Source organism: Rhea pennata, chromosome 2, assembly GCF_028389875.1.
Source record: "Rhea pennata isolate bPtePen1 chromosome 2, bPtePen1.pri, whole genome shotgun sequence".
Classification (NCBI taxonomy): domain Eukaryota; kingdom Metazoa; phylum Chordata; class Aves; order Rheiformes; family Rheidae; genus Rhea; species Rhea pennata.
The window spans coordinates 96,242,851-96,314,468 of NC_084664.1; the positions used below are offsets into that span (position 1 = coordinate 96,242,851).

Below are 71,618 nucleotides of genomic sequence, written 5' to 3' on the forward strand. Positions count from 1 at the left end.
CAGTGTCCTTGGAGCACTAGTTACTTAAGATACAGCCTGAACTTTTGAGGAATATTGCTGCAATTACATTAATGCAGGATTAAGAGTTGCAGCACATGGATGTCTAGATATTTAATAAATTGGACCGAGCTGAACTAGGAGAGGGGAAAAAACTACCAAAGCTATCAGAATCAAGTAAATGATGAACATAAATTCTTGCTCAAGTAGTAGGAACAGTATCTTAGCACTGCTCACTTCTGTAGTGGCATAGAAATAGATAGGTGTGTTACTAATGCGCCCTTAACTCAAATGAGAGTTTTCACAGAAGCATAAGGAAACACTTGTTTTGTTGAAACTTCATTTTGTTGAAGCAGCAAATACCACCTGGCTTTAAAAAGTTTCCTTGCCCTCCTCCTGGTATGAAGGTGATCGCAGTGGGACAGTTCCTCTGTTTATGTAGTTCATTGCAGCTCTATTTACTTCAGTGGATCTAGGTCAAATTACGTTGGCTCAGGATTTGGCCTCAGCCTTGAACTTTAAACCGATTATAAATTTTCGTTTGTCAGTGTACTTTCTGTGGGGTCATATCCCACTTTTTATGGAGTAAGAGAGTGCATAAGCTTGCACAGTGCGTGGCAACTAATGTTTACAAAGAGGCTAGGTAACACTAAGGTAAGCACAAGCATATAGAGTGGTACAAAGCTGTATTTAATAGGTTTCAGTATCTGTACCTCCATAATAATCCAAGTGGACAGGGGGGTCCTCAGGCAGGAGATAGAATATATATATATTTAATTCCATTAGAGATTCAGTTGGCCAGCTGAATTTGGAATTCAATGGAAAATACACCCAACGCTTCTAAGTACTCATAAGCATTATGACCACTATGTAATTTTCCATAGACAGCAATCAATACAGCACAAATCCATAACTGACACAAGAGCCACAGCTACAGTATCCAGTGCCAGCAAGATCTCACCAGCTCCATCATCTTGATACAGTAACAGACTTCAGCAGCCCTTCCATCCAGAACCAAGGCAGCAAGCCAAAGCTGTGTCAGTTGATAAAGGATTAGGAAACTATGAGAAAATGTGCTCAGAAACTACATATAAAACATACAGATGGGCATAAGTACTTGCATAGAAGATCAAGAAGATTTGCTGAAATCTTTTTCAGTGACAAAAAAATGACACCTTGATTCAAAAATGCTGCATAACATAGGGCTAAGAGTCTCCTTACCCTTGTAAGATACTTGCTTACAAAAACCTGCATGCTGGCCTTGGTGTTGATTCCTTTCAGCTCCAGAAAGAGCCTCTCTCAAATCTAGGAGGATCCTCTGATTCTTTAGGAGTGATCATTGTATCTTCATTACAAGTGCTCTGACCTGTGGGAAGAAACACACTCCTGATGTTTAACAGGCTGTTGATTTTACGTTCACTTACTCTAATAGCATCTCTTGATTTTATTAAACCAGAAAGTTATTCAAATCCAAACACTTCCAAAATTCCACCTCTGACTCAATTAACAGTTGGTAAAAAATAGTACTTTGCGATATTACATTCTTTAGATATTAATAAGATCCATATTCACATAAATGTAGTGGGCTTTTTTATTCTCTGATTCAAGGCAGTTTCTATTGAAAATCAATGGTAGGAATTTGGCCTAAAGCTTTCATGCCACACTATATGACAGTTTTCATTAACCACTGCCTACAAAGCTGATTTAGGAGCCAAAGCATTGCTAGGCACTTGAAAATAGTTACTAAATCTCATACAACTTGAGTCTGAAGTACATAATCAATGATAAAATAATATTTGTCGCAAGTACAACCTGAGCTGCAATTAAAGAAGGTAAAGCGGAAGAGAGGGAAATTAGGAGGATGAAGCTAAGTGCATCACTGGTCATTTAGAGCTGGAAACCTGTTGAGATGAGTCTGCCTTGTGATGGAAACATGGAAGTACGTAAGAAGGGTCTACACTGACAACAGAGAAGAACCACCTTGTGATACTGTGGTGTGCAACTCAACTGCGTTATATATGACACATTTCAGGCTTCAGTCAAATTTATCAGCTAATTTCTAAGTGCGGGGCAACAGCTGAGCTTATAAATCCATTATCTGCATACCAGCCACATGTCTTGCCTTATTATTTGCTAGATACGAGGACAACAACAATATCCAACTGATCACATCTTTACACACAGACCTGCTGCACAACTGACAGCTAGACTTCAGCAGCCCTTCCATCCAGAACCAAGGCAGCAAGCTAGAGTTCAATACGAAATAAATGGAATGTTTGTGTTTTCTATGGGGCTTCTTATCTAAGTAACAGAGCCAAAACCATTTTAGCTTGTGAAAACTGGCTATGTTCAGATCTAGTTGGGTAGGAGGGAATACTGGGGCTTTACATCTCTCCCATATCTTCAAGAATATGATAACTAATATTTTATTGACATTAATACTCTGGGCTGGTATTTATAATTAGATATCAATCTAACAGCAGCTATTTTTTTTTAATATTAAGTTGATCTGCCTAATGACTTTTAAACTGGATTGCACTTCCTCTCATGGTCATTTTTGATTGAGGAAGAAAATGGCAAATGTCAGATGACAAATTTTATTATTCATCAAAACTGAAGCAAATAGAACAGAAGAAGTGGCTGTATGAAGATTTGTAAGTAGAGGTCAGAAAAAAATTCTTTTTTCCATTACTGTTGGGAGACCTATGGGAGACATAATGTGGACTTCCGTGCAGTTTGGATGTTGACCTACTAAATCTTTCTAAATTTCCTCATTATTAGACTATTATTAGATTTTACTAAATATCCTAAAATTGAATATAAAATTCAACAAAACTCATTTTTTCCCTGTTCTTAAAGGTTCCCTAACATATGCTAATCTCTAATTATCACTCATGACACTTTGCAGTTTGCACATGAAGAAAAGTCTACAATTGTTTTTATTTCTCTATATGACAATAACTTACGCAGTTTACAGACAGTTTATGTCATCAATGCCTTACCATGCAGCATAGTCTTTAGGGTTTTTATTTTCTTTTCAAGGAGAAAGCGATTTGAATGTTTCTGTAGTATAATTGATTTCAGAGTTTTGGACTTTAACATACCAGCTATATGGGGATTAAGCTCTAGGTTACCTATTGTTGGAGTTAATGGAAGAAGGAAACTAATTAGAATGTGCACCCTCTTATCCTGTGCCAGCAGACTGTACTCTATTATTGGGATTTTATGTGCTTTCAGGAAGAGGCATTCTTGAAGTTCACTAGCTTGAGGTTTTAAAAGAAGTAAAATTAGAACAGAGTTTTTGGTGGTGCATAAGCGAACTTCTATACTTCCTTTGGGGTTTCCCTATTAAACCTGAAAAACAACTACATTTTCTGTTCCCTTTTCTCTCCTCCTCTCCAGTTTTCTTTAATTGTAATTAAAATTAAAGATTTTATATGAGGTAAACTTAACATTTGAAATTTATGTCTTTCTCCTCAAAGATTTAAGAAGAAAAAAAAAGGGAAAAAAAGGTAAAGACCAATTAACGGAACAAGAAGATATTTTCCTCTTCAAATATTACTTTGTGTTCTCAAGTGACACTTTGGAAAACATGTATCAGATTCTGTTTTTCCTTTGCCTATATTATATGTGCATTTTCACAGCCAGCTGAAGCAAAGGAGCTTTGCTCCTTACAGTTGCTGTGAGTATGGATAAAACTGTTCCAAAAGGCAATGTGCCTTCAAACTGGCTCAGAATGAATGGTTGGCAAAGTTGCCAAGGGCGATTTCCTTGTCAAGGAATTGGTACATCTTTCATTTCAGTAAGGCAGCTCTGAATAACGCCATCCACACCCGCTTTCTCTGCTGGCTGCAGCAAGCCAAGTTGCTTCTACTGCAGTTTAAAATGTCAGGTGTGAGGTTATGTGAGCTCTGCCTCCGCTAAAAGTTGGCATTTGTGGCAGAGCATATTTATATTGTATTATACATATTTTATTATGTATACTGTTTAATTTTCCCCGGTGTTTGTCAATTGTTCATGCATGTCAAGAATCCATTTAGAATAAACATGAAGTCTTCTTGTTTATGAAAATATGAAGGCTTCATATTTTTAGGTTTGTCAATCTATTTTTCACATCTCTTTATGCAGTTTAAGCAACCTGCAGTTACTGACTGGCTACCCAAAACTACCCTCCTCTCCAAATCTAGAAGCTCTTCTAGTAAGAAAGAGTATCCTGTGTCATGCTTACAGGAACAGCTACATCTGCCCTGCTTTTTAGTTTGAGTACATCTCTCAGCTATTAGGATTATGCATCTTCTTGAGCCATTCCAGAGATGCTCTGCTGTTACACAAGAAATTACACTTTGGCTTAAAAAACCCAGTAACCTTTCTTACTTAGGATTCTTGACTGGACTATCTGTACTCCATCCCTCTAGAAGCCTAACTGGGAGCTCACCTATGTTCCTTTGGAGATGGATCTTTAATATTAACAGAGAGCTATGCAACAAGCAAAACAAGATCTCAACACTTTGAGTTTTTGTTGGTTTGAGGAGGAGAGGGGAATTGAAGTGTTAATAAGCTCATTTCTTCTTCCCATCTTCTACTGTTTAAGAAAGCAGAAACAAAAGACATCTTCCAACCTGTCAATACACAGGCAAGTTTAGTTTCAGCAGTTCTGCACACCATCCAAATAGTAGACACCTTATTCCATAGGAGTTATAGAAATAAAGTTTATGGAATAAAATCAGGTCCTTCCAACAAAAAACAGTATTAGAAAACTCTGGATCCACCCTCAAAAGCACCCTCAGAAATTTTACCTCTTCAGATACAGGAGCCATTGGCTTCATAGGGAAGCTTGACTGTTAAGAATCATGAGAAGGTGGCACCAACAATCTATGCCTAAAACCACACAAACCAAAGTATTTTAATTCTGCAGAAAGTTAGTTACAAATTCTCTCTAAGACTTTTGTTATTTTTTTGATGTGTCAGAGGCATCACAGTATGTTCATGCTCCCCATGAAAACTAAGACACAACTTGTGATTTTTTTTCTAGGATAGACAGCTTCCTATTTTACCCGCTTTTAAGAATGTCTCTAGCAATACTTAAATTTGCTGCCACAGCTCTGGGTACCACCAAAGCTACTTTTAGCATGCCGAGTAAAGAGAATACATTTATTACATTTACTTGTAAGAAATTGCTATTTCTTTAAATAGTCATTCCCAACAATATACATTTAATGCAAAATAAGTGATGCTGATCCTTCTTTGAAACAAGAGTAAAACTAAAGAGGCTCAGAGCATCTACTTCACTTGTTGGAAATTTGAGCTCACAAGGATATTTATTTTCTGAAACCAGGTACTAGAGCCTGGACTGCTTCTTGTGATGTATATCAGGTCTCAGATAGGTCAGGCTGACCTTGCCAGCAGCTGTTTTCCTCCTGTTAGCTGTATGTTCACTACAGGGCACTGCTGGAGCTCATCTATACTAACAGTTGAGAGAAGTAATATTTTTCCACATGATCTCTGTCTTTGTAATGTCCATTTCCACACATTTGCTCTAAGAATTATCACTGTACTTTCAGAGAAAGTTAGATCAATCCATATGGGTGGGACAGCCACTGTGGTGCAGTATTCTCATGTAGATGTTAAGTCACATGGAAACTCCCAACTTTAAGTGACAATCAGTTTTATAGGTCAGCTTAGGTTGATCGTATCAAATGATCTCCCAGAAGTATGAAGAAAGCTGTGTAAGAAGCCTCTACCAAGAAAGCAAAGTACTGGACATAATCAAGAAAACAAGTCAAAAAATGTATCGTAAGACCATTTCTCTAGTGTACCCACTGATGTAATGAACACCTTCCACTCATGCTTTCTTTTCAAAATAGTCAGTGGCATGCTCAGCCTTTAAAATTATTCTGCCTTTATTTTTTTCTTTAAATCAGTAGTTATTTGTAAATGAAAACTACAATCAGACTGATAAAGTAGAAGTGCTAATTAAAACTCATAAGCTTGAAGTCTGTCTGATCTTAAGAAGTGAATTTTCTCCAATTATCTGTTTTATAAAAGTTAAAATCTTTAAATTAAACTGAAGAATTGTTGGCTTAAAACTTCAAGTGTCTTTCCTAGTATAAACAGAGTGAATTATACTCACAACTAGCCAACTGAGAAGTTTCCTGTGCTAAGTGTTGTACCTCTGTTCCTCACACAACAGTTAGACTGTTTTGTACTTGAGTAGTGACCTAGAAGTGAAATTGCAAGGCTTTGCATGTGCTGGAAGATTAACGCTGAAATCTTAGAAGCTTGGATCTGGACTCCATAATCCACAGCAGCATGCTACAAACACCTCTTCCTACTCTATTCTTTTCTTTCCCCTTTTTTGCTTACATCCCTATAACAAGTTCAGGAGAGAGCCTGTATCTTTGAGCCGTAACTAGGCAAGAAAAGATTGCAAAACAGGAACAATCTATGTCTCTAGTAGATAAATACGAGCTAGACTTCCTTCATCCAAACTATGAAAACAGGTCTACAAATTGGATGTTGTTGCTTTTAAGGATGGGACTAAAGCAGACTATAACATAACCCACCTCCGTCTCTGAATGGGGAAAAATAAAGGAAAAGAAAAACCCCCCAAACCAAAAAAGAAGCCAAACACCACATTGTGGTATTTTTCCTAGGTACAGAACAATTCTCCTTTCATTCTTCCTCTTCCTCCTCAGCACCCTTCAGTACTTCATCCTTCCTATAACCGTACTTGGAGTAAGGAAGAAAGTTGGCTGATTTTTTACATTTGGCTCAGCTCTGCCGTTTCTTCCAGGCCAGCAACTCAAGCTCTTCCTCAAAAAGCATTGCCACAAGTTAACCTGCAGCACTAAACTACTTTATTTGGACTCCTTTATTCAGAGTTGTGAAGAGAAATTAAAATAGTAAGGCCTTGTTCCTTGCATTGGGTCTGACTATGGACCATTATAGCTGTATGGAGCTCTGCTCACCTTGGTGACATTCAGCAGCCAGTACAGCATTTACCCATAAGCATTGGGTTATAATAATGCAAAGAACGTTCCCCCTCTGAGATGTCCTGATTCTTCTAGGTCTGTTCCCATATGGGGGATAGATAATGTCCTGTTCCATACCTTGCTTAATAAATGGAGCAGGGAGGATATATACTGAGGTAGATTTTGATGCATTGTACCTTTGGCACAATGTTACCCCGTTTCTACTTTATGGGTTTTTTTCATGCATTTTTGGGGGGCTAAAACAGACAGAATCCAGACGTGCAATACAGGTGGGCAGAACTCATCTCAGTAGCTTCACATGAGGATTAAATAAGACATTACAAAAGGGTTTGGGAAGCAAAGCAAACATCTGGATATTACTATAGATATGTTTGTGGGTTTTAATCCACAATTGGTACTTTCTGGATTTTCTGAATGTATGCAGGTCATACATTAATTCACAGTCATTCTTATTCTAGCTTTACTGTGGCAGTCAAAAATATGAGTAACAACTTCTAAAGCATGTTTACCTATGAAAGTAAGAAGCTAGTGTTTTAGCTTAGCAAAAATTCAGGACAGAGGGACCTTGGTTTGGAGTATTAATAGTAAAGAAGTTACTACAAAAGTCCACCAAGGACAGGAACTGTTCTCAGTCCAGCTATGCCAGTAGATGAGGTTACTGCTCTTAACCCCACAACAATATCCCTTTGCTAGAGATCATTGTCCCACAAGGCTGCTCACATGAGCTTTCCATAACTCATTTAACTTCGGATGAGCCTAGTTAGCAGAGAGCAGTTATTCAGTTTCAGTTAACCAGATTCACCTCTGATGAACTGATATCCACAGCAATCATGCAACCAGTACTGCCAAGAGGACTGAGGTGGTGGTAACTGCCCACAGGAAAGCCAGCCATGTGCCACCAAAGAGCAGGGACATGGGAACTCAACTCTCCAGCTAGCACAGCCACAATCAGAGTGCCAGAAAGCAACATCCCTCTAGTTTGTTTTTTATTTATATTTAATAATGAGCAACTGCAAAAAATTGAGAAGATTTTGCTCACAAGGACACAAGTATTTTCAGGACCATTATTTTTTCTTGGAGAACTATTGTAGCATTGTCTATGGTCTATTTGGTCCTGGAAGTTTTCATACTTAAAATATTCTTCTGCATACATTTAGTAGCTATAGCAATTTAAAAACATTTTAATAGTATGAAATAAATAGCAGTGAATTTCAGACTGTATTGACTATATGGAGAGCACATAGGTAAGCACTGTGTACAAAGTGTGCTGTATTTCATTCATTTTCTTATGAACAGTACATTTAGCATTATTATAAGCCCATTCTACTCCATATGCCCTGACATGTGAATCAGTTAATGATAGAGATTGAAACACAGATTAACTACATATATAGTTGTCAGTTTTTCCAACAAACTCTTATTTTTGTTAAGTGCTTCATAGGCTATATTCAATCCTTTAACACTCTTTTCCTACCAAAAGTTTATCTACAAAGGTAAATAGTATTGCCAGGAAAAGTCTTAATTAAGTCGCTAGTAATTTTTGAGAGCGATTAATCACTTTTCCAAATGTTTATAATACTCTTAAAGGAAGAGCATGGAAATTCAGAATCCAGAGGTTAGATAGTAGCAGAGGCTAAACCATCTTTCCTGGCACTTTTTGAAAAAAATAGTTGATCCTTGCTACTAATTTCAAGGGATTCCTATGCTGATGGTAAACTTATGAAGGAGGAGTTTTTGGGGGGTGAGAGGAAGAGGAAGCATTAATATTTTAGCAGTTGAGTTTCTGACTTAAAGTTTTCTAAAGAATTGCTAATAATTGTCTGTCAAAGAATGTTAGATACAAATCGTTATTTGTGTATGTATTTTTAAAGAGAGAGTCACAGAGGCTGATTTTCATGTCTGTCCAGAGAAACTAGAAGTTCTAACCATGCAGGTTTTCAAATACTTCTGTCTTGTTCTTCTCCCTGCTCTGGTAGACAAATGCCCCACAAGACTGGAAGCAGCTGTTCAAAGAAGTCAGGCAAAACTGTTTACTATTGGAGAGCCCGGGTCAGGGAACACATAGTAGAAAATCCTTCATGATCCTCCCTGCCTGTAACAGGAGGGGCAGTCTCTTGCACATTAATCCCCATCAGGGAGACAGAGTGCTACATTACAGATGTCTGGGACAGAAACCAAGAAACCTACTTTTTAGGCATAGAGTACCCTTTGTCTTACTGCACTGCCAGGATTACGGGAAAACTGAAGCTCTTACTTTTAGGGTTTTTTCTTTTTTAAGGTTCATTGTCCAATTAGCCATGAGATCCTGTGCACAGGCTTAGAATCTAATATTCATCTTAGATCTTAAAGTCCGTTACAGTGGAAGATTGAGAAAAGATAGTCACAGAACTACAATCGATGTGTTGTCTGTTTGTCTTGCTTTCTCCAGAAAAATGTCCAAATGTGTATGCCAAGTACAAAAAATGCTTTGCATGCATTATTCTAATTTACAAAATCAGCTTCTCAGCAGTGCCAAAATCTCTCTCTCTCTCTGCAAATACTTAGGAAAACAATGTTATCATGACATGGCATACGCAGAAAACTGATGCAGCTTGTAAATGCATTGCTGTAACTCCTTGCTACCATTGCACTTAGCTGCCAGGTCCCTTTTTGTTTATTCATTACATGGGTTTAGATTCAGCATGCAAGCTTTCTGCAGCAAAAAACATGCAGTAGCATACATGGCTCATGCAGGGTGCAAACTGTATAAAAAGGGAATCATTTTGGCATATTGGTGTTCCAAAGCCAAATAATCTAGTTAATCTAAAGCTTTAAAAGAGTAATTACCTCCCTTACTATGATGCTATACTCTCAAAGTGGAGATGCCTGTATTGCTCTCACATAGTAAGAAGCGATAAGCACTGCTTCTTCGTTAAGTAGTTTGGTTAAGCATCGTTTATTAAGGCTAGCTGTTCGGAAGTAAGCATGTTAAATTGTGTAGACTTTCATATTGCTAGTGTAAAACAAATTCTGATGTTTATCTGTCTACTCATAAAAATCAACAAGAGCTGAATAGAGTGATTAAGAAGAGATTGTAACAGAATTAACCTCTGTATAAAACCTCACTGTGGTTCTTTGCTTGTAGCTTAAGGACCTTCCTTCACCAGAGGGAATTTTCTCCTATTCAGGGTAGAACTGGTTCCAAAAGACTGTTGCTTTTCCCAGGAAAGTAACTTATTCACTCAGCCTGATAGAAGAAGGCAGAATTTTTATCTACCCTTTAATTTTTGACTCATTTCTTTTTTGTTTATCCCCGTGCAGTCATACAGACAGTCTTGTCACATCAGCGCTGGCAGGAATTATGTTCTGTCTCAGCTCACACTGTGATTTTAAATCTGATTCTTAGAGTGAAGCAAAAATGAGGTCAATAATTGCTACCATTTTCTGGGGAACTGACAGGCTACATCTAAGGTCTCCCTAGAGAAATCTTCTTTAATTACAAGTTAAGCTGATGTTCCCCTGTGTAGTAGGTAGAATTGAGCAGGATTACATTTAAAAGGATTGTACTGATCTGCTTTGGTGACAGTTTCATTTTGCAACTCCAACAATAAGTGAGTGGATGGATTACAAAGAATTGGTTCTTGGGAACATATATGACAGACATATATTGCAAATCAGGCCACAACAGCCACCTTTTTCCCCCCTCCCTTTTCTTGTAAGGTCAGATGAGTTCTATTTGGAGCACTGGGATTGCCATGTTTTATTTAGTGATTACTTAATATGATTATAATAAACAGAGCAAAAAAAGTTTGGAAATTGTAAAGGAAAATCCTGCTAGCAGTAATTTTAGAAAGGGATTTTTCCATCCAAGAGATGATATTACCGATCTTTGAAAAAACAAAACAATGAATAATGCCTAGTAGGCTGAATGCCTTCAAGAATTTAAGTTATAAATATCTTTTGGAAAATGTAGTAAATATTAATTCATTCATAAGTCACATTCATATTAAACCATGAAACTGTAGTGCAAAAAGCCTTCCAAATTTTTTCCTCATACTTAAAAATTAATTAAAAAGATGATCAATTTTGTAAAACCAATTTATCTTGCAATCCTATATGATCTTGACAGTAACACAGCTGATACAGTCAATAGTCAGACTTGACTTGTTTCGTGCAAGAAACTAGCATATTCAATCTGCCAGGAATCATAGAAAAGACTTGAGAGACTGAGGTCTGAAATAGCTCATCTGTGCACTGAGAGCACAAGCTTATAATCTACTTGCTCTCAAAGTTTTTCACAAAAAAAGTCATTCTGCTTAAGATTTACACACCTTTGACTTTGTCCATGCCTCAATCTGACTGCAAGGCCTGACAGATGGCATGAGCCAGATATTTCTCCACCTAGGTCCTCATTCCCAACTGAGGCCTGAGCATGCACTGCTCAGTGAGACTGCAAATCCAAGTAAAAAGAGACCTCTTATTAAACAAAAATAAAAGGAGATCCTTTTATTTATCCCAGATAAAAGGAGTGCCTAGTTATCAGCACTGTTTCTCCAGAAGTGCAAAGCCTGAAGTACATTTGCTAGTCAGCCAAAGAGCTCAAACTCCCAGGTCCCACTTCTTATGAGGGTGCATTAACCATTAGCAAGACAAGAGTGTTTCTCCAGAGTCTCCTCCCTGTAAGGGCCTTTCATTAAGAGCTGAGGTGCTCATAGGTGCCTACTCATAAGGGCAACCCCCAAAGCTGGGGAAACTGGTTTCAGGAGTCTCACTAAGCAAAACGCCACACAATTCACTTTGCAAATTTAACTGCATTAAAGCAGCATGTAGTGTCTTTGCTTCTTGTTCATGTATTATTACAAAGTTAGAGGTACAAGGTAGGACTTATTATTCTGCTACATTGCAGTTAGACCCTAGAGTTTTCAGAAAGACTTAAGAACTCTGACAGCTTGTGAAGACTTGTAGTACCAAGTGTTAAAACTCAGTCCTTTTTAGGGGGAGGGGGAAAGGATATTTTTTGTTGGTTAGGAACAGAGAATAAAGACATGCACAAAAACATAGTTTGATCTTCATCTTATATGACAACTTTTTTTGGAAGAAGAATGTTGGGACAGCTCAGAAGTAAATTTAATCTTTTTAAGGACTTTTAGGTGAAAAAAAAAGAAAGAAAAAGAAAGAAAGAAAATTCTATCATTGCATAAGCATTTGTTTTAGAGACATGTAACAGCAGCAGTTGCCTGTAGATTCAAGCCTATGAAAACTAGGGAAAAAAGAGTCAGCAGCAAGGATGGATATTGCAGCTACAGATAAGAGCAAGATTGATTACAGCTGATACAGGGTGTGCGTCTGCACTGCAGTTACAACTGGTGAACATGATGGAGCGCAGGCACATTGGGTGAAAGGCCAAGTATCACTTGTCATCTTGGATAGATCTCACAGCTTGAACTGTCTCTTGAAGTCTTGTCTAAAGCATAGAAACTTCCCGAAACAAGTACTTGCTCCTTTCTGCTCCAGGATGATCTGCTGCAGGCAGGGAAAGTCAAGCCCAAGAGGCATTTTCCTTCCTGCTCTCTTTACTGGGGCAATTCCCAGAAAGGGCAGGTTCAGCTTCAGGACAAATCTACTAGCAAGGCCACCTCTGCAGCTGGCAAAGCCCCCCAGCTGAAAGAGGCATCTCTGCAAGCCCTCCTGGCAGACTCTCCAAATTATTTGCCCTGGCTTGGCAATTGTATAGATTTCCTTCAGACTAATCACTGCTCCTGCTGCTTTGCTGAAGGAAAATACTGTGGATAACCTGCAGTAACAACAGATCTCTGCACAGAAAACAGACATGTTGAACTTTAGAGAAACACATGCTCAACTTATTTTTAATATCCCGTGTTAATGCTCTGTTACCAAAGGCATTGGACAAGTTAGTGGTAGTTCCTACATTCAGACTCCTCACAGAGGGAATGCTGTAGAAGCACAATATGGAGAATATACAGAAGATTATATAGAATATACAGAAGCACTGTATGTTCTTTCTTTTATCGCAGACTTGTATAGAGCCTTTTCCTTCATATGACAGCCTTGCTGTCTTGCACCCCCTTCCACTGTGATTGGCTTAAATATTAATGGAAACTGGGCTGAGATGCAGAAGGGAGGTGCACAAACATGCTGCTTCTTCCATCAATAAGCCTTCTTCCTTTCCCAGACCCCCTCTCCATTTCCAGTAGAGACTGCCATTTCTTTTAAACTCCGTGATGAAGACGTTGCTACCAGCTGAGGACTGTATCAGACACCAATTTCAGCCACACAAAGAAAAGGAAGAGTGGGAAAACAATCTGACCAGTGCCCGAGGGCTAACCGTCATGCTTGGCATCGAACGGGAGCCACCCTGCACAGGGCAGACCGCATATCATTCCTGGGGTGCATGAGTAAACTCATCACAGTGCTCTGCTACCCCAGCACAAGCGAGTACAAGTGTCACATAGGCAGAGCAGTGAAGGCTCTACATTTAGTAGGCCACTATTTCTGTTAATGCTCTCTGTGAATAATACCCCAAGAGCCATAAGATGTCTAAGCAGGGGTGTTAAGAGGTTTGTGTCCTCCAACTCTTATGTAGGCCACCCAAACTCTCACTCCACATAGGAGCATTTGGAAAAATTTCAACCTTCAAGCCAAAGTCATCCACTCCAATTTGCCCTCTTAACAATACAGGTTCTCACCAGAAGGAAAGCATTTACATTTTTTTTGTTGTTTAAAACTAAGATAATTAGTCACTGGAACAGATGACAAAGAATGTGATGGGTTTCCTGCAACTAACAACGTAGAAATCTATCTATATCTGCTTTACTGGAGATAGGAATTAACTCAGGGCAGTTCTGTGGCCTACCACAGTCTTTTCTGGCTTTATTCTTTAGGGGGAAACCTTTAAATCTGGTCATAGGAGCTGTTTGTTTGAGTCTCTTTGCTGTTTTTCCACACTGGGCAAGGAAAGGGGATGTTTTCTGAGCACACTGTTCCTACTGCTCTAAAGTTCTAGTCCAGCTTAGGGGAGAAAAAGCCCACAAGAAACACCATCAGCACAGACGAAACTGTTTATGAGTGGCATTATTCATTAGATATATGTGAATACCACAGGGAAATGAGCTTTTTGGTGCAGTGACCATTCCGTATACTGATGTTAAATCAGAATTCATTGTAATGGAGCAGTGGAAATCTTTCTTCCTTGATATTGTCCCTCTTTTGTTGAGGGGGTTAAAAACATTTTTTTTTTCTCCTAAGGTGCCCATGTCAGTCAGGCAGTCTAACCCCAGCAGCTATAAGAGGCAAAATCTGAAAGCCTCCTATTACCCTAAAGCCACCTTCCACTTACTGATTCACCCCCCCACTAGGAACAGCATCGTCTCACTTTTCTCTATGGTGGCTAAATCAGCCCAAAAGTCATACAGCACTTTCGGCTGTAATCTGCGGAGCAGAGCAAAGCAAAGACTCAGGTCATTTTTGCCTGTGAAACATACTCCTTCCTTCCCACCTTATTCTCACTGACTTTTATCTTTTGTTCAGATAAATGAAACAAATCCCATGAACAATTCTGGTTCTCTGTGAATGAGAAGAAATAGTTTGGTGTTTTACATATGCTAAAAGTGCTTTTCTCAATGAACCCTCAAGTATGGGTCTGTGAACAGTGTAAGACTAAAAGCAAGAAGCCTGTTAACATGTCAACAGCAAGTTTAGATCTCCTTTCATAATGAAATTTCCCTTTATAGTTGTTTCAAAGATTTCGAGCAGTCATTTTTGCTAGATTGCATAGTATGAGAAAATAATATAAATAAAATATTGTATGGATGAAAAATATGGAAATTTAAATTAGTCAAATTTAAAATTTTTTTATCACTGAAATCTTTTAGAAATCCTATAATTTCTCAATTATGAAGCAGTACTAGTCTTTGCTACTTTCAACGTAGAAAAATTGTAAATATTTTTAAATAAATAAATAAACAGTATTTAAAAATAAAGTTTTAAATAATTGACCAACCAGAGTAAAAACATCTTCCTTTCCTGATTGCTTACAGTTTATTGTGAAAGGCTTTAGAAGAAAGGAAAAGGGAAGAGAAAAGACAAACATAGAGTTTGTTGCTCAGTTTGTTGCTAAAGCTGGAATAACCTTCTGGGTTTTTTTTCCACCAAACTGCAACAGAGGCTTTTGCATTAAACTAAATATGTTACACAGCTTACATATCCAAACCAAAATCTTCTAACTCTACAATGATAACTACATCTTTAGATGGAGTCATCAATACTTCTTTCTGTTAGCTATCCTTGATTATCTTCTTCAAAACAGTAGCATTACCAAATACTGTGCACATAGTATATGGGCTCCTTCTGGACTCAGACCAGTAGAAGAATACCTTTCCTTTGTTCAGTTACTGCATAGAGTCAGTCATTTCTGTCCCACCAAAGTATATTCCTTCTTAGGACAGATCAAATGACAAAATTTTGCTGGCTTAGCAGTGTCAATAGTTAGGAATTGGAATAAGAATGAAACAGTGAGATTGCTATGCTAGCAAAAAAAGTCGCAAACAGATGCATCTAACACAGGCAAAAGAGCCCTTCAGCCGGCTGAGTTTCTTGCAGTCGGAGCACTGTGCATCTGCCAGGAGCTTTGACAGTCTGTCTGTGCTGATAAAGCCTTCGTAATGCAGGGAGCCCTTACTCAGGAATCAGAGTTGAAATAATGCCCCAAAACCACAGAACAAAGAAATTACCACATCAGATAAGCAGAAATGATTAATCTCAAATGCTAAAAAAGAAGATCTAAGAAACAGTCCCTTCCAGCTATGTTTTTCCTTCCCTTTTACCTTCCTCTCCATCCTAGCAGCAGTCTTGGCATCCAGCTTGGTGTCTGCTTCTCTCTCGAGCTCCCTCCAGTTTGGTCTAACTTTCAGTGAAATCTTGTAGTGGTGGGTCCACATATTAACCATGAATTACATAAAACAATGGTTTATTATCAACTTCTGGATGTCCTGACACCCAGACGGATCACTGCCTGATCAAAGGTGTTTTGATATCTGCACGGGTTAGATAGCATGTACATTATTTTTGCATAGCTCGTACTACTTTTACTAAAAAATATGAATAGATATTGATCTCCACTGAAAGACCAACAGTTAGTATGAGAAGCTGACCATTGAAATAATGTTTTAAATGCAATCAATCAGCATGAAAATAATTCATATATGCACTCCTTGCTACTTATTTATCAATAATTCAGTTTCAAAAGTATTGAAACTCAGAAGAAACCTCCATGTTACTTTATCATCACTGCCTTTATTCTTCCTTTTGGGTGCTTTGAATTGCTCAGATAAACTGATGTCTTTTTTGTAGGTGTGGGTAAATAGATCTTCCACAAACCCATCCTAAATCCTGTAAAACTGCTAGCATTGCCAATGGTCAGAGTGATGCTCTGTACAACAGACAGAAAAGTACAAAATATACATTAATCAATAGCCTTGTGGGCCAAGAATCTTGTTTGATAAAGGATATTACAGTGATTTTCTAGAGAGAATGGAGTTCTCTGAGCATATGTGTTTGTTCAAGCTGGTTTTATTTGCTTTTCTTTAGAAATACAACAGATCATGTTGAGCATGCATGTACATCTAAGATGTCTAGAGACATTAAAAAAGCCAGAAATACAGTATGGCCTTTTGCAGAGGTTTTGACAGGAAGATGACAAACTAGTCATTCAAAGTAAAAGTAAAAAATCTTTTCTTCAAACTACTGGTACTAGCATTTGGTGTGTAAAGAAATACATTGTATTTGATAAACTTGTAAATCTGTAAGGCAACCGAATGTTTTTCATTTGTTCCTGTAAGCTAAGATAAACTGTAAGACAGCTAAAAGGGAGGCAAATGCTATGCTGAGACATTCTTAAGAAGTGTATTTATTTCTTCTGCTCTGCCTCTTATCAAAATTCCTGCTGGATGGATGTGGATTTAGTTTTAGACTCTACTCATCTACTCACTCTGCTGTCTGTTCATCTAAGCCAGACATAAGAATTCAAGTGTCAGAAGGCAGATCAATGAAAACATAACCTGCACAGAAAGCAGTCTTAGCATTACTATTTCCAAGTCTTCATTCCTCACTTTCTTCTTATAAAATATTTTAAATTCTATGATTCCTCCATCTAACTCCATCTAATTCAGTCTCTAAATTCCATTTAAATGCAGTCTCAAGTAGATTTGTTCACAGCATTTTAATATAAAAGGATTATACATGGCTTATTATGTTATTCCTGACAAGTAGGATTTGCTTATATAATGTAACCAGGGAAGCAAGTACCTTTGTGTATTCATTACTACAAATCATGTGAATCCGTTAAAGTATATTTTCCAGAACAGTTTGTTAAGTCTAAACACAAAACCATCAAGCCCAGGTGAAACTCTACTTCACAGTAATGCAGCAGGTGGACAAATCACAGAGGAAAGGTAATGCGGCAGTACCTTGCAACATGAAATGACAGCAGAACTACCTTGCTCAAGCATGTCAAAAAGTGTAAGCAGGTCCTCTGCATAGATCCTGCACCCAGAAATGAAGCCATTTCCTACAACAGAAGTCATCCTTAGGTCTCTGAGGGAGTTTGTAGCAGAGAAAACACTTTCTTCCAGGGCCAGCAGTTAGGACCCCTTCTTAAAGGCTAATTTAGTTTCCTCATTACCATGAAGTATGAGGAGATTTTCAGTATCATGAATCGTCAGGTTCTTTCTCTCCTTAAAAAAGAAGAACAATGTGCTCTTATTTTTTTGCCCTAAGATATGGTGAACACAGTAGCATCTTGCAGAGATGCACCTTTGCAGACTAGAACGCTGCAAAGCCTCTCATTCCTGGGAGCTCTCATGCAGAACTGGAATAAGGAAAAAAATAACTGGAGTACCTATGTATTCGCACCAGTGCTGTTCACTCTTAATCTCTTGAGGACCATAACATTAGAGGGGAGAAAACACAAGGGGCTTGGGAGCTCCAGGATCTACTCCCTGTCCAGACCACAACCCAGCACCGACCGCAGGAGCGCAGCAGCCAGGACTGGACCTGCCAACACACAAACACGGGTCTTCATGTGGCAGATCTGCTAACGCTGATTGCAGCCCTGGCTGGTGTGCAGACATCTGGCATTCAAAGGCACACTTAGCCCTTGGCAGTTCTTGCCCCACAGAGATGCTCAGCACTGCTACGTGTCTCTTGCCTTGGTTTGGCCATGTTTGCTCAGTGATTAAATTAAGTCCTCAGGTGCAGCAGGGCACTGCTGCAAAGAGCAGAGAAAGAACCTCGCCAGCTGCACACTTATTGCAAAGAGTTGTTCGGGCACCCAGCACGCAGGAAGCCATCCCGCTGCCCAGAAGGGCAATCTGGGAAGAAATATTTTGGAAGTGCCACCACATCTGATTGAGGAAAGAACTGTGTTGATCAGGGGTCAGCTTCCAACTCAGTCACAAACTAAGCCTGCCAGTAGCTTTCAAAGCTGCTTCATTGACTTTGAACTCAAAACACAATGCGCTATAACTCATCCCTCCTATTCCTGCCTCCTCTTCCTCTTGCTCTGAATGCCCTGACCTGCATTAGTGGAAGTTTGAGATTCTGCTTACAGATTTTTTTTTTTTTTAATGAACTCCATTCCTTTAAATGGAGAAATCTCAGGTGACTGCTCCCACAAAAGGTTCCTTCTTTAAGAGCAAAGCATCAGTGCATTCAGCTCATGATGGCACTAGACCCATGACAACCAGGCAGTTTTGTGAAGCTGAAAAAAAGAACCACCAGCTTCTCTCTACAAATAGTGATTTCAATTGAGAAAATAAAACAAAACTCTTTTTTTACATGTCTTTTCTAAAGAGAAAATTATATTAATCACAGATGGATTTGCTATGATACTAGCTTTTTTTTCATTGTAAAACGTCCATCCTGAACATGAAAAACTTCTGCTTTTGACACTATTGCCAGTAATGAGGCCTCTATTATTATCTAGAACACAATACATCCTAAATTAATTTTTCAGTAAATACAATGCTCACCTGAGCCATGAAATTATATCCTTGTCTTGTCGTTCTTTTTTAGGAGTATCTGAAAGCTTTTGACCAAGACGTAAATGCATTTGTGGACTATATGTTTGGACCTCGAGGTAAGTTGCTCCAACAACAGCTCTATTGGGAAACAATTCCTATCTAGATTAATCCTCAAGAATATTATATAACTGGAAGCTGTTGGAATTTTCTAGATGAATAATTTCTATTTTAATTTAAAATTTTAAATTAAATTGAATTTTAAATTTTAAAAAATCACCATATTTTTGAGAGACATTTGTTTCTGAAATTATCTTAGGATTTCAAATTTTCATCCTACTATAGACAAAAATGAATTCTGACATCCTGAATTTTCCTGAAAGTAGAAGTCCTGCTACTGTTAATAATTCAGTTATTATGTATTCCAGCAACCGAGAAAATAACCCAGTCCAGAAGGATGCTCAGTGCAACAGCAAAGAAAGGCTCTGAGCATCCAAGAGGATCATGTGCAAAATCTCTATAAACCAATAGGCAGAGTGGGAGAACAGTGGCATCTTTCCTAACCTTACTTTCAAAAAACATACAGACTAGAATTATTCAAATAATTGCAGTGATACTTTAGCAGAGCTTAGCAATGCCTCATGCTCTGTTTGGACTGAAGCAGAATAACAGTCGTACCAGGGGGTTAGAGTCAGGGACAAGGAAACTGAGTAGGACCAGGAAAAGGAAGAGAAGGTCTTTGGCAAGCTAAGGACAGATTTTCTCATTTTGTTGTGATAACATTTTCCAGGTCCTAGAAACAGTTCTTGCTTAATTAGGAGAATAAGGGAAAGAAAACTGTAGCATTTCTAAAACCAAGGAGTTTCCATTCATCTTAGCTGTCTGAATGGGCACAAAATCCTCCCCAACAACACTGCAGTTGATTTGAACCTTTTAAAAAAAATTCTAATGACAAAAGAGTGACCAGCTTGGGAACTGCAACAGAAGTAATTAAAACAAGTAGAACAAAAGTTGTGTTTTTTAATTAATAACTGCCACAATAAAGTATTTTAACAATAACAAACAATCAGAAGTATAAAAGTATTTCTTTTTCTTTTTTAAATATACATGATGTTCTCCTTCATTCCTTATTCCTCACTGATTCAGAACAAACTTTTTGGAGGGATGAACTATAGTTAATCCAACACAGAATACTATACAGATTCTTTTGAGCTTTTAGAAAGCAATTTAGTAGAATAAGTATTATTTGTACTACCTTCCAAGTATATCACCAGCCCTCTACAGATACCAGCAGCAAAGACAAAGTTCTCGTCCATGCTTCTTTTATTTGGACAAGTAGTATAATGACACCATATCATACATTTCATGAATAACACAGCTCACTGCAATGTTTATACATATACATAATTCACAGTAAAATGCAAACAGCTTTAAAGCAGATAGAGTGATCCCACAGGTGAAAATCTAATGAATTCTTGAGAGCTTCCTCCAAATGTCCAAAACCAGCAAACCATTCCCCTTCTTTCTCTCCCCTGATTTTCATCCAATCTACACATTTCCTTCAGCAGTAAGAAGACTTAAAATGCTAGATACTGGCACTTAGTTCTTTTAAAATCAATCCCACATTGGCAGTTTATGTTTTAGAGAGTAGCTCCTGAAATAACAGTATCATTGTATTAGTTATAGTTACCCCCACCAGGTGTGGCTTAGAGAAAGAAATGTCTAGAACTAGTTCGTGGAGGCAATTTCTAACCATGTTAGTAGTTATCGGGTTAACACTACTGCACTGCTGGAGTAAAGGGTGTACTATCATAGATTTGAACACGATTTAGATATAGGTCTGCTTTGTGCCTCTGTCCACCACTGCCAGATGGACTTTGCATACAGAATTGCTTTGCTTTGGAGCTAACGTACTAAGTCCTTTGGTTCAGGTAACAGAAGCCATGTACATGCCCATTTATTCCATCTCTTAATAAAAAGAGGGCTTACAATTTGGTGTTGGTCCATATAATCCTGGAGGGAAGATTATCTAGACTCAAAACAACATGCACAGAAGTGGAATAGATACATTGTTCTGTAAAAGAGCATTTTTCCAGAGCTTACTTGTTCTGCAGGGTATCTTTTGGTGTTATGCAAGGTTGAGAAACATGGAATTGCAGTAAATAAATCTAGCTGAAAACTTGCCTGTTTTATCTGTTGAAGAAACAGCAGTGGTTGAGAATAGATATATTTCAACAAAGCTATGATGAAGGAATAAACACTTTTTTTCTCTGCTTAATTAAATATGAACAAAGCATTGCTACAAAACTGTTCAGCCTCAGCACCTAAAAGTTCTGAATCTACCCAGACACCAACTGCCAAAGCTGTCCAGAAAGCCTGAATCAGAAAGTTTCTAAACCTCACTGATAAAAGCTTGGTGCTTTCAAAGGCCTGGGAGGCCTGCCACTGATTTCAGGGGAGCCAAGATTTCATCCCAAGGGTCTGGCACATCATGGCCGGCAACTGTGAATGAGTTCATTCAAGAAGCAATCAGAGCTTGTGCGTGCCTGCTCCTTCCCGTGTTGCAGTCCAGCACTTTCATACTGCCTTTATTCACTGCCTAGGACTTGAATTCAGATGCTGTATGGGTTCAGTATTGTAAAGCTAAATGCTCTTCATTTTCCGATAACTTTTTTTTTTTTTTTAATACATTTCCTCCCTTCCTGCCACATATAAATCTCTTTCTTTGTGTCACCCAAGAATAAGTGTAAGCGGAGACAAAGCAGTCTGGATCTTCAGGCTGCCGTTCGTAAAACACTCTTCACAAGTTGCCCTTGATACTGAGGTCAGGGCCAGAAAATAATCACTAAGGAAATATGTTTTAATAGTTTATGTAGAAGCTTGAAACAGAAATAGTGTAGATTTCAAATATGCTGACCTGAACAAGCACAAGGAGTCCTGCTTTTGTATGGATCAGCCCACATTCTTCTACCCACTCATGGCAATGTGAAAACTAGTTTTCTGAGGGCATACCAGGGCAGCACTCAATGCTGTTTTGTTTAATTTGTCATTTCATTTCTACTAGTTACTTTTCCTCTTTGAGCAAATATACTGTTTTGATACCTACTAATGCCAACTGGCCTTTGTATAAGTGACCTTCTTGCACTAAATGTTGAAATCCCTTCCTGATCTCAGGTAAAGAGACCTTTCTTTAAATAGTAGTCTTGCTGAAATTACTTCTTTCTTCATCTTTATTTAGGATACCAATTAAATATATTAAATCCTTACAATCATAAAACATACGCAATATCAACATCTAGAGAACTTCACACACCCTATGACTCCTGTGTCCTGTTTAGAGCTCACATGGAAGCAGAATCACCTGGAACACATCAAATCCAGAGCTTCTGAAATGTCTTGTAAACCTTAAGAGAGATGTCAGAAGTATATTACTCCCACATTGAGATGATTGTAAATAGGCGTTGAGATCTGAAGACAGAAAATGGGTATTCTTATCTTGGTAATGCAGAGCAAAGCAAAGCCACCCTAAAGGAAGGCCTGTGCTTTGCGACTGATGGTTTTCTTTTGCTATTGCTTTGGTCCTACACGTGTCCTCTTCAAGAGAGTGAAGGTGTTTTAAGGGAGCCCTGAAGGGAGAGTCAAAACCATGACAGCACTGGATTTCTGGTTGAAAGTCACTCCTGCGAAGGAACTTATATCCCACACCAAAGCCAATTCACACAGATGAATGTTGCAGCCACTGGGAAGCAAGGTGGAGAGTGGAGGGAGGATGAAATTGTAAAGAATGCAGGTGTTCAGAGTCCTGTTCATAAGCAGGTTACTCTAACTTCACTTTGAGTATACCTACCTATACGCATGTACATATTTATAAGAAAATTCTTGCTGGCAAAGTAATGTTGCAATGTGTAACAGTTTATAAATGCTCAATCACACTCGGTTTGTGTGTCCTCCATTGCCCAGTCCTTCCCGAATTCAACTTGGTTATTAAAGATGTAAAGTTATTTTTCCTGCACTGTGAAAACCTTTTTCTTCTGTTACAATTTTCAACCTAATCCTGCTCTTGTAAAAAGTAAACTCAATAATTTAAAACAGTTTCTAAGATCAGAAGGAACCACTGTGACTCTGCAACAGCTTTTCACTCAGTGATTTCTTCACTTTCTCCATGAGAAATTCGGAGTATCCTTTCTAAAAAACTAGACAAATCTGAATGTGAAAAACACCAATTCATGCTATCTGCTTTTAGTCACGATGCCCATTTTTCTTGTCACGGACAAACATTTAAAGATTGCTGTTGGGGAAAATTGCCTCTGAAATTGATGCCTTTGCTCATCATGTCCTGATCCCAGGACAATGAGCAGTGCCTCCGACTTGCACGTAGCACTAGACTTTGCTCATATACCCTCAAGTGTCTGATTACTTCCAGTGGGATTACTTGTGTGAATAAGGACTGGACTTTAATGTTTCATTTCAGGATCATGCAATTGGGACAGATAACCTATGAGACACCAAATATCTTTGATGACCAGCAAAGTAAACATTTGTTTGTCATCTGTCTTTCATATTTAATGCTTTTGAAAAATCTGCCCCCCATATAGATGTTTTCTAGCAAATAGTATATACCTTCATATACATGTGGAAAATGCAGAATAATATATGAACTGGCAACTTCTCATGCATGCTTTGTATTTAATATTGTCTGCAGGATGTTTGTCCACTGAATAGATTAAGACATGATTTAATTAAATATTAAGTTAAAGAAAAAAGAGTATATGATATTTTCATTTTCATTTTCTCTGTCCTGTTAAAGAAAGGAGATTTAAATGATCTTAAATTATTAGCAAATTTTATGTGTTTTCACTGCACAAATTCAAAATGAATATGCCATATTGGAGAGTTAAATACAACTAAAGTTCCTGAAGTGAGCAAAGCATGGCAGGTTCCTTCTTGTGCTTTTACTTATTTGCAATATCATGCCTTGCTTTAAGCAATACTTTACCAAAAACTTCTTAATTGCATGTTTCATGTATTTCTTTTCAGATTCCAGGGTTAGAGGATGGTTCCTTCTGGACTCTTATCTTCCCACATTTTTCCTTACTGGAATATACCTACTCTGCATACGGCTGGGCGACCAGTTCATGAAGAACAGGCCTGCTTTCTCACTCAGGGCTCACCTCATTGTATATAACCTTGGGATTACGCTGCTCTCCCTGTACATGTTCGTAGAGGTAAGCAGTCTTTAATGCAGCATGGGTGAGAAGGCTGAGCAATAAACAGTTTTTAGCAGAAGTATCTTAGCAGTAGATAGTTTTGCTATGAAATTTATCGCCAGCAGCAAAGTAATTCAACATCAAGAAAAGTCCCTGAGAAGGCTTAGCAATTGGGCAGTAACTTGTACAGTACCTACTCAGCTTGGATTTCAGTATATCTGAACTGTCATTGCTGAGCTGCAGTTCACCCCTGGAGAGAGCTGGCTGCTACTAAGACAGCGTTTACAAGCACGAATCTGAATCCCCAGCAGCCGCGCGGTTCAAACATGCCTACACATCACACTTTGATATCTATGAATGTTGGGATTACATGAATATCTGTGGATTGTGTGAATATCTGTGGGAGGTTATTCTTTGAAGAAATGCCCATTTTAAAATGTGAACAGATTTATATATGAGAGCAAGTACTGAGTTATCTACAGTATTGGCAGTTCAGCTTAATTTTTCTCTCTCTCCTGTCTAAAAAACTTCCTTCATTTAGCCAGAGAATGCAAACATTATGCAGCAGACAGATCATAAAAACATGCAAGTTCAACGAAAAGTGAGTGCTGTGGGGACTTGGAGGCTGAACACAATCGCAGATTACTTTGTGAGCACTTAATCAGGAAGGAATATACTCATAGAAACGGGGATCCAGTCATAACTACAAGGGAGGTTTGAATATATCTGACAATTTCTCCGTAGTAAAAGACTCGAGCAGCTCTTCTCTGCAGAAACTGGTGCGCTGTCACTCCCTGTCGAAAGAAACAGGGCTGGCCTGAAGGTCACATGAAGGTGATGCTCGTCCTGCCAGCATCCAACAGCCGCGGCCGGCAGCGAGGAGCAACCCTTCCAGCTGCGGCAGGGCACAGTTCGCTCTCCTCTCCTGTAAGGTTACGCTTCGGCAATTTTTAATGCATTACAGGTCCATTCCAAGCTGCATGCGTGAGTCTGCCTGAATTCAGACCTTGGCTTCCTCACGCTCTTGGTCATGAGGAAAGCTGGCACCTCCACCCCCTCCCTTGAAATCACAGCGTCTGTAGCTGCTGCACACTAACAGCAGCAGCGTGTCGAGCGCAGAAAAACCGCTTCCCCCAGAGCTGATAGCTGCGGTGGGGAAACCAGCAGTCACTGCTTTGATAATATTTGGGAGCTCCCTGTTTTAAGCCTTGTGATGGTGGAGGTACTTTTAAGATAAAATTGTTATCATCCCTTGCTTATGACCCTAAAAAGCAAATTTTAAAAGACAAAAACCACAAAACTTTTCCTGACTTGGTGTAAAAGGTGACCCGGGGAATGAAAAGCCCACCCTGGCCGAAGGATGCGCTTGGTTTTGTGGTGTGACTTGCGAAGGTGCGAGCTGACTGTGCAGCCTTGCCCAGCCCGCCCTCTCAGCGCTTCCGCGCCACAGCAGCGGTTTCCATGAGGAAAACAAGGGCTGATTGCTCTGTCAGCAGGGCAGGAAGCTTTGCTTTTCTCAGAAGCCAAATGGAACCCCAAAGATTTCAAGTTTTAAATGAATTTGAGCTAAACACCAGGTGACTGGCTGGGTCAAAAGGCCGGACAGCGGTTTAGATCTGTGCCTACAAGCAAAGGACCGACCGTGCGACACAGAGCTTCACCCCAGCCCAAGCTCTAGCTGGCTTCAGCAGTTGCTCTGAGTGTCTGAGACTGCAAGATCTGGCCCGGAGCAAAGGAGAAACAAGCACAGGCCCAGCTGCTGGAAGGCCTGATGACTCCACACTGATCTGCTCCAGAATTTAAATCAGCACCTAAGTGGTTAAATCCCTTTTTCTGTTTAAAGATATGCAGATATCTGACTAGAGTAGTAAGGCTCAGAGAAAAGAGCTAGTTGCACACACACACACACACAAAATCCCACTATCTTTTCCCTTTTCAGCCTGATTCAGCCTGCCACAAGCAGGTGAATAAAGAAAAAGAATTATAGCAGGTCTGACTTGTGCGAATGGAGCAGACTAGGTTTTAGCCACCTTCATATCCTTGTAGGGATTGCATGGGGTCAGTTCATCTCCAGCTGCCTTACTGCTGTTTCCTCCCTGAGGCTAAGTTTGCTGAAGATGATCGCTGGGTTGTGCAAGTCCTCAGATTAGCCCTTCAGCCCTTGGCTCTGCAGCTGCAGGCTGCTGGCTTAACCCTCTGTAACTGCAGCTGGGCATGGTGGGCAGTGGCTCACAGCTTCACATTCTGCATTTGGCAGGAACATAGGAGACATCATATGTGATGCGCTTGATATTTTGTCAGCTGCTTTTTTTGCAGATTTCACTCTCAGCTCTGGACTATCTGGCTGACTGCCAGGCTGTTTTCACAGAGTACGAGACTCTATTCCATAATACTAGCTCCACAGTTTTTTGTAGCCTATTTACCTGGTTCCTATTCATGGCTTTTCCTCTGAGGAATGGAAGTTGAGGCTTGCAGAACCAGAAGTCTTGCTAAGTGGTGGTTTTGGACAAGGAGCTAAAACTTCAGTGATTCATTATTATAAATAAATGACAGAAAAAATCTTAAGAGAAGTTCAAGGTGAGGAAGGATATCTGTGTAGCTCCCTGAGACTGCAAACACCAACCCTCTCTCTAGATCAACTAAAAGTATTCCAAATGCTTCATAATGCCTGTTCACCTTATAGGTGTTGATGCCTCATCTTCTCTTTTTCCCCTGTTCTGGAACAAGGCGAAATTAGTTGTGGCTTCCCGGCTTCTTCTCACTGAGGAAGCCCAACATGCAACAAACCTTTTCTAGAACTCCTGGAACAGAAATCAACTGTTCAATAGAACTAGGAACATCCATAAAGAAAATCATGTTGTTTTCCTTTCTAGCCTACCTTTTGGGGGGGGGACAAATGCAGGAGCAATTTGCAGCTTTGGAGTTCTAATGCTAGGAACTTGAAATGAACAGAGCTTAGGCTTCTAGACATCTAGGTCTTGCTTGAATAAGCTCTTGGTGCTTATTCTGTTATTCAGCAAGGCAAGAGGCTCTGGCACCATCCTCTGGCATCCGCTGACCTCCTTCTGCTGAGATTCCATGCAAAGGAACCAGCTCTTATTCCTAAACATGATTCACCATTTTAAAAAGAGCAGAAATTAGACTGCTGCAGTGAACCAACAAATTGTTGTGCTCTTAATACTCAGAAAGGTGAGGAAAGATTCATTACTAGTATAATGACTGAAACTTATTAACCGCATCACTGGAACAGCAGCAGAAAATGAAAACTCTACTAAATTAAAAGAATATTGCTACTGAGTAGACATTTTTTCATGAGGAACATGAAAAGTTTTCTTCTTTACATGATCTATTTATGTGAATAGCATCACATAATGCATGTGCTTTATTTTCATGATAGGAGGTTGCCAAGAATGCAAAACACTCAAAAGAGCATTGAGACAGATTTTGTATTTTGGAGGCCGGGGAAAGGTTTTCCTATCTCCCTAATAGATTCTGGACTTGCACAATCTCTGCGTGATTAACAGTACCATCAGCTCTGCAGAACTGGGGAAGTGCTCAGGAGGTGGAAAGGAAGACAACTAAAATAATAAAAGTAACATATAACTTCACTTTATAACATATCAGAGAAAAGGAGACCTGATAACTGGATGTTTCGTATCAAAGTACCAGCTTCTGTGCCAGCTATGCAGCTGGCTCATTTAGGACCATCAGGTAAACTGTTTACCTTCCACATCATACATACCAAGAGTGAAAGTCATGGCTTAGGCTGAGCACTGCTTGAACACCCTGCTCAGAAAGAGAAGTAGAAGAGTGCTTTTCATTCTCACCACCTTTCAAATTTCACTGCTAATGTTTTATTAGAGAGTTAACCAGAAATCTTAAAGATTACTCTGAAAAAGAAAACGTCAACTCAAAGTGGATTCTCCTTGCTTCCCTAAAGGAGACCTTACAGCATGTGAGTCACCTAACAACAGAGAATAGAAATGTTGAGCTACAAAAAGCTGACACAAAAGAACACGGTTAGGATACTCAGAAGAGATTTTCTCTCTAAGCTGCTGGCTGTTGAAATACAGATAAAAAACGGAGAGCCAAGTCAAGCAACCTGAGGCGATAAGAGCACAGTATCATCTACAAATCCAGCATTATAATGAATCACAGAAGAACAAACAAAAGAACATATTAAAGAAAACTCTGAAGTCAGAAAGAAGGGTATTCTTAGCCCAAAGCTGTATGTCCATTTACTTGCTGACTGATCTACTGACCTGCACTTAGAGAATTACAGATTTTTCAAACATCAAGTTAAAAATCTATGGCATTAGAAAGAATAAAAATTTCTGAACCTTTATAGGTTTTCGTATCTCATTTTCCACCATGAAAGCTAGAAATGGCTTTCTTGAAAAATCTTATATGACTTAGCAGACCAATTTAGTACAGATCATCAGGAAAATTTCCAAGCTGAAATACAAAAACATCCACACACAGAACAAAAAAATAGTTTTTGAAAAGAAGCCTATTATAATGATAAATGGATCAGAATATCTGCAAACCAAATCAAAATGTTTTAAAATAGCTGATTTTTCCAACAAATTTCTGTCAGATAATATTTTACCTGTAGAATAGGCTTTTATGAGGTTAGGCATCTTCAACACAACAATAAAATGAGTTGCTAAGGAAAGACAAAAACGAGTGAAAAAGGGTAAAGTATTTCTGCACTCATGCTCCAATAAAAAGAGATTCATAATGATAAATTAGAAGGAAAAGGAATAAATTCCACAAATTTAGGCATAAGAAAGATATGAGTTTACAGATATAGAATGCAATAAAATCAGTCAAATGAGATTGCTTTAATTTTAATTCATCATGAAAACATTGTTTAAAATTACATCTCTCTCATAAGGTAAAATTGTTTCAGAGCCTTAGATAAGAAATGCTATAGGTGCATCATGTCACACACACAAAACATATCATGATGAATACGTCAAAATACAAATTTTATTTCTTACCTCAATAAGGTGACTGTGTTTATGTCAGCAGTAGAGGCTGCATGTTCCTCAGTAAAATCAAGGGAAATGTTTTTCCTAGTCTGAGATGTTGCCTTGTACAACAAGGGGAAGTAGTCAGCTGTAGTTTTTCATTTGTTTTGTGGGTTTTGAGTTTCTGTGGGTCACAGTTTAAAATCATACAGTCACAAGGTGCCAAAAATGGTACTAGTGCCTCCCCGCCACCCAATAAAGCCAACGATGGTTGAGGAGAAAGCCAATATTGCTCGAGGAAAATATCTATCAAGAGTAGAGGCAATATCACATTCTTCATGCTTCTATTAACAGTACTAGCCGTGGAAGTTTCTGGCAGAGCTCTTAACGCTGTTATTTGAGATAGTTCCTTACCAAAGCTCCCGGATATCACCACCGTAGCCTGGTGGCATCCAAAATGCTGCCTCCAGATGAGCTCCTGTCACTCCAGTCCTGGAACTGGATTTGAAATCACCCCTTTTCCACTCAGTTGCTTCTTAAAAGATAGGAAGGAAATAAACTGTCAGCTAATGAAACTAAAGTCAGACATAGTTGCACACAGCTGAGGTGAGATGGGCAAGGTGGCACAAAGATGGGCGTCAAGCCACAGTCCAACAAGAACATGTCGCTGAGAATACCTTGTTTTCCTCAAGGAGCTCTGACCTCCTTCTTCTCCTCTTTAGCATCAGGTCAAGTGACCACAAGACCTGTGTCTCCCCTTCCCACCCTCCTGATGCAGCGGTGAGAGCAGAGGAGCACAAGTCCCAGGCCCACGTGCTCACAGGCACAACACTGGAGCAGAGGCCACTTGGCAGGACAAGTTGTGGCCACAGTCACATCAAACATCCATGTGGGCTTCTCCAGCTGGATTTCTGTCAGGCTTTCATTTTTTTTTCAGATTCCAGTCGCATCCTGTTTTGTTTGGTGACCTCTAGCACACACTGGAGGCAAATCCACCAAAACAAGGACTGTTCCAAAATGGAGTGCATTTACCTTAGTTGTTGCAAAACAGTGATTTGTAAAACATTTATTTATTGTCTCTTCTTCTCTCTCTCTTCCACAATGCAGTAGCTTCTCTATTATTTTGGTCACAGGAACCTGAGGTATTAGAACTACAGAGACAATCAGAGAAGTGTGATTCAGGGGAAAAGTAGGAGAAGACCTTATCTCTCAAATTTTTTAATGTGAATTTATAATGGGCATTCTGAGATATTTTCTAATTCTCTGGATCTAATAAAAATGATCATTTATTATTGTTAATGGCATGCACTTATTCTAGAAATTAATTCAGCTTGATCCCTGAGAATATATGTCTGCTTCACTTCACATAGATTGCCACATATCATAGACAGGTGATTGACAGTCTGAAGTGGAGGGGAAGTCTGTTTGTACTGACCCTGACACAAATCTTCTTCGTGAATATAGTGCCAGAGTTGAAAACAATCCACTTCTCACAGCAGCTTGCAACACTGCTTACAGCATAACACTTAAATGTACTTCTCCTGCTCACTACAGAACCTGCATCCTCTGTGGAGAGGGACCCCAAACTATGAATTCCTTGATTTAGCCCTGAGAAACACTGTCCACACATTCAAAAGTAAGCAAGACCTTTTTAAAGTAAGCTGATACTTCACTTCATAGTGCATACAGATTATGTAAATAACATGTAAATAACAGATTATGTTCCCTATTTCAAAAGGGCTGCTATTGCTTCAGGTGACCGTTACTACACAAATATTCCACGGAAGAGCCACCATGTAGCTTCCCAGAAACCTTCAGCACAGAGCAGTAGCCTGGCATTTCACTGCTTTGTCTGCTTCCCAGTGCGACATGCGCTCATGCTTTGGTGCATCGTGGCAGGCTGCTGGAAGGCACCACCAGGGCACGGCTAAGAAATTGCTCATGCCTCTGTTCATTTCTCCGTTCAGCACCATGCCTGCTCTCTTCTCCCTCCACCCGCCTTCAACAACGTAGGATAAGGACATGCCTGTATGATGTAGGGAAATGTATCTCTCACTCTATGCTTGCTTAGCCTTGCATATTTTTCTTGAGGAGAGGAAGGGGTTTACTGTACCAGTAAGTCTGGTAAACTCTGTTCATACTGCTTCATGTCAGAGAGAAAATATTCCAGCATAAGCTCTGGACTAAGGACCACTGCAACAGTAATGAGATATTAATGGATGCTTTGAAGGCTCTAAAGTCAGAGAAAGGTAAAAGGTACATCATTTCAGTGTATATTTCCATCACAGCCTGATGCTTTTTCCATTTCAGAACAGAAGAGAGAGCTGCAAGTTCTCTGGTTTAACAGCATCATTCCATGCGATGAATTGGCACCTCCCGTATTCCTATGCTGTTCCTTCCAAAACTGCAGAACAGCTGCAGGGCAGAAAGAGAGCCACTTCGTCTGTTCAGGAGTTTAACTGCCATATTTTTTGTTCCAGCTCATCCTTGCCACGTGGGAAGGAGGCTACAACATACAGTGTCAGAACCTCCACAGCGCGGGGGAAGCTGACATCCGGGTAAGACACGGCAGCAGCTCAGGCCCCCGGCATCTGCAGTGGCCCTGCCCTCTGCAGACTAGGTGTGACACCCCTGTGTTCATACCAGTTAAAAGGATGCCATAAGTGATACCTTTAACATGAGGATTTTAAATGGGATGCCTACTACATGGTAGCCAACGGGAAATATTAGCATTTTTGGTTGAATACAGATGCATCCTTTCTACAGAAAACATAACAGAGAGCAGTTTTAAAAGCTGTATATCAAGATTTGTGATCAAAACAGTGCTCCATAACTGTTAGAAAATATGAGTCATTTAAGAACTACTGAGAAAAGTCAATCATGTAAAATGTAACATCTGTTGAGTTGTAGCCGGAAATGGATTCAAGCCCAATTCCAAACTTTGAAAAATTTCAGAGCTATTTTGCTGCCTTGGCTCTTCCTCATTTAAAACTTTATTTCTGCACCTCAACAATGCTGTGTGTTAATCGTCTGTGGTTCCCTACTTTGAGCTTACTTTCCAGATAGAGTTGGAGCTCAGGGGCAGAAAGACTAGGTAACTCCCACCAGTTTCCCTGCCACCACTCCTACCAAATTTGTCTGTATTTTGGCAAGTAAACAGAAAAAAAATGCATTTAACTGACTATCAGCAAGATGTTTCCACCTTTTTGTTTTAACCAACCATCCTTAAACCTTCTGCTCATCATCATTTTATTGCTCTGCATCATCAAGGGTGGCTACAGGCTACGTACAGACAGCTGACCATTCAGTGCTGGCAGAGCAAGTATCACCTGCTTTTAGCTCAGCAGATGCACATTATGGTGCTCTGTGTAATACTTAGAGCTCAAGATATGCCCACAACATTATAATTTTGCAGAGCCAAAACTGAATTTAAAAACAAGCAGTTGCCAGCATAATCTATTCAGTGACAAGAAGATGTATATGGCAGCAGCTTTGAAAGGCTGCGTCTTTGAAAGGCTGCATCTTTGATAATAAGTTATTAGAACAGTTAGAAGAGTCTTGCTCAAAGTTTAAATTTCTTAAATCATAGCTAGACAAATCACAGAAATGATGAATTAAGCAGCCTCATTCTTTAAGAGAAAAAAGTTGAAGTCAGAACTTGTGTTCCTCCTTCAAAGGATATTGATATCTGGTGGGGAGTTTTGTGGCTAAGGACTGATGAAGAGCAGCAGTATTTAAGCCCTTTTGTAAGCAGATATTGATCTCCTGCTCCTTTGTTCTTACAGGTAGCCAAGGTGCTGTGGTGGTATTATTTTTCCAAATTAATTGAATTCATGGACACTATCTTCTTTGTACTGAGAAAGAAAAGCAGCCAGATCACGTTCCTTCATGTGTATCATCATGCCACTATGTTTAACATTTGGTGGTGTGTCCTGAACTGGATACCTTGTGGTCAAAGTAAGTCTTTACTTCATTACCTGGAGTGTAAATCACCTATTACTGGAGGGCAGGACAACCATATTAATGTTAGATGATTACTTAAATTCAAAGCATATCTTTCAGAACTGCTAAACACTTGCAGATCTCTATAAAACTAAAAGCATAGGTAAAAGTTCAGAACAAAAGTAGTTTTGAATGTTAAGCCGTGGATTATCACTTAGCTTCCACAATCTCTCATATTTGCTTTTTCCAAACCACTTCTAGACAGCATAACACTACCGAGCAGTACACAAAAATGAGAATATATACAAAATATACTCCAAAAGCAGATGTAGAATGAAATCATTACCCTAGTAAAGTCAATGTTAATCACACACACAAAAAAAAAAAAAAATGCATTTTTGCAGATTTGAGTCCTATATGCATCAATCTGGCATTTTCCTTTAGATAGTTTACTTACATAATCACAAACTAAAATATCAGTCTGGGGTTTGTTTTTTTTAAGAGAAAGAAACAGCTGTCTAGTGGCATAAGACAAAAAGTCTACACTATCTACAATATCAGACATTGCTTTAGTGGTTAATAGCACACATTATTACATAGTAGAGACTCTTAAGAAGTTATTTAAGTTTATAAAACCTATAGAGAATTTTTATGCTTACAGTAGAACTGACACGAGGACACATACAATGCAGCAGGTCAAACTAAATCGGCCCTGCCTCCAAGCAAATTTACAGCAAAAAAACTTGAACTCTGATTGAACTCCAAACACAACAGCCAGCTCTAACTAATACTGTCCTACATTTTGCATTGAATTGGTAGAAGTAGCAGCCTTCTTTAGCTCATTAAACCTTTGGTCCAATGTAGTTCACAACAATAATCATTAGACCAGTTTCATCTTAATAGGATATTAAGATGACTGTCTGTCTTCTCTGCTGCAGTGAAAGAGATGTACAGTGCAACAGGCTGCTTACTTGGCATTTAATTCACTACAGTTTTGTAGTACATATTTCAAGTGTTTCACAACATGCACGCTTCTCCAAGGCTTCATACAGACAGAGACTTCCTGCAGCCTTGTTATCAGAGTTGAGCAGAAAAGGAGCATTTTTGACCTGAAGCTCCTCCGTCTGCTGTAATATTTTGTGAAACAACTTGGTACAGGTGCTTTTCAAAACAAAAAGTTTTTGCATCTGTTGCACTCATTTTGGACAGTGCAAAGTCAAAATAAAGCACTCATAAGTAGAATTGTAGATGCAGGATTTAATAGGAATTACAAGCTGTTTCTACAGAAGCATAAATATAGTTGAGCAGTTACAGACTTTTGTGATTTCTATTGTATCTGAACACATTCCCCACACTCTGCACCAACTTTACACAGTTATAACTAACAGAGTGGAAAATACAGTAGTTAATTCAGTAGAAAATCAAAACAATTGGAGAGAACATTTTGTAGTTAAGCACTGCAATCAATCACAGGGACATATGCCAGGTAAATTAGTGCTCTTACTTCTCAATGATCTGTAAAGTACAGAGGGCAATTACTTTGCTCTAAAATTAGTATTTAATAATTATCAGTAATTAGACTAGCAAGGTATTACTTGGGGCAAGATTCTGAAAATCTGCATCTAGCAGAAGAGCCACTGAAGTAAATTAAAGCAATGCTCAAAATTACACTAGGCCAGTTTAATTCAGACACAAAGCAAAGCATTTACTGCTGCATCAGAAAATGTGAGGCTCTGTGGCCCCCAGAACACCAAGCTACTGCAACAGCAGCACCATCACCCACTGAGGTGTTTCAAGCTTATAGCAATAGTGGAGATACTCACGCAAAGCATGTTTAGGAGGGTAGCAAAAGCAATAATCTGCAAACTGCAGAAAAGGAAAGCAAAGCAAATGGAAGACACACAATCAGAATATGCTCTTCAATGAGAGAAAAAACACTTTGGGAAGCATCATTTAGTTCCTACTACAGAATCTCATTCACATCAAGAACATCTGTACCAAAGGGTAAGCACAGCATCAGGAAGACTTGCCATAGGCAGGAGGCTGCTAGCAATATACCTAATAATAGTATCACAGTTTTCAGCAGTTGGTATACAAAATGTTTTCCTTGTTCAATTTTTGTAGGTTTCTTCGGACCTACTTTGAACAGCTTTATCCATGTGCTCATGTATTCTTATTATGGACTGTCAGTCATCCCTTCCATGCGCAAATATCTATGGTGGAAGAAATACCTCACTCAGGCACAACTGGTATGCATCTCTTCTACTCCCTCTTTTCTTAAAATATCAGAAATCCTTCAAAACGCCAGAGAGGATAAAAAGAATGATGGGTACATACTATTATTTGCAGAATTAAGCCAGTTACAATTCAAATAGAATAAAACTATCATGCAAATTAATTCAATAGTACGGCCAAATACAACCTAATAAAGAGCATGATGCTCAGAAATGTTTCACCACTATCAAGTAGAAACTCTACAGTCCAAAAGCCTCATTATTCATGGCCTATCAAATAGAAAATGGACACTATTTAATCAAAGTAAATGGACTACTGATTAAAAAGTTATAAAAGCTATCAATTATGTAGGATGTTAAAATGTACACTGGACACTTCTTATATGGCCTTACAGCTTGGAAAACTGTGTGTCATCCAGTGAAGAAAATCAAAGAGTCAAGAAGCGTAACCGTGCTACAAAATGCCCAATGATGGAAACAAATAGACTGTTAGACAACAAGACACTTTCTGTCTATTCCAGCAGTTGCCGTATACAAAGAGCTCAGTCACATCAAAAGCTTCTATCAATAAGATAGAAGGCTTGATATGACAAAAACTTTTTTGTGTGTTTTATGGCTCATCTTATTTGGGAGTAAAGATGTGTGCAGTAAGCTTAAAAATACCTTTGTAGAAATGCAGTTAGAAAGCGTTCTTCTCTGAGCTGGAATTATATGCAATGAAAACTTGCTGCCCTCTGAAGTGCACCCCTGCAACACTGCATCGAGGACATCCTCAGCTGCCTGGGGAGAATCCAGTTCAGCTGCATGGGCGGTCCTCGAAAGCCCAACGTGCTGAGACCCTTTTGCAATTTCTTCTCCACCTCTTCGTTTGTCCCCCCCTAAACTCAATAAGTGCAAACCCCAGCATACCCAAAGTCCTCCTCAGATCTGGGATTTCTGCTTTCTGTTCGGATTTCTAGAGTTACTATCTTGAGTCCTCAGAGTTTTGTTGAGTTTCTACCTGCTAACAATGCTGTACCTGGTGCAGCAGCACCTGGAAGATATCACAACCCCTTTTAAAAGAAAAGGGCTTTCATTTTGTAAATAAAGCACTTCAGACCTGTGAATTCGTATTTTCAGAAATCTCCAATCTCTTAGTTTAAGATCTCATAAGGCTGCCATTCTAAATTAATCCTAACAAAATGTTCACAGGTTCAGAAAGGGACTGTTTTCAAGAACGCACAAAACTTCAAAGAGCTGAACCACGTGACTAGGCAATTATTGTATCTAGTTTAACTTGGTAAATGCTTGTGCATGATCTTTCTTCTACAGATCCAGTTTCTGCTCACTATCGTGCACACACTCAGTGCAGCTGTGAAGCCATGCGGGTTTCCATTTGGCTGCCTCATGTTCCAGTCCTCCTATATGGCTACGTTGGTTATTCTCTTCATAAACTTTTACATTAAGGTAAGTGGTCTTCCAAGATCTTTCTGACAAGGGTGGGGAGGGGGACGAAAAAACTTTTTGCTTAGTGGACTTGATGAACTCAAATGTAAAACAAGTGTCAGTACACAAAATATTGTGTATACATGTGTGTGTGTGTGCGCGCACGTGTGCATATGTGTGTGTGTTAATCAAGAATAACAAATGCAGTAATTTCTACAAGAGACAGGTATTCAGTAACTGTGAACCCGTATAGGGACTCAGCTCTACCATACTGTAACGAAGTACAGTCTTGTGCTAGGGCTTAATTCTGCACTCATAAGTCTGCAAGACATTCATTTTGTTTCAAAGTTTTGTTTTTAAGATATCTTTAAAACTATCACCCTAACAAGAAAAAAAGTAATTTATTTTAAAAACTCTACATGAAATGATTAAGACAAGTCAACAGAGACTAAGATATTAACTCTGATTTTGTTGCAATTAGTATTTAGAGTTTGATGATTCAATAATGACCAAGTGCTGTTCAACAGAAATAAGTTGAACTATCCCAAATTTTTGTCAGTTCGTGTTTGGTTCTGTTAAATACCCCAGTCAAAACCTGATCTTGAAGATCTTTGACAACTATAAACAGTTTCTTGTGAATCCCAGAAACACAGTCACATATATTACTACAAGTCACATTGGTTAAATATTTGTATTGATTTTAAAATCTGGATGGAAAGAGAAGAGAGCTTATAAAAATGTTAATATTTCACACATGTAAGGAGCTCTGCAAAACTTGCTTACAAAACTTCATTTAAAATAAGTTTAGATGTTTTTTAGTTGAAAGTACCTCTAGATAGGAAACGTGAGCTAGAATATGCATTTTGTAATTACAAATCAGAATGACAGATGTAGAATTCTTTAAATAAATCATAACTTCTTCATAGTCTTTTTTTTTTTTCTTAATTGCCTCTCAACCAAATGGATTATACAAGCCATTGACATTTGGATATTTTTTCAAAATCCTTAACACGGGAACAAAATGGTGAATACGCTACATGAGAAATTAAGTCATTACCCTCACTAGGGCCTTAATTGAAACCCAGTGATGTGCATGATATTTGAACCTGTTCACTAGGATACTGGAGTTCTTCAAACAAATGCAACTCAGTCGCTGGTGTTTCTTCTGCTCAGGCTCCTGTATTCCACCCAGCAGAGGGGGAACTGACAAACCTCCAACAAGCTTTTGGAGAGAAATTAGTTTGTTTGCCCACAGACTTCTACATTTACATGTTGCAGTGTCTGAAGTTTCAAAATGGAAGATTAAATTAAGCCTTACAGCAACACTTTGAGGGAGTAAGAAACTGCAAACAGGACTTAGAAGATGTGGATTTGCTCTGGTGGGCAACTTTTTGAGCCTTCCTTTCTCCTTAGGAAACAGAAACAAGCAGCTAAATCTTAGTACTGTTTACTTCAACCTTTTTCTTAGCAGGGACTGCTGCAGCCAGCCTGCATACATATAGCTTCTAGTGGAGAGGGCTTAAAATCTCTTTTGATGCCAGGAAGTATTACAGTAATACTAGTAAGGTAATATCATCCACAGCAACGAAAGTAATATTGTTCCCTTAAGACAGCCTGAAGCAAGCATATATCTGCATCAAACATACACTAGACAGCTCCATGTTACAGTTAACCATAAACAGTATTTTGGAGGCACTAAACAAATTCAAGTTTGGGTTTTGCTTTATAGACATACCGGAAAACACCTTCAAGAACGGCTGTAAAGGAAACCTCTCTCACAACAGAAATCAAGAACGGTTTCCATAAGGACTACTTTGCTACTGCCAATGGGTTCCTGAACAATAAGAAAGCACAATAAGTACAGTAACTCAATACTATTCCCCCCCCCCTTTTTTTTTCTAAAAAAGGAAAAACAAAAAAAAGACTGAATTACCCTTGTAGATTAAACCCTGTTTGATTACGTTTATCAGTTCTTTGTACCAGACACTAATATACTGCTATTTAGGTTTTAACAAAATAAGTAGATTTACTTGCCCTATAAAAGATTACCATCAGAGCAATAAGACCAACAGAAACACCATTTCTCTCAAAAGCAAAAGAAAATAAAATCCTTCAGATCTCTAATGCTGACAAAAAAAGCCTTATAAAACACTGTGTGGATATATCCATTGAAGCCTTCTGAAGGTTAGGATTCTGTTCAGACTAACAAGCTGAGCATTTTTTGTGTGTGTGAAGTCTCAGGACAAGGGTTTGCAGCACACCTAAACTCAGCTAAACTGTGGTTGAAGTGAAAAAAGAAGGAAAAAAGGGGGGAAAATAGATAGGAGAATCACTGTTTCCATCACCATACCTCTCTACTGCTTCCTAAGCTTTTCCCAATGCACACCATCTCCCTTCTCCTACTCCTTCTTCAGACGCCAGCTGGATCCAGCCATCCCTACATCCCCACAGGAGTTCTGGGGAGAGATGCAGCAGAAGGCAGAGCCCAAGTAGACCATCGTAGGGTATGCAAACAGACCTGCGCTATGCTCGCATGCTGTGTGTGTTGAGACCCAAGACTAAAATGCCACTGGGGTTGGTGGGAGCTTACACTTTCAGGGGGCTGGGACAGGTAGCACCAGTGAGCTGCATGGTGTGGGATTTAGAGCACATAATATTACACAACAGTACAGGTTTTTGAGCTCCAGTCAGAGCAGGTAGGTCAATTTGGATGTGCTAAATTAATATGAGTTTAACTAAACGGATTTTGGAGGAAACAGAAGCTCAACAACTTAATGAAGATAAATCCTTTAATCATAAAGATGCATAAAGGAAAACTAACCTTATAAGACACTGCCAACTTGAAGCATGAAATGCCAAATATTAGTATACTAGAAGATGCAGGGTGATTTAGTGGTGAGCAAAGTATACTATATAGCAATTTCCATGCTAGGTGGACCTTACTCAGACTGGTCTCGAATAAAGCTAGAGAAGCAGAAGGGACCAAGATCCAGTCTTCTATAGGGAAAGCAAAGAGATATTTTCTGTCTGCAGCTGTAAAGGTGCATCTCACATGCAGAAGTCAGTCACCATCTTTGCTGCTTCAGTTAACTGCATTTACCTCTCACTTAAACAGTCAGAAAAGCAGAATTCCCTAGGCTAGCTCTGGGCATCTGCCCCTTGCTCTTTACTTATTTAGCTCCCTTCAAAGCCTCTAGCAAGAGTGAACACAGCCTTTCTTCCTCTCTTTTTGCAGCTGATGCCATTCTAGTCTCTTTCAATACCATATACACAAAAACACTTCTCAGAGTCACCCCAGCCAGCAAATCTCACAAACCAAAGCAATTCTGTCAGGACACTGTGGCCTTTCCTTCCCCATCGCCCTGCGGGGTCCCGGGACAGGAAGGGAAGAACACAGGTGCACACAGCCAGTGCTGGGGAACCAAGGAGCAGCATACGGCCAGCACAGAAAGCTGGCCCGAGTCCTCTCTCCTCAAATTCTCCTCTGCCTAACAACTCAGGTGTCCCAGCTAGCTCACTTTTTGCCAAGTGGTCTTGGAGGCAACAGGCATAAGCTGCACAGACGCAGGGCAGTCAGCCTCACTAGGCATGCTTTGAGTGCTGGGGCTTGCAGGGAGCAAGGAAAGGGGAAGGCTGAGAAAGTCGTAGAGTGTGGGGGAAAAGCAGATGTTTCCGACCAGCAAAAACAAGAGGAGAAAGTGATAAGGCAGAGGGAAAGGGCCGTAATTCAGCACTTAGTAATGGAGCAGTAACTGGAATTGGTTCAAACAGAAGAGACTCATACTTGTAGAGCACAAATTCAAACTATGTGAACAAAGCCTGTCTGCTCCAGCAGAAAACTGAAATCCTCATAAAGCTGCAGCATATACAGACAGACAGACTGTTAAACTATGTCGTCATAAACTTGGTGACTGAAATAACTGCAATATTCAAGTACAGCAAGTCACAAACATTCATCTAGCTGCTGCTCTCTCTTCCTGAAGATGACCATCATGAAAAATCAGCATTTTGTTTAGTTTTTAAAAATTTACTAAGGAGGGAAGAGAGCAACCAAAGAACCGTAGTAATAAAGCCTGGGCTCTGCATGCTTATACTAGTTCCTGTTGACCCTTCCAGAAACCTTGCTTTGAAAATCTTGTTGGTCAATACTCAAATTGTAAGCAATTGGTGGGTTTTACTGAAGATGCTGCACATGACCCTGAATGAATGGGAGAGCTTCAAAGGCCCCTGCAGATGTTGCTTTGGTATGAGACACAATGCTAGAAGTGGTGAAGACAGAGGGAATCAGAACAACTACCAAGATGGCAGGTGAGACAAGTAGTTGAAACTGTTTATCTAAGGCAGACAACAAAAAAAAAAAATGTGTAGCCAAGCATGAGTTTTAGTCTGAAAGGAGTCCATAACCTTTTGATGGCAAAAAGCATCCAATTGACTATCAGTGCGGACAATGTCATCAAGCTAAATATTAAGGTTTACTATGACAACCAAACCCACAGAAATTAACAGAAAAAACTAATTTTCTTTTGTTTTGTTGAAACCTAATTTAAAAAGGAAAAAAAATTGCCTTACTTGAAGCTCAAAGGGCTGGGAAAAAACAAATACACACACACAAGATGATCTCACCTTGCAGAGACAGACTGCCAGGAAGGCTGGAAGCAGGTATGTTTTAAATTCTTCAGATTTGTTTTAACATCTTAAATGCTGCAACTTTGAAGAGAAAGAAGCATTGACTTTTTAAAATGACTTTCCTGTAATAAGTAACACTGTAAATAAACAAGTTTTACTATCAGGGGTTTCTGCATCCCCCTTTAAGGTATAAAATTTCTGGGAAATGGGTATTTAAGACCGTCTTTATTCTGAAATCGTCTTTAAAAGCTCTTAGGACGTTCAGCTCAGACTGAGAAACTATCTCCATAAGTTTGCACACCTCCTCCACCATCACAGTGAAGTAAAGATCCCCCTTGTTTATACTACAGCTGATGGCTGTGCTCTGCCCCCCTCATCAGTTTTCCAGCTAAAGCTACAGCTATAACTAAACAGGTGACATCTCCTACATCTTACACACACAAGTTAGTGTCTGAATTAGGCTGATGAGAGAATATTCTTACTCGTGACAAACAAAAGCCCAGCTGTTATACATGACCAAGAAAGACTGTTATTCTTTCGGGTTCCAACACACAATAGCTCCCAACTGTTCCCAAAAATGCATCTATTTTCCAGTGTAGCATTTTAAGAAAGATAACCACTCTTTTAGAAATGGTCATATGATTTGCAGAAGCGGGACCTGTACTAGCCTAAACCAACGTGCTTTACTGCCTGCAGGACTGGCTGACCCAAGACCAGGGCAAACACAAACACGCAACTCCTCTGGTCACTGCGCCTATTTCCAGCTACAGAGGACCTCCCACTTGGTAGCATTGCACAGCCTTCAGGTGGCCTTGCCACTGGATAACAGCAGCTCTCTAAGCCTGTACAGATCATTGCTTTTATACAGAACACGCAGATAAACAAGTACTTGGCATAGCATCATCATCTGAAAGAGATATGGTGTAAAGATACCAGGGGATATAACAGGGATTTAATATTAAAAACTGATTAAAAACTTTAAAAGTATGAAACAATAATCCTTAACCTGTGCTTCATATTTCACATTTCTTTTCCTGGATACTGATGTGTTCTTTTCACTTTCAACGTCTTAAGCACCCACTTCATCTTTGCTGTTCTGGCTCAGAAGAACAGACTGAAACTTGGGCTTTATCTGTTTACATTGAAAGGAAGAAAATAAAATTGACAAATAACACCCATCAGAGCCTCAGTGAGTAGATAAAGGAAATCTGCTCAGGAAAGATGCCAGAGTCAACCAATTGCCTTCCAAGGGGAAATGTCAGTGTAACCCAGCACAATGTTGCCAGCAAATCAATTCCAGAAGCCAAGTGGACTTTAGATGTTCAGGGGATTTCAGCTGAAACATGTTGAACTGACCTAGCAGTGCCAGCAGTGATAAAAGACTGGCTGTCCACAACTCCTCTCCCATCCCACCCTATCACTAAAAGCAGCCTCTTAGGCTTGAGATCTTTCTAATACAAGGGTTACAAGTAAGTTTGAGCACATACAGGATGATGATGATAAGTTAGAGATACTGATCTCTCCTTTAACCAAGCCTTCTAAGTATTCAACGCTTGCTTTCCAAGTCTTGCAGTGACAGATACACAAGGATCCATCAATAACAGGTGCAGTGTGCATCAGTATTGTTTCTCTAAATTCTCTGGCAAAGATACTTGGGTGAAAAACGTCTCCTAACTTGTACCGACACAGGAGATGCAAAAGAGCATCCTACTAGCACTAACGAATGATGGCCGGGGGAGGGGGGGGGGAGAGAAGTAGCAAACCAGGAGTCATTACATGCCTACTCCATTTGGGCTGGCAAAACTTAAAATGCTTGAGCTGCTTTAAACTTAGAGAATGGTGGAAACAGCAAGGAACATCTTGGAAAGAGAAAAAAGCTTCAAGAAAAAGAGTTTCCCATCGCCCTAGAAAACTTCAGTCAGTATAGATACATCACTGAAGCAAAAACTTCGGTCAAAGAGGCGAGTCTTAAACCAGAGAGAACCATCATAGTTCACCCTCCATTTCAAACTTTTCCTTTAGGCAACATTATAAGCACAGCCTCCGTGGCTTGGCAGAGTTCAGCACAAGAAGAGCTGCTGTGAGGAAGCTCCCCTTGCTATTTTTATCTGCTTTACATCAAGTGCCTTATTATACCTGGTTACATCTATTATGCTCAGCCAGTTGTGGGGGGTGTGGGGAGGGAAACAGAAAACACACGCATAGGCTGTGGTATTTACCTAGGAACTTTCAGAAGGCTGGTCCTTGTAGTTAGGGCTGGGAGCAACACATACAGAGTGTCCTCTAACGTTCACTAATGCGGGCTCCGGGTTACAAGAGGAAGCAATAGAGCAGATCAAGTCCTTACCACACTTTTGGGCACAAGGTCTCGCACTACAACTTGGGTAACAACACCCTCAAATGATTATCAGTTTTAGACCTGGTACAGACAGGGAATATGAAGAGATGCTCAGAACACCCAGACTGATGCCTACGTTGATTAGAGATGTTGCTGATCAGTGATAGCATAATTCGTATCAGTGGGACCTGAAGCATGCTGAAAACTCCGTTAGCCAGAAAAAAAAAAAAGTATACACAAATGACACACCTTGACTATGCATAAGCAGAGCTGTTCATGGATATTAAAGCTTCATTTGCAAAACAAAAATACATAGCTGTGTTGCCTGAGTTTAACTAGATTCAAATCACTAGTGGAAAGACTGAGCAGTAATGGGAAAATACATTACAGTTAGGTCGTGATGGGCAACCCTCAAAGACATGACTGTAGGCTACTGGATATGAAACTATATCTTCAGCCTCCCACATGTAAGCAGCAGAGAGCAGACTAACTTGTCTGGAGCTTACAGAAAGGTAAAGATGAAGAGATCTTTCCTTTTTAACCAGGGAACAGAAAAGCCTACCAACCCCTGATGTTGATGAAGGCACACTTAGCCTTGACTAGAGCTGACACAGGTACTTAAATTATCAAAGAAAAAAAAATATATGATCTGCAGAAAGCAATTAAGTCATGACAACAAGTTTTCTGCTTTTCTCTGTTCTGACACTACATCTTTGTGAGCAGAAACAGCATCAGCTCCCCAAAAGATATTCTGGGGTGAAATAAACACTGGCAAAACTGGGCTTTTGTTGCAAAAGTACATTGTGTACAGGGAATGATTCCTGTGATTCCAACCCACACAATAATTTGAGGTCTGTTTTGTAAAATAAGTGGATAAAACAGAGTGCTTGGAAAAGTGCCATGTTCCCACAAATTCATTAAGATGCATTAGCACATGGTAAGTCTGCCACAGCATTAAAGGTGGTCTGTGAAGAAGCAACTGTAATTTAGAGAACTGTTTTAACAGAGATTGATATTAAGTAGCACTGTTTATCTTCTGTTCATTTTCAAGGGACCTTTGATGCTTATCTAACTCTAACATTGTTCACTGTACTTTGAGCTCTCCTTAAAGCCAGTCACCACCAGTTTCAAAAACAACTTCTCCAAATTTGCTTGCTGTTTTCTCTGTAGTGCTCCAAGTTTCTTGCCCTCCACAGCCTTCACTGCAGTTTGCTGTCAGGCACCCATTTGACACAGTGATATCCAGTAGCTCCCTCTGCTTGTGCTTTGATTTCTGCAATGCAGAACGGAGCAGCTCAGATTTCAAGCAGCAGTTCCCAAATTGCAGACACACAACTGTGCCCACCCCAGCAGCACAGCCCACCCAGGGTATGTAGGGCTACAGGAGGTACTTTTCACAGGCTTGCAGTGTGCATCAACTCAGAAGACAAGGAGTTTGTTATCCTATGCAAACAATATTTTACTTATAAATCACTCAATACTTTTACATTTGATAAAGGTATTAATGGACTGGTTAAAGAAAGCCACTACAAACCAATGTGTTGGCTAAACCATTTTAAGGTTTTCTTTTTCTTTTCCTTTTTTTTTTGGGGGGGGGGGGGCGGAGGGGCACGTTAATATTTAGCAGACCTGTCTTACAATCACTTGAAAGTAATCAGAACTGGATCACTCTGGCAGCACGGACTTTTAACAACAAAAAAGGCTTAATGGCATTTTCCCTTTCATTTTTCTTTTCCCTTAAAACACTCATGTATTTTATCCTCCACAGGACTCAGAGTTCTTCTCTCAGCCACATAAGACGTTCAAATGTCTTTAAGAGCTTTTATGGATTCTGGGGCTTGTTAGTCAGAAGGAACAATGAACACATTGTTTTCTGCTGCCTTCCGCACTGGGCGTTCATACTGTAGGGGAGAAAAAGAGGTAACAAACATTTCAAAAGTTTATACAAATGCTTATGCTTCATAAAGAGAAGAAACAGAGAGCAGAGAGCCTAAAAACACATTTAGATTCCACAATTATTAATTTTCAACTGCTGAGCCAGGAACAGGGTGCTGCAGGATGAGCAGCTCCTATGAGATGATTGCTCCTTCCTCAGCCTTCTGTATGCCTTAGAGGTGCATTTCAGCAGCACCTATAGCAAGAGAAAAACCTAAGCAGTTCTGTGCTCGTAATTCAAACCATTTGCTATGGAAAGGCTCAGGATTCCAGCTCCAACATATATGTGAAAGCAGCTGCCGATTTTGAGCATCTTTTCTAAAATTCCAGGCCTGATCTACACATCTTAAGTAATTATGAACATGGTTGTTCCTCTGGCACAGGGAACTTTCTTCAACTCTTCATGCAGCACAGATATGTGACACACCACAAATCATGATAATCCACTCATCTTATTGCAGGAATACCGTGGCTCTCAACACCATCAGGTCTGCATATAAAAGCTGGAAGAGCAGCAGTAGCAAAAATACATGTGTTGGAGTGGAGAAGATAGAAAGTAAACATTTTACTGAACTCAGTTAACAGGGTATTCAGTTTAATCTATTGATTAAATGATTAAGGCATGAGCTAATGATTAGACTCTGAAGAGTTTAAGAGCTTACACAGAATATTTAACTGGGATCCAAGGACAATGAATATATTCAGCATCTAATAATAAATTCAAGATCTACTATTGTAATGGCAATCCAGTTTTTGCTGAAGAATTTTTTATGCATGTAAAATGTATGATTTCGTGCTTTGATGTTCTTACAGGTTTTAAAAATCAAAATAGGAAGCATCAAGCAAAGCTAAAAGACAATAATCCAAAAGGCAAAAAGACAAAGCATCCAATATCTTGCTAGTCGCTAGCTGCTGCGGATGCATAGCTCCAAGGGAAAAATGGACAAAGTGACAGAAGAAAACTGTGTTGAGGGTCACTACCTACACAGAAACTAGCCTCCAGATGAGGAAATCCCTGAGATATGAACTCAGGATGTGATGGGAGAGTTGTCAGGAGACATAACTAAATGACGGTTCTCTTTCTTATCTTCTCCCATAGGCATCTTCTTTACAACCTTCCCTGATGGTTCCCTGATTAATAGCATTCCTAAAAATATTAAAGAACCTTCCCTGTGGAATTTAGTGCTAAATAAAGAGCCAACAAGAAAACAAAAGTTCTGGAAGACAACAAAAAGGAGATGAAAAGGGAGGGCCAGAGTACCATGCAAAATGCTGCAGCAGTACAGAAAAGCCCATTGTGGTTATAGTCCATCTAGCAGCAATGGACCTTAGCCAACTGGTGAAAGATTTCCCCTCCCAGGACTTCAGTCACCATCTTCTCACTTCCAGTACTTATCAGTCACATCACATCTCAGAAAGCCCACTCAGAGCTTCTGGTATACTGCACATACCGTTGTATTCTGGATAGTTTCAACAAAACTCTGTGCTGTTTCACCCAGGGCTGAGTCAACAGACTGAATTCTGGAAGAAAAGTAAGTTTAGCTAGTTTGCCTTCAGAATATTAAATACTTACTGATGAAATTTAAGCAAATTGAGAGATATACCCCAAAAAAGAAAAGAGGTCCTGAGGACTCCCCTTTTTGCAGCTCAGTTCTCTTTGCCCAGCATTTACACACCAGATCCTTTCGATAAGGAAGGATCTATTCACCTTCTCCTTCACAGTATACAGATGTGACCATAGGATGCATCTTGTTCCAGACCATGGTACAGGTCCCTTGAGGTACATACTCATTCTGCACAGTTTCTCAGACAAAGTCGTCCCTCATTGCTTCCTAATCCCAATTCAAAACCCCCAGGAGATCGCAAAGGCTGCGTTAATGAACGCAGAGTACAGATGCCGTGACCGCATCAGAACTCTTCAAGTATTTTTCAAGTACTCCTCCTGAATAATACTTCATGTATACAAACATGAATACAAGTAGTATAATTAGTGCCCTACCTTACCATTAGAGGACTTGTGAGTATACAGGGCAGCTGGCAGACACATACCGTAGCTTCTGCTGGTTACAGAAAGAATTCAGTTTGAGAGCCTGTGCATTCCAGAAGTCCTAAAAAGGAAAGATGTCCCCCAAAATACCACCATTACTTTGGAAGCGGAATCTTCATGGACTGCCACAAGAAAAGTCGTACACACCACTGCATCTTTCTCCAGGTTTGCTAAGACTTGAGTTTCCTTCTCAAGACTGGCAAGCTCCTCAACAACAATCTTTTGGAAGGTTTCCAGCTTATTCAGCCTAATGATGAAAAATAAAAACCAGTTTGACATTTGAAGATGCAATGGCACAAGGCAGCTGACAACTCTGCGTTCTGCTTTCTGTACCAAACCTGCCTTTATAGGAAAGCAAATGTCTTTGTGGAACTACACTGGGAAGTTTTATTTGAGTATTTCACAGAGCATAAGAATAGTTGTACCAAACTGAAGGTGTGTTTAGCTAAATACCCTTTCTCAAATAGTAGCCAGTAACAGAGGCCTAGGACAGACTATAGGAACAGGGTTCTCTATTATAACCTATTTTTTTTATTTAGCTCCTATTGCAGAAATCTGACAATCCATAAAGCAAGAGAGTCTTTTTAAAGGAAGACATCGCACCAGATCGGTGCCTATGAAGTCCACTAGCTGACATTTAACACACGTAGAAGCAATCTATAGAAATGGATCCATAATAAAGATCAAAATATCAACAACACTCCTTACATTTTTTTCCTTCCCACCTCCCACTTCATTAAGTAAACCAAAATGCAGTTTCCTTTTTACACTCTGAAATATTTAGTAACAGAAGCTACTAAGTATAACACGAGGATTTTTATTTGGGAAGACAGTCTAAGGACTGATGCTTCATCATCCACTCTCAACTCAGTCTTGCTTTGCACTAATCCACTCCTTCTCCCCTTACAGGAAAAGCAGGATAAATCACAGGAGTGATGCTTCTGAAACTCTTACTATGGAAAAGTGAAGAAAAAAAAAGAGAAAGACAGAAGCTATTTTGCCTTTCAGGCCACGATAAGCACAGTACTTTACATTTCATCCCAAAACTCATGTGAAGCTGCAGGTGTTTGCAGCACACGGCAGCGAGCTTACCTGCACTCATGTATCTGATTTAATAAGGCCGACATGTTCTTCTCAGAAGTCCTCAGCGCGTTCTGCGCGCAACCCTCCATCCTTTTGTACCTGGACTAACCACAGGATGTGCTGTCAGGGAAGGGCAACAGCCCAAGCCAGAATCTAGAAGTCTTGTTTGCAAAGCATTTCCCTGGAACACAAATCCCTCCCCGACCCAGGCTGCCTTTCAGTTTTAGCTGAAACAAATTTAAATGTAGATTGAAGCAAAATATCTGGCCACATTAGTTGTTACAACAGTTCGTTACGGAACCTGTGCAACTTCAGTCAGGGCTAAGTTATCCCAACCAGCAAATAAGTGAGCTTCACCTATACTCTGACTCACTGCTAACAACTGCATAAAATCAGGTCTTTATTAGTACCACTTCAGACCAGTATATCAGTAATGCAAATTGTGTACATTTTAATCATAACTGATTCCCATCATAAATGAACCATCCCCCCCTTCCAGCCATGATTCAAGGATTGAAGCCAAGTTTGCTGTGAACACCTGACACTAAGTAAAAAAAAACAAAACAAAACAAAAAAAAAAAAAAAAAAAAAAAAGCCTACACAATGCTACTGATCCACCATAAATCTGCTCTGCCCGGTCTCCTCTTAGGTCCCAAGTTTAGGTATGCTATCACTAAGATGGGTTAAATTTCAAAAAGTTTTGCTCCATACCCTCTGATGAAAGCATTTATATGTTGGAAACACAGATTTGTAAGTGAAGTTTTAATTAGGTTCTTCCTTTTTGCTAGTGGATCTTATTTTAAATGCCTAGACAAGTCACTTTGCCTTTCCTATAACACTGAAGAGGACATATGGGTTTTGCAAAATACCTAGAAGAACTCCAGGTTAACAGACAGTGCAGCCAAAACTCTGCTCTTGGGCATAAAATGTAGAGGAATATTTACACTAGCTTCTGCTGATTAATGGTAATTTCATTTCGTATGAGAAAATGCCACACACCAAACCCGCAAAGAGCACACATTACCCAGAACAATTTCTTTAGTTGGCCAGTAAAGCTTTCAAATGCAGTAATAACCCCAGAATCACTGACATCTTCACTCAGTATCTTGGAAAAAAGGGTGTCATCCATTTCATCCATTTTCTGGTCTGTAAGAAAGTATAGTCTCAATTAGTATCTTGCTGGAGGACTTATCGAAATGTAAATACACATACTATTATAGCAAGATACAAGTAGCAGCATTTGCTAAAGAGCTGGAATTTGAGGATTGCTCTTCTAGAATTCACAGGAATAAGAACGAAAGAACCCCAAAAGACTTGTTAAAAAGCAGTGTGGAAGAACAGATATGACAGCAGTCAAACGTCAAGAGCAACGTATTTACAAATGCTGAGACATTAGTACACAAATGCACACAGAAATCAGGCCAAATTTCCACTTTTTCCCCCCCCCTCAGTCTTCTAGTTATTCAGTGTGAAGCAAGTCTAACCTGCTTTCATTCCAAGATTGTGAGGTCTTGCAGTTACTTTGTCCATTATTTGTACTTTTTCTTTGCTAGCTCCAGACAATCACTGTTCAAAGAGACTAGAAAATGCTACCACTGCTTAGTAGTTTCTCAAGTGCATCTTGCGGTCAGGCAGCCCAAATTTCCATGTTCGCATCCCTAATGCATTACTTTCAATGACACAGTCACACAAGACTCATTTTCTGCCACATTTGGGTTTTGGGGGACAATACCCTGCATCTGCTTTCAACCTTCCACATGACTAGGATTTTTATCACCAGAAAAAAAGAAAAAAAAAAAAAAAAAAAAAAAAAGGCATGAAGATATTTAAGTACTTCACCTCAGCTGAGAGCCTAACTTTACCTGCTTTGGTCTCCTGTTCCTTCTCTATTGAGTTGAAAAGTCTCCTCGGCTTGTAGGAAGCGTCAGAGGATAAGTGACTTGTTTCCCAACTGGAAAGCTTAGGCCTTTTCAAAACAGTGCCAGCTAACACATCTAAAAAGAGGAAAGATGTTTCAGAACACATTTGGGTTTTTTTTTTGTGGGAGGTACGTGGCATTACCTATCAGCTCCTCAAGCAAAAACCACCAAGGAGCTGCCAATATCACAAAGAGCAGGCAACTTCACTGGAGGGTCCAGTGAGACACTTTTTACAGGAAAGGACACACAACTTCACCAGCAAATCTCTTCCTTTGCAAGGGCAAGACACTGCATTGCCTTATGTAATACAGATAACTGGAAAGCCACCCTATCTCCAACTTAAAGACAAATTGATACTTGGCCCCCTCTTCTCACCAAAAAGCTCTTACCTGACTTTCTCCCTCTTGTGTTTTCCAGTCCAAACTTCACAACCCATTTCTGCCCATTTGTGCCTGAGCTAGTTTCAGCTACATGATGTAACATTTCTCCATAAATATATCAGATGGATAAAAACAATCGTCCTTAATAGCCTTCTTTTTTCCAGCTTCACTAAGACTGTCGTGCAGATGTTTGCAACTCAGCCACATCCACTTTTCCTTTTGTGTCTGTAATCCTCCCTCCATGATCAAGGACAGGATTTTAAGACTGTTAGCAATGAATTCAAGCAGATATATAAAAACATTACACCACACACCCTGTCACAATACATAAAACAGAGAAATGGAAGTTATTTCTTATGTGAAAATATCCTTTAATGAAATTGAGATGGATATTGGAAAATATCCATCTCAGAAAGCTTAGTACCTGCTCATCTTTGAGAAAAAAAAAATGACAGCTTAGCCAACATCCCTTTCTGCCTTTTTAGCATTTCTTCGATGCTATTGAGACTAAGGTACCTGAGTCCTTACGCTTAAACATTTCTCCTTCTCTTGATGATTTTCCAGACGCATCAGGAAACTTCTAAGGAGAGAGGAAAGAAAAATGAAATAAAGAATAGAGGTAACCCTTTGACAGCTTGTACACAGCGCATCTAAGTGAGACAAAGCACTGGTTTTTAGATGAGAAGTAGCCCGACCACAGGTTAAAAAGCATTTGAAGTACTGCATACTGCACCTGTGTCGGCTTCTCTTCAATATTGGAATAGTCCTCAGCAGAGGCATTAAACGATACCGGCTCCCTTTCTAGCTCTGAGTGTGTTTCATCTGCATGAAAGATCAGCCAAACAATGCAGGCAATAGATTTTGAATACTATCAATTAAAACACTAAAACATGGAGTTTAATTAAATACCATGAAGAGGAAAGAGAAAAGGAAACAAACACTATCTTTTCTATCCCTTCATGCATATAAAAGTGAAAGAGCATCTCAACCTCAGTCCAAAGACTGTTTTATTTCTGGCTGCCCTTTAAGATAATTCTTTCCCCTCCCATTGCTGCTGCAACATTTTAAGTCTGTAATACTGCATTTAACACTACCTTATTCCAGCACAGGTGTTCTCAGAAGAAAAAATGGGAGCAGAAAAAAACAGTTGACTACAACGTATTTCAGAGTAGTGGAATACCCAGAAAGTCAAAAGAAAAATAAACAATCCAGAGTAAAAAACCCACACACCAGAGCAGGAAAATAGGCCACTTAATTGTCAGAGGAATAGTTTTGAGAGTTGCAGGCTTTTCCTAACCGAGTTACACCACAATCCCCAGCCTATCATAATGTGTTGGGACCTACTATTTTCATAACACCACTCACAACAGGTTTGCATAGCTTCCAACTGGCTGAGGAAGCAGAGGTAATACTGTGAAAGTTTGTAATACAGTGTTTACACTATGTATTTTCACTCACAATGCCGCTTCAGATGTACTATGAAAAATGACTATGAACATAGCAAAAAGGGGAGAAAAATCCTTTCGACCAAGTTCAACCAAACCAGCCTGTATCTGTGTTCAGTAGCTGCTTTACAAAGTACGAAGAAAGTTTCAGTTTCTAGTAGGCATCCCACACATTAATATCTACATTTAAAAATAATAATTATACGCTAAGGTTCTGAGGGATCTTTTTGTTTGCAAGGCACCAAAACTTGGTTGCTTTGTGCTTTGTGTGCCGATAACAGATTAGGCTGGACAGGGAAGGTAGTATGAGCTGAAGAAGGGAACAGAAGAAAGTCCCCAGGGCAGGGCGCTGGCCAGGCAGCCTTCCCCAGGAGGCTGCATGATTTAGGCACCAGATTGCACAGCCCTCATCTCCCAGCTACTCCCTCCCTCTTCGAGATACTTTATTCACAGAAGTTACCCCACTTCATAGCCATTGCAAAAACTGTCTTGCAGTGTTTATGAAGAACGGTGGAATGTTTATGAAGAAGGTGTGATGGAAAAGAGGCGAATTTAAGAACAAAAGCCCCATTAAAACAACTTTACTAATGTGTTCTACAAGACTCAAAGAGAAATACCAGCAACTTCCACAGCAGCTAAATCTTCTCCTTTGGCATTAGATGCGCCTTTTTTCTTTACTGTTTTCTTCTGAGATCTCGGCCTTGAAGCTTCCAACTAAAACAAAACCAAGTCCAAATATGAACTTTATTCAAGAAATTTTTATTTAAATGTATTTTAAGCATTTTACTAAAATGCTGAGACTTCTTTGAAGTATGCCTAACTCATATGGATGGCCATATAGAAGGAGATTTCTTCCCCAAAATTAGATGAATATCAAAATATTCCCCTTTAGCCATGGAGTTACATAGGATACAAAATTCCTCATAAGTGTTTTGGTCAAGAAAGATGAGAAAAAGCTTTAGAGAGGAGAAGCTTTTAGTACAGCTGGCACATCTACAGTGATTTTTCCAAACTTTCTCTACTCATGTGGAAACCACTTCATTGCATCCAACATACAGTGTTTACCATCTGGGCACCTGGAAAGTTTGGCATCGTTAAACTGTGTTTTCCTTTGCTCGATTTATGCTCCGCTTATCCTTTCTCCTCCCCCCAGTATAATCCACAGTTAGTTTTCTGGAAGTGGAGAAGTTCAGAGCATGAGCCAGGAGATATGTGGGACTCCGATAATACAAGACCTGAAAATTGCCCCCGGGACACGCAGGAAAGAACGGGACATTTCCCAAGGCACCGACTGGCAGGACAGGCATAGAGGAAAGGGTAGGAACACAGCACGCAAGACCTGACTAGGATTTTCACAGGCATTTGAATAAGCAGCTCTAACTTTCCAGCAGATATCTAAGAGCCAAATTTGTTACTGTCGTGACATCTACTTTAGGTGATGTGAATGTAATTTGACCAAGCAAGCCAGGTCCTGCCCAGTATGCCACAGAGAAATATAATAATAGTTTAAGAACAATTTGCTTAGGGTTCACGCATGGTTGTTTCTATAGTGCTCCCCATGTTCTCTTCAAAAGCCTCCTTATTTCTCCAGCCTCTAGTAGACCAGTATATTCTCAATAACATTTAGTTGGTTAAAACATTTGAGAAGATAACATCGAATTATTTAATTTCAAATCACTTGTACACGTGTGTTTTGCATATTCTTTGAATTCTAAAGCACGGTAAATGTTACAGGTCCTTACTTTTTTTGTCTGGTAATCACTGCCGCTGCTTGCGGAAGACACTGGAAGTACTGCAAGGAGAAAAATTTTCCTGGTTACTGACAGCGTAATTGTGTGCTTTAGCCACTTAAAACTCTAAGCCGTGGTGCAAACTCTTAAATTTGACTTACAAGAATAAATTTCACAGCATTTGTGCTGAGCTCCAACAATCCTTTCTTGCAGAGCTTCCAAGCAACGCAGAACTGAGCAGTACTAAGACTCACTGCATCCTAGAGCAGCTCCCCAAAAAAGCCACAGGCACGGCAGCCCATCTGACAGCCCCTAAGCCCCAGTCGGGAGCGTGGGCTGGCACCGGAGCCCTAGCAAACTCTTGCAGAACGCGGTATAAGGCATAACTTCACCCTCACCCTTCTCATGCTTCTTAACCCTCGCAGGGACCAACCAGCAAGGCTCATCCTCCACGCGAGACAGAGGGATCCCAACGCTTTCAGGTCGCTTCAGCTCGATTTCAGGGTCCCCGGCAGCCACCGAGCGCAGCCGCCAGGGAGGCTCGCCGCCTGCCGCCTCCGAGCAAGGCACGCTCTCGCGCTCCGCCGCGGCTGGGTTTCTTAAACCGCCGGGAGGACGAGCACGCGTCGGAGCTTGAACAGGGAGAGGGGAAGCCTCGGCGTGCAGATTGCACAGCCGCTAGTGGTTTATTCCCCGTACCAACCGCGCCTCAGGAGGGATGGGAAAGCAAAGCGGGGCGGTCGCAGCTCGACCTGTCCTGCTGGCATCGGGGCTCCCCCGACCCTCATCTTCGGGCCACACAAAACCCACCAGCAGCTGTTTCCTTACCTGCCCTTTCACACCTTCATCATGCAGCTTGCTGCACGCAGCGAAGTGCCGACAGCAGACTAACCTTACCTTTTAATTTACTTCTGACCCTAGGCCTTTTTCGGGTGTAATCGAGGGACCTTGGTAAGGACCGTTTCTGAGAGTCAAGGATCCAGCTTTTTTCGCTCTGGCCAGTGCTTGCATTTTCGCTATTACTTTCAGAGAAAAGATGTTTCCTGTAATCAGACTAAAGATGCTATTGAGAGTGAGCCCTGCTCAGTCAGTCAATCACCTCCTTCAACTAGCAAAGCATTCCCTTTCCTCCTCTCCACAGGGCAATACCCAAAGCATCTTAAGCCGGGAAATCTGCTAAAACAGCAGCTGAGCAGTCAGCTGCCAAACCAGCAGGGTAAAAACAGCAAGAGGTGTCAGCGCGGGGTTCAGTGTCTTCCTTCCTCATCTCCCCCCTCCCTCCCGCTCTGGATAGAAGTGTTTTCAGCAGGAGGGAAAAAAAAAAAAAAAAAAGAAGAAGAAAGGGAAACAAACAAGAAAACCCACAAAAATGCCTCAGTTGCAGCCAACTGCACAGCTAGAAAAAAGAAACCAGCCACTCGCTCGCTGCTCCAGCGGTCTCAGGGCCTCCCCCCACCGAGCATTACTTTTAGTAGCAACGTGCAGCCCATTTTCAGACTCGGGAGTGGGGACGGATGCTTTAGATGGCTCCCGGCTTGCTCAAAGCGTCGTTTGCCCATTGCCCCCGAGGAGGGCTTCACACCAGTGCTGAACGCGCGCAGCCGGTTTGCACACGATGCCTTCGCGCCCCCCTCACCAGCGCACGGGTCCTGGCACGCGCCAAAGCCGCGTTTGCGGCTCAGTCAGGAGCAGCGACCGGCAGAGATACGAAGCCGCATTGAGAAAGCTTAAATTTCTGCCTGTTGGAGGGCACGAACAGCTCGTGCCCACCCACGCGCCGTGCTGCCGCGGGCTCTGGGGACGGGAACACATGTGCCACCTACCCGCCTTCCCTCGAGCTTGCTCGAGCCCCGAGTCTTGCTCTCCGTTTCATGCCCCCTGCCAAGTAACCCATAAAGACATAAGATGAGTTAAATAAGTGCAAGGTCTGATAAGTCATCGCAGTGCTGTAAAAGGTGTAAAAATATGTGTCAGCAGTATGGAAGAGGTGCAGCCAAACAGCAGCAGCAGAGGTCTCAGAGATCAACGGGGTGGCCAAGTTATTGACATGCAGTAATTAGACAAGTTTTTCTTTGGCTGGTTTTTGAAAGCAGCCATTCAGGAATGTCTGAAGTTTAGCAACAGCAGCAGCAAAAATCAGACTGTCTACTTAGAAGTGACAAGTCCCTGGTGGCTTTATGGTAACTGGAGGTGGCAAAGGAAAGGCAGATTATCTGAGCATTTTTCAAAAGGCAGATCGGTTGTACAGGCATGCATATTTTATATATATAAAAATAAAAAGCTTAGGCATTTTTTGGAAGTCAGGTCTTACTGTTGTCAAACCAGACAGAAGTCATTTTTCTCTCTAGAGGTGCTCATATTCTCAGATACAAATTCAGCATTGATAACATCTACAGCTATTGCAACAGCTAAGCCAGGAGCTATTTCATTAGAAACATCATGTAAGGTGTATGCTTCTTGATCCTAAATTACAATAGTTAGCTAAGGAAATGGATTCTTAAATCAGGTCAAGAGATTCATAAATGACGTATGTACGATTCTGTACCTCTGATTTTGTGAGGAAGGCTTCTGTCCAAGGATCTTTCCTTTGGCTTCAGCAACCTAAAACAGAAGTGCAGCTTTTCTTAAAGTTCAACCACCCCACAAAATAGCCTACAATTAAAATGCATGAGGACTCAGAAGGGCTAGAAGAGGAGTGGATTACAAGCAGCCCAATGGAAATTCTGCATTTTCTTTGAAAGGGATTTGTTGATGGGAACAGTGTCACTAGTGATGACTGACAAACATTTGTCTTCTTAAGCAGTGCTACTTTTCTTTCCCCTTTCTTTATGGATAATGCTCAAGAAAAACCTCATTTGAGCAATAACATCACCACTGCTGCTAGCACTCTATAAATATGCTATGCCACATGTAGGCCGATTTTGGACAGGGCTATTTAAACATTGCTAAGCATGCCACAAAGCAGGGTTTTATGCTGACACCCTGTGGCAGTACTGAGGACCTGGCGGTGCTCAACTCTACAGCAGAAATTTGGGGTGGACAGTTTGGTACCCGCCATTTCTTAATTAGTAGGAAGAACCAATTGCCCCAACACCAGGGAAGAGGCTGAACATTGACGGGTTCACATGGCAGAGCCACCTTAGAAACTAGTTTTAGGCTTCCTGGGGAAGCCTGTACTCAAAGCAGGCACAGCTGTGAATTTGTTCAAGTCTCCAATAGTCTGCAAACATCAGTCAAGCAACACTAACAACGAAACATTTGCAACAACTGACTTGAACCAGTGATCCCCAAAATGCAAACTGTAGCTGGACACAGATTTCAGGTCCTTTGCTTCAGTACAACATGGAGGGCGCTCAGCGCTGCTCTTTCGACGTTCAGTAAAACGAGAGCAGACGTCGGTCTTCAGTTGCTCAAATGAAGCTGGGGGATATCTTTGCAACAGCTCAAATTCTTATTGCAGCCAGCTTTATCATACCACACCCACTAGAATATTCAAGAAGTTATCAGCATTTTTTTCTAGGAAAAAGTCTTCTCTGTATACATTAGAGAAGTAAATCTCAGATCACCGATTATCTGTTCCACTTTTGCTACAGCAACACACCCACCCTTACTGCATTCCTGCATTAAGCCTGCTCCAAGTTACCACTGCCAGCTGCTGATCTGGGACCTTAGCACAGCTCAAGACAAGTTCTGTCTCAATTTTACCTTTTCGTGGCTTGCAGAATCTGAATTTTCAAAGTCATAGAAATCCTTCCTGCAAAAAGGCAATACGTATGAGACAATGGTATATAATCACAAATAGTCAATCTATGCAAGCTCACTTACAGCAGTGAGGAGGAGAGAGGAATACTATTTTTACTATTTAGAAGTTCTATTATACAGTGAACACTTAAAAATTTTATACACCTAAAGCATAAGCTGAGAAAACAGCTCTTTAAACAAGTATTTGTTCCTTTCCTACTTAGTTTCTATTATTGTCTTACTTCATTCTCACATCTTATTTCTATTGTAATTTTTTTATTTTCAGACAAATATTGAGAAGACATGATCAAGTCAGCTCATGTATGATTTTGTAGCAGACAAATAAGTAATAACGGGATGTGGTAGGAAGGAATCATGAATGTATTGAAAGAAAACTTCAGAAATATTTGAAAAGAGAAAATTAATTCACTTCCAAGAATTAGCGTTCAACAGTTACTCTCTATTCACTTCTCTGTATGCAACCAGATTTTGTTTTCATACATCTTAAAATTTAAAATAAAAATCATCTCAACTATTTTAAAAATATTACAAGCTAGTGCTCAGCATTTTTCCTCTATTAGTAAGAAAAGGAGAGTATAAAGTAGAGAACTAGACTCCTTTCTCACTAAAGCTTCCTGAAAGAAAGAAGAAATGCTCATTTTCAGATGAAACACTAGAGGGAGCAGAATGATTGAGCTAAGACATCCTTCTCCATCTCTAATCCCTACTCTGCCACTCTCATTTTGCCAATGGCACTTACTATATGAGTTATTTGACCTGAAGATACAGAACTTGTAGTAATGATGTTCTACATCATTTCTTCCATTCTCGTCCATGACTAATCCAAAAATTCATCTAAACTTTTTTTTTAATTAAGGTTAAGAGTTAGTAGACTAAACTAGGACACCTAGGAAAACATCAAAACATTCAAAACTCAAAGTTTTATCCCTATTAGATATGGCAGCTTCTTGCAAGGTGACATCCAGAATGCAGCCTTTAGAAAGTGAGTACTATTATTTCTTCCATGGCAAGTAACGACGGACTTCTTACTGCCTTAAAACAACATCCTTTAAGGTGAGGTGAGCCTTAGCCTTCCCCCCTCACCCCACATACCTTTGTCTGGCTTCATATTAAAGACTGCATGGCCTGAGCTGCCAGAGGCACAGCTCCCAAAAGTCAGTGTGTCTGAGAAGGACACAGGTTGCAAGACAACGACCATGTCTGGAAGACTCCATCCTGGGGCCTAGCACATTGCCCGTTGCTGAGGCTCTGGCATGGTCCAGGCACCTCAAAGCAAAGCTACTTCAGACTGTGGCAGGTGGCTGGGATGGCCACAATCCTTGGCATAGGGGCCATTTGATTTATCCCACTGGGAAGGAAAAGTCAGTTGCACACACTGCTTCGCTGGCAGAGAGCATAGGGAGAGCCAAGGACAGGGCACAACATGCAGGGCCAGGACAAGCTTCCAGCCCCTGGGGTGGTGTAAATCCCTCCAAAACTCTTAAAACACCTTCGCCCATAGTGCCACCAACTTGAAAGCATGAACAGACTGCTGGACAGGGGTAGGGGAGGGCAACAGATGGAGAAGGAGTCCGGTCTGGAAGTCTAGGACACATGGCACCAAAGGGCCGAGGCAACATGGCAACAGCTTAGATATCTGGGAATCAAGCTGCAACTCAGCTCTGCACGGCCACAGTCCCCTCTCATCCTCTAGAGGGTCAAGGAAAATAGAAAGGTTAACAGGACATATTATCACAGAGGTAAGGGCATTTTTGGCAAACGGGAATTAGCTTGTCCTCAAATCAATCTCCACGGAGACCCAAAAACGAGTCCCCTTTGAGATGAGTAAGATAAGTTATGAACTTTATCAAAACGACAACAGCCTGCTGTAGCTGTTGTGTTCAGACAGCTTCCCTCACCCCGCACTAGTGCTAGAAATAGTCTTAAATAAATAAACAACAATAAAACATAGTACATCAACCCCACATGTGCTCAAGCTTTATATATCATACCTGGTTTCAGTCTTCTGCTTGACCAAACTTGATTTTCTGTTTCTCTTTTCCCGGGCGCCATCCTTCAAAAGCAGAGAGGAGTTCCTGGACCTCAAACTATGATATGCTAAATAATGTTATTGCCCTACAATATGCTAAAAGCAGAGATAAGGAATATCAGGAAACATTTGGTCTTTTAATCACAACAGCCACCTGACTGTAACTATTTCCTGGAGCTCTTTCCTACCAGAAAGTATGGGAGTCCTGGAGCTAAAATGAGGGGAGAGAAAAAGATGCAGAGAAAAAGCAGTTTAAAAGCAATGAATGCATGGTGTGGTGAGCACTGATTGTGCAGCCTTTAAACTGTAAGTCTAGGGAAGAAGAAAAAAAAAAATCTGAAACAACTACTTGGAAATGTAAACAGAGGTGCAACTGTAAAATTTAATTTCACAGATAAGCTGAGTACCAACCCCAAATTAAATTCATTGCTTCTGAATTATATTTTCTTCTCTTGTGTTCTGCCAAGATTATTTTTGTATTTAGACAGAAATCTCAAAGATTTCCAAGTGCTTAATTTGTCTAAAGCGAGAACTGCACCTAGCAATGGCTCTCACTTACTTGTGGCTAGTTCACATAGGTTACAAACTCCCTGGCTAGGGGCACGGAGAGATCTGCTTGGGAGGATTATCAGAGCTCAAGTCAAAACCTGAATAAACATGGCTGTGCTGTTCCAAGACCTACGTCGCTTCTTGCACATTGCACTCAAACCTTGCAACACGCAAGTTAGTCCCGTACCGAGCCAGGCTGGTTACCTACGCACTGTATTCTTGTATCCTGAGCACAGCACAGGTAATATACTGACCAAATTCATCTGCACTTGAATTACTAGCTTTGGCCATGCTACTCTATGGGTGACAGTCACTGCCTGTGCAATACACTCCTGGGACTGAACAGCATGTTACACCAGGTAGGTACCACCTTACACAGGCTCGGGACACTGCTCGCACGGGACTGGGTCAACCCAGCCTAGCTGATTCCTGCAACGTCATGAGAGCACCTACTCCCCACGCCAGACTCCTTCCCTCAGGCAGCCTTGAGGCACAGGTACCTTTGGTGTCGACTCCTCTGCAGGCTCTTCTTCTAGGGGCTTCTCGCTAGGGACAACCAGACACGTTAAATGAAAGGTCGTTAATGCTGTGTTCATCTAAATCCCAGATAGGTAGTTCATGAAGTATTAAGAAAAGAACTTGCACTGATAAGTCTACTAGCATCAAAGTGGCAATTTAAGAGGTACTTAAGGAAGAAAGCTAACAAGTAGCTCTACACGAGCCCAACTTGTTAACTAGAAGAACTGCCATCCCATATATCTCTGAAGGAAAGGTATAGCTAATGCCTCGGTAGACCCAGATTTGGGCAACACTACACAAAAATCATGACTGTCCTTTTCAAACTGCTGCATATCTAGGGAGCTCTGAGTACACTGCTGAAGTTAGGCTCTGTAACAGAGGCGCACACGTTCATCTCTTGTTTGGATTAAATCACAGGCAAGAAGGAAAGATCATACCAAGCTAGCAGCCAAACCCCAAGCATGACTGTGCTGTAACCTGAAGTGCTGTAACCACCTTGCAAGTCAGTGCAGCAACATGGGTTTCTTTTTTTAATTTCATAATTGATAGTGTAATCCTAAAAGTCACATGCATTAAAAATCAGAAGAGGAGGGGGGAAGTAAGGAGGGAAGGTGAAAAGAGTTGCAATTTTTTCTCTTCAAGACTTACCTGGGCTTAACTTTCATCCTTGGAGATGGAGTTTTGGGTTTTTTTGCTGAGGGAGGCAAGGAAACTACAGCTTCACCCTCTGGAGCTACTATTAAGCTCTTTATCTACTTTCTTTGGAAGGCCCACAAAGGCAGAGCCTTCACAGAGCACCACCCAGGTAACGCGGAAGCGGGTCAGGCTTAAGGAACCGAAAGGAGCCAGGCCTGACCTGGGCCTGGGTTAGCATCCTCCAAGTCAGTCTGCTGGCTCACTGTGATCATGGACACAGAGGTAACCGTGTTCTGCTTGGAGACATGAAATCATAAACAAGCATACATATTATCAGAAAGAAAAGTTTAAGAACTCAGAGAGAGATTTTCAGTGCTGGCTTGTGGTAGCAGCTGGACCACAAGTCTTTCATTTTATATATATGTGTGTGTGTGTGCGCGTGTGTGTGTGTATATATATGTACTATATGTGTATATATATATGCATATATATATACACACACACACATACATATATGTATGTAGGTACACACATGCATACATATGGCACTATGGGCGAAGGTGTTTTAAGAGTTTTGGAGGGATTTACACCACTCCAGGGGCTGGAAGCTTGTCCTGGCCCTGCATGTTGTGCCCTGTCCTTGGCTCTCCCTATGCTCTCTGCCAGCGAAGCAGTGTGTGCAACTGACTTTTCCTTCCCAGTGGGATAAATCAAATGGCCCCTATGCCAAGGATTGTGGCCACCCCAGCCACTCACCGCAGTCTGATATATATGTACATGATATATATGTATATATCATATATACACACACAATTCTTTTTTAATGTATAAAATGACACTATCAGCTTCTCACCAAAGCATCCTACCATCCCCTGATAAGAGTACAATTTTTTCCCCCCTTCTTAAAACAATTTTGCAAGATTGCAGATCTGAAAGCAGGTATCTAGGAAGCTGACTTCCCCCTGATTGAGATGGAAGGTGTTGTCAGATCTGGGTAAAAATTTCTGGAAGAAGGTTTTAACTATATCTATTTAAAAAAGCAGAATGGGGCGGTGCACAAAGCCGTTGTTTCACCATATGTAAAACACTTACTGTTACAGTGTCTGTTAACTGCTCGCTGTGCTGAGCGGCTAGGGTATCCGAGAGGGAGTCTATGTTTTCAGAGCTTGAAGGATTTCTCTTCCTCTGTAGATTACTGGGCTCAAGTATTACTGTGGAACAACAACCTTAATGAGAACCTCTCTCTCTGTAATTGAATACGCAGAGCTTTCCATTCTTAAGCACGTGCGTAAAAGCAAAGCAGTATAACTTAATAAGGACAAACATCTCATAATCATATTTAATGAAACAAAAGCATAAAACCTCTCCGAACTACACAGTGCAGAATTGCAATGCTAAATAAATGGTATCTTGAGCCTATCCCTTTAACGCCTCTCATAGTGTATGAAGATGTACAAATTTACCACTCTGTTGCTACCTGAACTCTTTGCTCCAGCAGGCATGAAGCAGTCATTTATATCTGACTAAAGCAAAGTACCGACAGGACCTTCCACTACATCTGGCTCCCTGGACTGAATCTCATCTGGGTTTCACTGAAAAGATGTTTCACTGGAAACACATGACCTTCCAACACTTCATACTCCAGGACTACTCCAAGTAGTAGCGCAGTCTTGTACCTCCGCATGTGCTTCACGGATGCTGATGAAGCAGAGCTTCTCCCTTCCCTACTTTTTCCTGAGCCTCCAGAATTTGGAGGACAATCATTAAAGCTTTCTTTGGATAATAATTTAGGGAAATGGGAAGAACTACTGAACAAGTTACTCTCTCAGACACCGAAAGCTAGAAGACATTTAGTAACTGTTTAGAGTACTACACAGAATAACAGAATAGTTAAGCTTGCAAGGGACCTCTCTCACCTAGAGATTAGGTGATCTCTAATCTACCCTGATATTCAGCCAGAGTAATCTGAAACCCGCTGTAAGTAGAAGGAAAGTAAAAATTTGCTTTCATCACAAATGTAGAAAGAATGCTACCTAATAAAAATGCTCTTCAGCTTGCACTTTGTTATCCAAGATGGTGAATGGTACCAGTGGAGAAAGAGCCGAGGTCATTGCCTTAGAAAACATGGAAAGATCTCTTAAGATCTTACCTACACTAAAATAAAAGTCATATTAAAAATGTTTGCAGTTAATGCGTATTGAGAAGCTGTAGAATTTAACATCATTACATCCTGTTCATGCTGGCTGCAGACATCACACTAACATACCTTTACCGCTGCCTGCAGTAAAACCCTGTTTTCTAGCAGGGAAGTATACCACACTTCAAACAGAAGAGGCCTCTATGCAGAAAAAAGCCATCTCCCAAATAGCTCAGTACTGAAGCTGAGCTAAAGAAACATATCCCTTTCAAGATAAAAGTCAGTCTTTTGCTTGTTTTTTTTGGCTTAAAGGAGCTTTTCCTCAAACTGTGGATCACAACCTTGACAAGTATTCAGAACAGGAGAGGGGGAAAAGGAAGAAGAAACTACCTCCTCTTCTCCTTGGGCTACTGATGGTCTTGGACCTTCCTTTGCCTAAGGCCCAAGCATCACACCTGTACTTCAGACTTCACATTCCCTCAACATTCATCGTATTTGGATCAAACCAGGCTCCAAGCCTGCCATGCCAGCAGCTATCTACATACTGGATTGTGTTGCCCATGCCCTGCCTGCAGCAGTACAAATTAAATTCAGTGAAAAGATACTAGAGGAAGATGTCCAGTAGGAAACTATCACGGACAGCTCAGGAAAGGACAATACCACACAACCTCATCATAAACAATTCAGTGTGCCCGGTCTCTCTGGTTAGCAGGAGGACGGACGGCCAGCCGAGGGAGGCAGTTCTCGCCTCTATTTGGCCCTCAGCGACCGTTGTCGCCCCATCGTAGATGTCCTTGAAGCACAGCTACACATCGCTCTGTCCACACAGACAGGCTGGAGATGAACGTTTCTGCTCCCCAGCCTGCAGTTCAGCACCAGCGCTCTCCAGTTCAGTCAGCTGAGCACGCTCCTGACCTAGCATCCCACGCATTTGTGCTCCCAGCACATTGTCAAGAAGGAACAAAATCGCTTCCCCGCAGGAAGCACTGGTGCTGGCCGTGTCACTGCAGTCATGGCCATTCCTGGAGGGAGGACATGTGCCAAGACACAAGCATTGGTCCATCAAGGGACTAGTGCTCTTCACAGGGCTGCTTTCACAGGCACATCAGAGCAGAGCGTCACCTCCCTCCAGGAGTCTCCCGTGAGCATCCTCGCTGCAGGAGCAGCATAGGAGGCAAACAAGGAGGAAGATGCACCCACAGCAACTGTAGATGGAGAAATGCTACTACATGCTGTTCAGAGGGAAGCTAGCAACCCGGATTTGCCTGACCAGGTCAGCCAGCAGCACGCTGATCCAGCCTTCCTGAGAAGGGCTCACTGCCTGCGCAACCCTACAACCGACGGCTGACCTCCCAGGCCAGGGGGACTCAGCACCCACCACTAAAGGCAACTAACAAGCTTACAATATGGGAGTAGTAGATCAAGGGATGGTTTGGGGCGGGGGGAGTGGATTGTTGGGTTTTGCCCCCTTGCCTTCCTCTAAATGTGACTAAGGACAAGCTGTTGAGTGAGAGCGAAGACACTCTTTAAAATCTGAACAAGTTAAATTCCGTATACATACAAATATATATATATATATATAAAGGCAAAGAAAGCATCACCTGTTTCATTCTGCCTGGCTTGCTCCCCAGCATGGATGGGCTCCTCATCAGCCACATTTATCTGTTGGTGCAAATTAATCTTACGTGAAAACAACCTTAAGAGCAGAATCTTTCATCCAATAAAGCCATCTACTTACTAACATAACTAGCAGCTCTTAATCACCAGCAGCAAATCTTTGGATGCTAGTAAACCACTTGGAAACCTCTCAGCTCCTGCAGGGAACGCCACTGCACTGCAACTACTCTCATGTTAAGTTTCTCTGCAAATCCCGTGGACTGTGGATGAATCACAACCATAAAAAAAGCGCTTAAGCAGCTTTCCTTGTGTTTTTGTGTTAGCTTTGGTCAGGTTGCTCATCCAGTACAATGTAATACTTTGGGTTAACATACAAGTTACACTTCAGGTTACACAAATAAATATCATAGGTTTTACTTCTGCTGAGTTTTTGAAGCAGAAAATAATCACACTGACTGAACTGATTAACAAACCAGTCTCACTCTTAAAGCTCCAAAACCCTAGACCTGAGACCACTGAAGCTTTTTCCAAAGCCAAGAACTCCCTCTATATCAAGCCAAAGCTAAGAGCTCTATATGAACAGTCACAAATCCTCAAGTGGAAAATGAGATCCGATGAACAAAGCACATGTATGTGTATATAAAACACTGAATGTTCTTGGCCCAGTATATATATTAACTAAAATAGAATTTATAAAAGAAAGACTCATACCAAAAGCTTACCATCATTTTTTCATCTCCCAGGACTTTTTTGAGTACATCTAATATCTCAAACTCAGCACTAAAGAATATTTTGATTTTTGTTGCTTCATTTTTGTTTAGAATTGCAGGAACCTTCATGTAAATTTTAACGATCTTTTCTCCATCCTTCTCTGTTTTAAAAAAGAAAGAAAGAAAGAGGCAGTCTAATCTTTTAGAGCAAAGCATTCAGCCTATTACCCCAAAACCATTAGAGTAGTTTAAAAAAATTTTTTTTTTTTGAAGACAACCTCTTCTACATATTGCCTGTGCATTTCCAGTTATGCTGGTCACCCATTTCTTTCTCATTAGGTTTAAATGATTATGCTGTTTCCTAGCACATCCATGAGCTAACCCCTCAACTTGCCCTGGTCAAGGGGGCCCTTAAGATTGCAACCTGTCCCCTCCACAGCAGGTTGCGGGGCCTCCAGTGCAGCACTGCTGCAGTCTGTAGCCTGCAGATTTCCTGTGCTTTTTGCAGCACGTCCAAGTCCTTCTTCCTTGTGGTTCCACCCATCACTATCACAGGATATAACACAGAAGAAAGTCACCTAGGTACACAGGAGCCCAGCAACGTCCAAAAAGCATTTGTTGTTTGGTCATCTCAGCACACATTTAACTGCTATTTTGGTACTGTTCCTCAGGCACCAAAACTATGGCATCATCCAGGAAAAAATATTTTTTGTAGGGCCCAAAACAACTAACATGGATCTTTACTCGCACTACTCTGCGGTCACTGCTCAGCCAGCATGAGAGGCCATCAATGAATCCATTTTCAACGTAATCGTATGCCAAATTAGTAGAAAGAAAGCTAGTGGTTAAGATCACTCATGCTACTACAAAAATTACACCATTTCCATTAACACATTGATTTATATTGTGTTGCATAAAACAGAAATGGTATGAGTCTTTAGCATTGCACTCCCAAGCCGACGTCACTCCACAGAGCTCAGTGCGTTAGAAAATGACTGCACCCTCAGCAGCTGTGATCCTGATGGACACTGGCAAGTTCAGTTCAAGACAAGACAGACTCTTTCTTTGGGGCTGCCAAGGCAGCAGTTTCTCGGGCTGAGCCAGCCCAACACCTTGCTGTCACTAAATGAAGGCACTGGTAGGCTCTCGCCACCTGCCACTCCTCCACTTTCCTCCGGTGCTGCCAGCGGCCTCAATCCCACTCCTCCTCTCCACATCCACCATGGCGATTGCCAGACCCAAGCGTCTCCACCTCACTAATGCAGTGGGCTACCATCCCCTTTTTCCTTTTTGCCAGGGCTATTGCATTGAACAGGCCTATAGGAAGGTCCGACAAGCAGAGCTGGTGCAAGGTGAACATCAAAAGCATGCAGCCGGGAGAACAGAAAGCCACCAGAGATCTTTTTGATGACGACAAGATTTGAAATTGGTTTATCGCATCTTGCGAAACCAGAGTCGGACAAAGGGTAATGTCGGCTGCAGAGTCTTACCCCTCAGGCTGTAACTACTGACTTCTTCTTTTGACAGCCTCACCGAGTCCCACAGAGCACCCTATAAAAACAAAACAACCACAACAGAAGGGTTGAGCTAGTGCCAGCTACGTTAGTCTAACCAAAGGCCAATCGGGCTCTGCTCCTACCTCGCTACTGTCTACGTAGAAAGTCACGCTCTGACTGCCAGCGTTGAAATCAATCCAGAACTCCTCCAGCTTCTCGTCCGAGGGCTTTTTCACCTGGGTGGGGGGCACAACAACCACCACTGCCATTTCCAGGAGAAGACTCACTTGGGAACTGCTCTATCATTCCCATCTTCTTTACATCGTTAAGCTGCAACAAGTTGCTCCATGCACATACCACACAGAAATAAAAGCTGGGCTCAGACTGTGTATTGCCCACCTGCCACGGACCCAACCACACCAGCCGAGTCAGAACATTACTGTACGTCAGCCCACAGGGAGAAGTGATTCAAGCAAATGCTTGTACACCTGGTTCGGGGAAGACTTTATGAAACCTTCTGCATTTCTGAGCACTTCTACTAAGCAGAAGCACTGGACCCAGCTTGCAACAAGGCTCTTCAGTGACTTGGCTTTGATTTGAAACAACTCTCAGAAGCAGAGTGCCACAAATGCAACATTTACTTAAAAAGCTGTGAAGCAATCTGTGACCACCAAGCAGATCTCGTTCTTGGGCAGCCTGGAGCAACTCTTCCAGAGAAAACAGAAGTCCCCAGCCCCGTTTCTTTTTAAAGATCTCTCTCCCTTCACCACAAAGAGAAGGGCTGCTTCTATCGCTTGGCCAATGCAAAAGGAAAGTCAGCAGCAGGAAGTTAGGAGTTGGCTGACTTAACTAAGAAAACTTTCAAACTAGAATAGAAAATTATATTTGCACTCAGGAAAATTAAGTCTTTTCATGAAAAGGAAATGGTGGTATTGGAGAAGGACCCATATCCCAGGCAGAAATTAACCGTATTAATGGTCGTAACACTATAGGGAATGTGCTGCTGCGGTAAGAAACATTACCTCATTCATGTCAGCAAAAGCAGATATGCAAGGGAACGAATAGACTCTGGAAGAAAAGCAAACTTGCATGTGATACATCCAACATCAGTCAGAGTCTGACTTTATGAACACTCAAATCCTAAATATAGGTTACTAACCTTATTCCTTATTATTCAAAAGGTTAACAACTTTCTGAAGGCAAAATAGGCTAGGAAAAGCTTATAGAAAATGTTTAGCCATTTAGTGATACCTTGTTTTTGTTATTTTCAAAGAATCATCATCAAAAAAATTTTTTTTTTTAAAGGATTATTCAGGTACATGTTATAAATTATTTTGTGGAAAATACAATCCAGACTAGTCTATGGCCCTAGTTTTCCCTCTGTTTCTGTTTGGTTGCAGTAATAACAGCATTAATTTAGATTCTTGGTTCACGGCTTACCTTCTTTCATCCCCAAGCCTCTCGTTTAGTTGATTAAGAAATTTTCTGCAGTCCTTCAAGACAAATGACATCTTATCAAAAGATCAGTTTACATTTCCTTTGCAAATGCTTATTTTACTGGAGGTGGCATCTCTACTCTACTACTTTTAAGAAGTCAGTACAATGCCAAAATCACAGAAATCACAAAAAATGTAATACACACACACACACGCTCACCTATATATTTATGTATGTATGTACGCATGCATACTTTAGAAGGAGAACATCTTAGAAATAAGAGTTATTTTAATCATATGACATTTTATATTTGCTGGGTTAAAAAAAAATCCCCCTACTACCTCCAAATAAACTTTGCACATTTATAAAATCAGTTCTGTAGGAACTTCTTACAAGGACATCCTGGCTGAACTCAAACAACACTAGCCCCTATGCAGCCTTGTCAAGTATGTTGTTATCAAAATAAAGACCCTTACCGTCTCAAATTCTCTATCCTTGATCTCTTTGAAAGCTTCAGCAAGATAATTATCTTCAAACCAGTGGTGAACAAGGTCATCCCTCCATTTTTTTGTCATTAGCCTACAAAGAGCTTCTGAAAGGGCAACCTGAAGGTCATAGTCTACACGGTAAACATAAGAAAAGAGTAAATATCTCCTCCACCATAACAGAGAATTGGTATTGTTACTGTTAATATACTTTAAAAATAATAATATTAATCAGCTACCTTCCATTTCACCTAGGAAAACTACACTGTTATAGTGGAGGGTAATAACCGAGTGTTTATCGCAGCCGTCAGAGGGCATGTAGTTCCTCCCCCTTATTCAACAGGTTGCAGTGCACTGGTAACTATGTCACTACAATTAGGCCATTTTTCACGTACCACAATACAAATACCTGGAAAGTTTTATTGCTAGGAGGGGGGTGGGAAAAAAAACCCTGCACACCTCGGATTTGCCTCAAGAGGTAATAAATTAGCCTTATTGAGTGCAGTTTATCCCCATTATGATCAAGTAGTTAAGCTTTGCTTTAAAATGAACAGCAAGCATACTTTTTAAGCATATACATAAAGCTGATATAATTACCTTTCTATTCATATCACAGTTGAGCTTTTCTTATTAGTTAACACTTAATACTAAATGGAAAGAATTAACACATTGTTATATCTAACAATTTCTAATGCACACTCTTAAAGCATTATCCAATTTTCCTCCCAGAGAAGTCAAGTATCTAAAAAGAAGTTATTTAAATTACCATTCATCTATAATAAATAAGCAAATAAAACGACGATTGAGAACCCTAGCTTCATAAAATCAACCACCGAGCACTTCTTACCACCAACCTCCAGAATACTTTTTGCAAGATCTTTCCTGAAAGAACATAACGCAACGAGTTAAAGCGGGACTAAAACTCTCAAGTGATTTTAATTAATAAGCTGGGCGGAAGCACACGCCCTTCGTGATAACGACCGCGTGTAAAACGCGACAGCGAGGCCGGGGCTTCGCCCGGGCCCGCGCCACCAGGCTGCTCCGCGCGGCCGAGCAAACGCTACGGTCGCGGACGGCTGGAAAGCTGGTTGCTTCCCGCAGCTAAACACCGTCTGCCCCATGGCCAGTATCGGCGGGGAAGCACTTACGTGAGCGAGCACAGCTCTTCGGACAGAGGAAATTTCTTTCTCTCCTCTCGCGGTACGCTGTCCAGTATAGAGTTGAGAGTCCTCAAAGCCTTTTAATTCCCCGCGTCCCCCCACACCCAGAGGATGGGGACAGAACAGGGAGGGAAAGAAGTCACTAAGATGTTTCCTCACGTTTTTATTTGTTCAGGTACGCATGCCCGCGTGCGCACGCTCTTGTGCTTTCTCTCCCTCCTGTGACTCTTACCTCCTGCCGCAGGGCGCAGCAAACATTTACTTCCGTCACAAGATGCCCTAGTTCAGGTAGAAATAAGTTCACCAGCTCTTTCTTCCCTAGAAGAAGGGTTTTAAAAAGTCAGAGCACGGTTGTGCCGGCCCTGCTTTGGGCAGAATAAGCTACAGCAACAAACGCGCTCAAGTTACCCAGCGCACGACATAATGCAAACATAACGCACAATTTTTACGCGACTGGGGAACCAAGATCCCTGGGCAGAACTGCAGCTCCACGCAGGCGCTCGGCTCCCTCCGGGAGCGCCCGCTCGCCTGACCTAGGCGGCCGAGAGCTACAGCTGCGGGCAAAATCCCGACTCCAAAATGAACACGGGAGGCCCCATCCCCGCGCCCAGGTCGGGGGAGCCACCAGCCCAGCAGCAAAGGGCGCGCAGGAGCATCCTGAGCCCTTCTCAGTGCCAAAAAGATGGGTTTTTTTCAGCTTCACCAAAGCACCAGTTGCAGCAAGCGGACGCAGTCGCAGCCCTTCTCACTGCGTGCAGAGCCATGGGGCAAGCACCCTGGACAAGCGCATCCCG

The 71,618-nt window shown here is 40.7% G+C and overlaps 2 protein-coding genes across 2 annotated transcripts in view; one reads left to right on the plus strand and one right to left on the minus strand.

The window, feature by feature from the left end:
• Window positions 1–19,091: 19,091 nt before the first annotated feature.
• ELOVL2 (ELOVL fatty acid elongase 2) lies at window positions 19,092–38,662 on the plus strand. The gene is made up of 7 exons (XM_062568050.1): window positions 19,092–19,122; window positions 24,041–24,228; window positions 31,664–31,741; window positions 32,969–33,140; window positions 35,250–35,374; window positions 36,671–36,805; window positions 38,514–38,662. The coding sequence occupies exons 1-7, from the start codon at window positions 19,107–19,109 to the stop codon at window positions 38,640–38,642; spliced, it is 843 nt and encodes a 280-aa protein (XP_062424034.1). The 5' UTR covers window positions 19,092–19,106; the 3' UTR covers window positions 38,643–38,662.
• A 6,927-nt stretch (window positions 38,663–45,589) lies between these two features.
• SYCP2L (synaptonemal complex protein 2 like) overlaps window positions 45,590–71,618 on the minus strand; it is a 27,480-nt gene continuing 1,451 nt past the window's right edge. Inside the window, exons 3-33 of the mRNA XM_062568517.1 lie at window positions 71,057–71,142; window positions 70,813–70,901; window positions 70,512–70,546; window positions 69,656–69,798; window positions 69,183–69,235; window positions 68,765–68,810; window positions 67,886–67,978; window positions 67,737–67,797; window positions 66,259–66,407; window positions 65,521–65,581; window positions 62,881–62,993; window positions 62,009–62,078; window positions 61,795–61,840; window positions 61,122–61,173; window positions 60,677–60,693; window positions 60,041–60,106; window positions 57,993–58,041; window positions 56,833–56,888; window positions 56,111–56,165; window positions 55,185–55,341; window positions 54,300–54,349; window positions 53,175–53,271; window positions 51,846–51,934; window positions 51,629–51,692; window positions 50,671–50,807; window positions 49,838–49,954; window positions 48,823–48,917; window positions 47,878–47,977; window positions 47,733–47,791; window positions 47,135–47,204; window positions 45,590–45,649 (exon numbers count right to left, since the gene is read on the minus strand). Coding sequence (XP_062424501.1) covers window positions 45,590–45,649; window positions 47,135–47,204; window positions 47,733–47,791; window positions 47,878–47,977; window positions 48,823–48,917; window positions 49,838–49,954; window positions 50,671–50,807; window positions 51,629–51,692; window positions 51,846–51,934; window positions 53,175–53,271; window positions 54,300–54,349; window positions 55,185–55,341; window positions 56,111–56,165; window positions 56,833–56,888; window positions 57,993–58,041; window positions 60,041–60,106; window positions 60,677–60,693; window positions 61,122–61,173; window positions 61,795–61,840; window positions 62,009–62,078; window positions 62,881–62,993; window positions 65,521–65,581; window positions 66,259–66,407; window positions 67,737–67,797; window positions 67,886–67,978; window positions 68,765–68,810; window positions 69,183–69,235; window positions 69,656–69,798; window positions 70,512–70,546; window positions 70,813–70,901; window positions 71,057–71,142 — 2,435 coding nt within the window. The remainder of the gene's footprint in view (window positions 45,650–47,134; window positions 47,205–47,732; window positions 47,792–47,877; window positions 47,978–48,822; window positions 48,918–49,837; window positions 49,955–50,670; window positions 50,808–51,628; window positions 51,693–51,845; window positions 51,935–53,174; window positions 53,272–54,299; window positions 54,350–55,184; window positions 55,342–56,110; window positions 56,166–56,832; window positions 56,889–57,992; window positions 58,042–60,040; window positions 60,107–60,676; window positions 60,694–61,121; window positions 61,174–61,794; window positions 61,841–62,008; window positions 62,079–62,880; window positions 62,994–65,520; window positions 65,582–66,258; window positions 66,408–67,736; window positions 67,798–67,885; window positions 67,979–68,764; window positions 68,811–69,182; window positions 69,236–69,655; window positions 69,799–70,511; window positions 70,547–70,812; window positions 70,902–71,056; window positions 71,143–71,618) is intronic.

What these genes read in the sequence shown, in the direction of transcription:
- ELOVL2 (XM_062568050.1), top strand. An exon ending in CCCTGTACATGTTCGTAGAG is followed by an intron (nt 24,229 to 31,663) that starts GTAAGCAGTCTT and finishes TTTTTGTTCCAG; the next exon opens with CTCATCCTTGCCACGTGGGA. An exon ending in TCATAAACTTTTACATTAAG is followed by an intron (nt 36,806 to 38,513) that starts GTAAGTGGTCTT and finishes TTTGCTTTATAG; the next exon opens with ACATACCGGAAAACACCTTC.